We start from the raw sequence: 72089 nt of genomic DNA, 5'->3' as shown, positions 1-72089 counted from the left end.
TATTTTCTATAATCAAGAATTTTACTGGGTTCATATGAAATTTGCCATTGATTATATCAAATTATATAGATATTTAAGGTTAACATGCATTGCATTTTGTTAGCATTTAGTATCCTTTTATGTTTATTTTTATGTGTCTTCATTGTTATTTTAGAAAACATATTAATCCAACTCAAGTCATTGATTTTTTTATTTTATCAGGTGTTTTTATATGGTTCTAGAATCAAAGACGAATTTGGAAGAAATTTGGAGGTCAAAATGTGAAGAATACAGAAAAATACCTCAAAACCCTGGAAAACAATCGAATTTGGCCTCAAGAAGGTAGGGCTAATAAATCCTACGGATTAATTGGTCTTGATCAGAGCATTGTTTCCTTCAAAATAGGTGTTTGGGTAGAGCCCCACAGTGTAGGAGTGCAAAAGGAAGCTTGAAGAAGTCAAGGGACTGAGTATTGTTGCTGATACAAAGTACACGGGTCGTTAAGCCAAGCCCCAGACCTGTGTAACTTTCTGCCAGAAGAAAGCCGGATAGCCAATGGAGAAACAAAAGTACACGGGCCGTGTAACTTGCCTCGTGTAACTCCCTGGACCCCGTGCAACTCTCTGGAGTGAAGAAAACATGAAAAATGAAGTGGCAGAAATATACATGAGGTGTGTATCACTACACGGCCCGTGTAAAGTCCCCTGACAGTAATTATGATGTGACTTTTCTTCACTTCAACTCGACCCAGATGGACTCCGAATGCATCTAGGACTGTAACAGCCCGATCCTTCTCCAGTTAGTATTGTCCGCTTTGGCCCATGGGCCTCACGGATTTGTCCCTTGGGAGGTTTCATTCCCAAAAGCGCGCTGACCAGGTGAGGAAGACTCCCACATATATGGCCCAAATCTTTTCTTCCCGTTTCCGATGTGGGACACGAAGTTTCCACCCGGTCGTGGTGGTTGAACAAGCACGTCCCAACCCCATCCCTGGGTCGTGACAAGCCCACCAACTTCTGCTTGGTGCGTCCTCGCACCACACACCGTACTAGAGGGAGTCCAGCTCTGATACCACTAAATGTGACGCCCCTCTAGTGAGCCTTCTTGCCAGCGTACCCTTCTAGAGGCCGGACCTGCGACTCACAAGGTACTGTCCGCTTTGTGGAATTAAATCCCTTCGCTTCTGCAGAGCTAGGATTCGAACCCTTATCACTCACGGATTTGCTTCGCCTCTCACCAATTGAGGTCACACCCCGGCTTAGGGGGCCCCAGCTCAAGCCCCTCTATGGGTGGCCTTCTTGCCAGCGTACCATTCTAGAGGCCGGACCTGCGACTCACAAGTCTTGTCGCTTTGTGGAATTAAATCCCGCCGCCTGCGAGCTAGGATTGAACCCTTATCACTCACGGGTTTGCTTAGCCTCTCACCAATTGGTGCGGCTCAATTGGTGAGAAAGCAGCTGTCCGTGATGATATTCGAATCCTAACTGCGGCGAATTAATTCCACAAAGCGAACGATGCTGATCGATCCCTCTAAATGGCCCGGCAAACCACCATAGAAGGCTGAACTAAGCCGAGTGTTTAATATAAAAGGCACCTTTTTATTGTCACACCGGCTTAGGGGCTGACTCAAGCCCCTCTAGTGAGCCTTCTTGCGTGCCCTTCTAGAGGCGGACTGCGACTCACAAGTGCTGTCGCTTTGTGGAATTAAATCCCTTAAGCCTGCGAGCTAGGATTGAACCCATATCACCTCACGGTTTTACTGCCTCTTACCAATTGGTGCGGCTCAATTGGTAGAAAGCTCGCCGTGAGGTGATATGAATCTAACTGCGGCGAATTAATTCCACAAAGGCGATCATGCAATCTGAATCTAGAAAAAGCTGAAAACTAAGCAAAGAATGAACTCTGAAATTAGGGTTTTTACACCAGATATAAATAGAACAAGTCAGGAATTGAGGAGAGGGAGAGAGAGAATTTAATCAAAGAACAAAATTTTCATTCAAGAGGAGTCGATTTACATTCAAGGATGCACATCAACTTCAAGGGAGGCAAGGGAGAAACAAGATTTGCAAGATTGCTAAGAGATTTTCAGCTGAAGTTCCAAAAGTCCAAGGCTGCAACTCTCCTTTTGGGTTCTTTCACTCTATTTTCTTCCCATATCTTCTCTTTATCTTTTTATAAACTTGATTGTAAAGCTCACCATGGGTGAGTAGGTTCTTTATTCTAGGGTTAGGGTGTAGCACTCAATTTCATTATGAATCTGGTTTAATTTTATTTAATACATTGGGTATTTTATTCTTTGATTTAATCTCTTGTGATCTTAATGCATGCTACGTGTTGGCGCCCACTTAGTATTGATTACAGATATTAATTGAAGGACTGAAAGGTGAAGATTAATATTAGAAAATCAGGATTTTAAACCTAGGAAATTTGATCTAGAGATAGGCTGATGACCTTTGTGGAGTTCTAAAATTAATCAAAGACCTTAAAGGGTTTTAATTAATTTAATCACCATGAAAGTAGGGTTTATGTTAATTAAAAATACACCTTGAGTGCCTTGAGAGAGGAATTTAGATAAGTTAGGATTAATTTCCATCAAAGTAATAATCTCCCAATTATTCAATGAATCAAATTGATTTTATAATTGATTGAAGTATGAACCCTAGCTCTAGAATGTTTCCGTCCATTGGTATTTTAGTTTACTTAATTATTTAGATTTTATTTCTTTTAATTTAGATATAATTATTAATTCTCTACAATTCGATCGTCTAGATAATTAAAATCACTATAGTTTGGTACTCAACACGATCCTCGTAGGAACGATACTCTACTCATCACTTTATTACTTGTTAGCGATCCGTGCACTTGCGGTGGTTACAAAATCAACAAACAGCCATACAGTATATTTTTCGTCATTTATGTTGCTCTCTAGAATCTCTTTTATCATAAGTTTATAATAATCATTTATATAATGTACAAATAAATCTAAATATTTAGTTTATGTTTATATTATTATGGAGGATGCATTTCTAATAATTATTTACATTATGCTTATTTACTAGTCTTTTATTTACTCTCTTAATATTTTCTATGTGTTGTGGATCATTTCGTAATAATTAAATTCTTAATACTAGTTTAATATCTTTTGGATTTTTCTCACTGATTTATTTAGTTTCTAATATTTTTAACTTATTTCAATAAATTTTTCTGCCCAGGTAACTTATGACAGGCTGACTAAACTGGATAATGGGTCGTTGACACTGGACACCGCGGTGCCTCGAGCCATCATAGCATGGGACACAGAACATCAACTACGTATGCAGTCAGTATAGCTAAAAAGCCATGATAATACATAATCGAGCATAAAAGCCATAAGTACGGGCATAAAGCCATAAATACAGGCATAAAGTCATGAATACAGGCATAAAGCCTTTCGCAGTACTGCTAAAACAATACCCTATTGGCATGCCAATCTATCCAATCTAACACACATGTCTAGGCTATATAAGAGCACATAATATCATTAAATATTAATATATTGTATTTTATGACTTCATTATTTCATGACAAATTCCATAATTTATACATTTATCATAATATTCATACTAATTACAATTCACATTCAAAACATCTTTCCTTTCTCTCTTGATGGGAACCTAAATCCCAAATGACACTTTTATCACATTTATTCATTCAACAATCTATTCATGTAAAGTATATTTTATACTTCAAGTTGTATTGCTAATATATTATGAACTCCATTGGTGTTGGGAGTATAAGTCTCAACAATCCATCTAGGTAAATTTCATTTCATATTCAAGTGGTATCACTCATGTTTTATTAGACCTACTAGTAATTGAAATACAAATCTTAATTATATATTCACATAACTTAAATATTTATTAAGTCATTTAGGTAAATTACTATTTCTATTCCAAGTAATCCATGAACATTTCATGGATTCCAAATTTCATACCTTAATTTCCTCTACCAATTTAGTTCTTATACTTTGTGTCTTTGTACTACTATTCACATTACTATTCACTCAAATTGTTGACTTTTTAATACATAATAAATTTATTGAACCTAAGTTCTCCAAGATACCACATTTTGCATTTTATTTTTGTTCGTATTGATTTCCAATACCATTTTAAAGCTTATCTTATGTTATTCAAAATTTTCAGATTTTATATCCTAGGTTGACAGTTCCATTGGTCATTTGTACAGTAGGAATTTGATAAAATTGTCTTCATGAAAGTTGTTCTTTATTGTGTCTAGTTACATTTACTTTTTTGAATCACTCCATTTGGAGTTTTGTAACTCAAGTTATGGTCATTTTACCATAACTGGCCGAATTGACCTATACCCAGAATTTCTGGACAATTTGGTTCTGCTAGATTTGGTGACCTAAGTCTGATTGGCAATTTGACTAGGTTATAGTCAGAATTTGGATTTGTGTTCTTCATAAAAGTTGTAGGGCTATATCTCAGATTTCTACTGGTACAAATTCAGATCAATTAGACCTTTCTACACTGAGTTATGACTAAATGAATGAACGCTATTCATTTGGTCATTTTGCCTAGGCAGAATGTAAGTTACCTGGATTTGGTCAATTTTTAAAGTATCCTAAGTTTAGTTTCTAGATAGGTTTCCTTCATCAAAGTTGTGCCATTATGTGTCTAATTTTATGTCCAATTGGCCTTGCACTAATTGAACCTACACAACTCAAGTTAGAGCTGCCCAAATATGCTGGACTCACATCCTGACCTGTAGTGCACACTGGACAGCATACATAACCTCAATTCCAAAGCCATAATTCACTTCATTTCCTCATCATACATAGCCAAATGGTCACTAATTGACCATTAGAACTTCCATTCACCAACACATAAGCAAACCCTAGGTTTGCTCCAAACCCTAACTCCAAAATTCTAATTTACTCAAACATCATGCTATCAAATGTTCTAATCATCAATTTCATGTTCAATTGCATCAATTCACAACTATAATTCACTTGAATCATTGAAACTCTAAAGTACCCTAGGCTGCCAAAATTGAAGGTTTTTCATACTTACATAATTTATTTTCTTTCTTCCAAAACTAACACTGAATTCATAATCTACACAAGGTAAACTCATGGATTTATGGAAGAAGTAGCACTAACCTTGACTTAGCTAATTCCCAAGGCTTGAAAACTCTAATTTTTCTCTTCCTTTTTGTTGTCTAAGTCTTGCTCTAGGTGTAAGGGTAAATATTTGTGAAGGGAAGCTAGGTTTTTGGGGTGATTTAGGTGGGTTAGTTAAAGCTTGATCAAGCTTCCATGGAGTTTTCTTTCCTCTCTCTCTCTCTCTCTCTACGATTTTGGCTGTCCAAAGGTTGAAGATGTAGATGGTTTGTCAATTTTTGTCTAATTTATCTCCTTTTAATTGGCTTCTTGAGTTGTGATTGGTGGAGACCTAATTAATGACATCATGTGATGTCATATTTCCCATTTTCTTTCATTTTCTTTTCTTTTCTTTTCTACTCATTTTCAATTAAATTTTTAGCAATATTTATTGACACTTTATGTCATAATAATTATTTACTTAACTGGACAAGTTGGCCAAAATTCATCTCTGAAGACGAAATGACCAAAATGCCCTCCGTTTGGCTTATTTAACCAAAATCATCTGTACCAATTGAAAAATTTTTCTAAACCTTTTCTTGGCATTCTAATGCCATAGAAACCTCAATAACTCTTTTCTGGAGTCCCAAAAATTATTTCATGAATTTTCTCCTGGGTTTAGGGCTTCTAGTTGCGAAGACCGCAACTTCCCACTGGGTTACCCATCGCTAGGGCACCGGCTCATTTAACTTGGTTGTATTTTATTTCTAAAATTTTTTCTAAATTTTTCTTACTATTATTTGAATTATTTATGACTCCTCACTCTAGTCTAATTATTTTTCCAGACGTTCTAGCTGTCCGGACTGACATCGGTCACAAGAACAGTAGAATGTACGAAATTGTTACAGTGAGGGTGTTATAATTCTTCCCCTCTAACAAAAATTTCGTCCTCGAAATTTACTGGTTGTAGGTATCTGAGATAATTTCTTTACCTTTCTATTGCTCCCTCTGTCTACTTCTTTTATATATATGGTACTATTTAGTCTTTTCGAATCTATCATTATGCATTTAGGCATATCATAAAGGAAGGATACTTTACCTCAAATTTAAATTTGGGGCTTCTTGCTCCTCTCCGGCTTGGGTGACATTTGGAAGTGGTGTTACTGTTGTACTTGGTCCTTCCACGACCTCTGTCTGGGTCTGTGGTAAATTCCTCTTAGGACAATCTTTCAAACGATGGTCTATGGCCCCACATCTATAACAGGCTCCAGTCAATTCCCTACATTCACCTTTATGCCACTTGTTACAATGGTCACATTTTCTTGCTAGTCCTGGCGCACTCACTACTAGTGTTTTTGGTTGATCTCTTCTGGGTATAGGCCTGGGTCTAGATCTCCTACTTTGATCAGATGTTTAACTTAACTGTTCTCTCGGCCTCTTATTACTAGACTGTTCAGATTTCCTCTTTTGTTGATCACCACTCTTCTTCTATTCCTCTTCATTAACACAGCTAATATATTTTTTTTCTGAACTCTAACAGAAAGAATTTCCAAGTTATATCGGCTGGTGGAACTACCTTGGTTACAACATCCCACCACCGATATGCAGCTTCTTGTAACAATAAAACTGCACACTCCAAACTCTGTTCTGGTGTGCAATGGAGCTGCTACAGGACTCTTTTAGTCCTTTCTAACCAATACTTAGCCGCTGAAGAATCGTATTCCTTTCTACCATTGAAATTTACAGCTCCATACTTCCTAATTTTTCCTAGAGGTGATTTTCACTGAGGCGGCGATGGAATAACCCCAGTCATCTGTCGAAAAAATTTAGTCATCTGCTCAAATAAGGCCTGTTGGGGTTGTACAGGCACTTCTTGCACTGGTGGAGTAGGATCTCCTCGATTTCCAATATCACTCCCAGTCGGGATACAGCTTACTACTTCTTCTCCTATTGCCCTCTGCGATTCTGAGTCCATACCTTAACCTAAAATAACCAAGAAAAAAGATCTGCATTAGTGTCACCTCGACTCATATCAATGCAATACATGTTATGCACACTATCCCTTTCCATCTATCTATGCCTAGAAACGCCTAAACCATGCTCTGATAGCAGTAAATGTAACACCCCTCACCCCGACTACAGTTTAGCCGTGCAAGGCGTGCTACATTCGATGCCGGAGTGCCCTATCTTATCTTATCTTATTCCTTTAATAATTTGATCTCGTTATATTTTAATATCAATTATTTTTCTATGGAAAAACCAGTAGAATTTCCCCTATTTTATTATCAGTTAACGTATTTTACTATTCACCTGCTTGAAATTTTCAATAATATTTTATAATAAAAATATCATTCATGCTCATCATATTCATCTCACATTTAATTCTTGTAATTCACATACTCATTTGTACAAATCTATTCATACTCAATTCATATGTAAACATTCTCAAATTACATAAGCAAAAATTTTAAATTTTCTTAATTTGCATAATTTACAAAATAAGTACATAATTTCATAATTTATATGATCTATAAATTAATTACAGTTCCATAATCTATATTTCAACATACAATCCATAGTTTACATTACAAATAATAACTAATTATAATGTACAAAATACATAATATAATCTATATGGGCCCTATCTACATGCATTGCTGAGGAGGTGACAATCTTGTACACTTTTGACACTTCCGCAGATCTGGACTCCAAAATCTCTGTTTAGTATTCGCTAGGCTTTAACTTTAGTACCTGCGCGAGGAAATAAATCCATCGCGCTAAGCATTGCTGTTTAGTGGTGTAATAATATAATAAGAAATAATATATACAAATAAAAATAATTTGAGCATATTTTCTATATTCAAGAATTTTACTGGGTTCATATGAAATTTGCCATACAGTATATTTTTCATCATTAATGTTGCTCTCTAGAATCTCTTTTATCATAAGTTTACAATAATCATTTATATAATGTACAAATAAATCTAAATATTTAGTTTATGTTTATATTATTATGGAGGATGCACCTCTAATAATTATTTGCGTTATGCTTATTTTATTAGTCTTTCATTTACTCTCTTAATATTTTCTATGTGTTATGGATCATTTTGTAATAATTAAATTCTTAATACTAGTTTAACACCTTTCGGATTTTTCTCACAGATTTATTTAGTTTCTAATATTTTTAACTTATTTTAATAAATTTTTCTGCCTAGGTAACCTATGACAGGCTGACTAAACTGGATAACGGGTCATTGGCACTGGACACCGCGGTGCCTCGGGCCGTCATACCATGGGTGTGACACCCCTTACCCGAATACAGTGTAGCCGAGCAAGTTATGCCACTCAGTGTGCCGGAGCACTCTATTTTATCTGATTTCATTACAGTCCTTGATTTATTTATTCAAAAACTTTATTGAAGATTTAGGCTATTTTTACTTTTATCAAAATCTAACTAAGTTGGAAATTTCAAAAATTTTAACGATAATCCGACAAAGTGTCGGCTGTAATTTGGACTAACAGTTCTTCTGAACCTGCCAAAGACAATTTCAATATATATTCAATTTCTCAAACTTAATAGTCTCAAAAATTTTCAAACATAATGTATCTCAATGCGATTATCCAGTTTCTCGAAATCTCATTAGATTTTCAATATCTCAATATTCACAAGTATAATCTCATTATAACTCAAATTCAATTCACATACTAAAATACTTACTTTGAATAGCTTCCATAATTCATAGGTTAATTACATGAGTTTATTTTGTACAAGATATACAAATAATTTACAATGTGCTAGGAATGAACAATATACATAACATGTATAAAATGAGCCCTATCTACATGCATTGCTGAGGAGGTGACAATCTTGAACTCTTATGACACTTCTGCAGATCTGGGCTCCAAAAATCTCAGTCGACAGTCTACTGGTTTTACCTTCAGTACCTGCGCGAGGAAGCAATTCCATCGCGCTAAGCATTTCTGTTTAGTGGTGCAATAATATAACCAGAAATAATATATACAAGTAAAGAAAGAAATAAATGATAATTCAGATACTCAAGAATCAATTTAATTTGGTATGGTATTTCTAGTATCAACGATCTTATATACTAGTTTGTTCCTCTTTGGAAGTGCTTAGTTTATAACTTTTCAGTAATACTAGCAGGTATATAATTTATTCTATCTGTATTGTATTTCAAGTCTGTACGGTTTTGCAATTTATATTTTTGTTATGTTTCTTTTGCTAATCTCTTTTGCTTATTCATTCAATACTTAATTTAATTGTCTTTGGATTTTCATTATACTTAACTTAACTTAGCTGAATTGAATAATACTTTAATTGATGCCCAAGTAACCTATACTAGGCAGTGGACTGGATAACGGGTCGTTGGCACTGGACACCGCGGTGCCTCGGGCCATCATACCATGGGACGCAGAACGTCAACCATGTATGCAGTCAGTATGGCTAAAAAGCCATGATATCACATAATCGGGCATAAAAGCCATGCATACGGGCATAAAAGCCATGAATACGGGCATAAAGCCATGAATACAGGCATAAAGCCTTTCGCAGTACTGCTAAAACAATACCCTATTGGCATGCCAAACTATCCAAACCAATCTTGTTAGGTATACTAGGGCATTTAATATTTTAAAATATTAATATATTGTGCTTTATGACTTCATTATTTCATGATAAATTTCAATCATAATTCATACATTCATTTGATCATTTATATGATCACAATTCACATCAATTATCCTTTTATACCATTGTACTCAAAATACTTCTCCTCTTTACAATAATGAGAACTAATGTCTCATTCATACATTAATACGGTTTATTTGTCCATTCATTATGTTATTCATATTGATCACATCAATTAGGTGACTTATCTTTCATGTTTCAAGTAATCCATGAATATTTCATGGATTTCAAATTTATGGCCTAAATTTCTTTTTAACAATTTTGACTAGGATGCATAGTCCATATTTGTCATACAATTCTAAGCATTTAAGCTTAGAATTGGTTCTAGGTCTTCATCTTAATTTACTAATCATTTTGATTACTATTCACCTTACTAGTCAACCAAAATGTTGACCTTTTTATACTTAATGGATATATTAATTCTAATTACACCAAGATCCCACATTTTGAGTTTTACATTTACTAGTATTAATTGCCAATTGCAATTTAAAGTCCCCTAGATGCATTTCTAATTTCAAATTTTGAATTTCAAGTTTTGGTGTCACTATTCACCTCATTGGTCAACAAAAATGTTGACTTTTGCATAGACAATAGGTACATTGGTTTTAACACTCCCGATGTACCACATTTTGCATTTAAAACTTGTTGGAATCAATTACCAAATCCATTTCCAAGCTTATTTCAAGTTTTCATGTCACTATTCACTTCATTAGTCAACTAAAATGTTGACTTTTGCATAGAAAATATGTACATTGACTTTGGCACTTCAAACATACTACATTTTTCATTTAAAACTTGTTGGTTTTGGTCACTTTCTCAAAGCTTAGGTCATTTTGGCAAAATTGCCAATTTTTAGTTTTGGTGTCACTATTCACCTCATTGGTCAACAAAAATGTTGACTTTTGGATAGAAAATAGGTGTATTGGTCTTAACACCTCAAACATACCACATTTTGTATTTCAAACTTGTTGGTATTGGTTGCCAATACCATTTTTAAGCTTAATGCTAATTGAGCAAAATTTTCGGTTTTCATGCTTCATCTTTACTATTCCATTTGTTATTTTTACAGTGGGAATTTGAGGAAATGGTAAACATGAAAGTTGTTCCTTATTTTGTCTAGTTGAATTTCCTTTTTTGAATCACTCTATTTGGAGTTTTGTAGCTCAAGTTATGGCCAAAATAAGTTTACTGTTCACGTGCACTGTTCATGCTGAGATTTTGGGTCTGGCAGATTTTTGGTCCAACTTTGGTCAGTAATTTGATCAAGTTAAGTTCATAATTTGGTCTAACTTTCTTCATATGAAATGTTCTACTATGCCTTAGGTTTCCATCGGTTCAAGAATCGCCTAAATCCGAGTTTTCTAGAGAGAGTTATAGTCCTCCAAACATTACTGCTCAAATGAAAATCTGCAGAGTTGCAGGTTTGAACAGTAATTGTGACTGCCATTTGAGTTAGGTTCTGGTCATAATTTGGGGTAGGTTTCTTCATGAAAGTTGTTTTTCTATGTCTTAAATTGTTGCTGTAAAAATTTCAGGTCAATTGACCAAATCTACAGTGAGTTATGGCCAAATGAACAGTTACTGTTTATTTGGTCATTTCTGCAGGGGCTGTTGCAGGGTGTCCGGATTGGGGCCAAGTTTTGGTCCACTTGCTTTGGTCTTTTGGGCATGGTTTCTTCAGCAAAAATGTGTCATTATAAGCCTAGTTTCATGTCCAATTGGCCAAACACCAATTGGACCTACACAGCCAAAGTTATGGCAGTGCAAGTGGACTGAATTTTCAGTCCCTCTGCTGCACTAACAAGGCAGCCTACACATTCACTTGGCTATACTATTTTTCAGTCCAATTCATGGTCAACATACCTAAAATGGTCACTAATTGACCCTTATAATGTTCTTTCACAATTCCATAAGCTAAATCCAAGTTTTACTTCTCAAAACCCTAATGTCCAATTTAAATTATCCATAAACCTCAATTAGCACACTAATTCAACATCCATGCATATTCATACCTTAAACATCATTTCTATCCATTCTAAATTCATTAAAACAATCAACCTCATCCTTCCTTAGGGCTGCCAAAAATTAAAGATGCCCTAACACATATAACTTACTTCAAACTCTTACAATTTCTTAACTTAAAATGATGCTTTAACAAGGATTAAAGGAGTGAGAGTGAAAGGATAGCACTAACCTCACTTTAACCTCTTGTAGGGCAGATTTCTTCAAGCTAAAACTTCACTTTCCTTCTTCTTCTTGGCTGCCAAAAGCTTCCCCAAGTGATATGGTCAAGGTTTAATGAAAGGGGTTAGGGTTTAGTAGTGAAAACAAGAGAGAAATGAAGCTTAAAGGAGCTTTAATGGTGGAACCTCTTCTCTCTCTCTCTCTCTCAACGTTTTTTTAGGCTGCCCAAGGTTGAAGATGCAGATTGGTTTTTCATATTTTTGGTCTCTTTTATCTCTTTTAATAAGTTTAACAAATTGTGATTGGTGGAGGAAATTTAAATGACATCATATGATGTCATAATTAGCATTTTCTTTTATTTTCTTTTCTTCTCTTCTCTACCACATTTCAATTTAATTTTTAGCAATATTTCTTCATATTTTATGTCATATTAATTATTTACTTAACTGGACAAGTCGGCCAAAAATCACCTCTGAAGGCGAAATGACCAAAATGCCCTCCGTTTGGCTTAACGGGTCAAAATTGTCTGTACCGATTGAAAAATTTTTCTAAATATTTTCTTGGCATTCTAATGCCATAGGAACCTCAATGACCCTTCTCTGGAGTCCCAAAAATTATTTTATGAATTTTTTCCCGGGTCTAGGGCTCCTCGTTGCGAGAACCGCAACTTCCCTCTGGGTTACCCATCGCTTGGGCACCGGCTCGTGTGACTTAGTTGTATTTTATTTCTAAAATTTTTACTAAATTTTTCTTGTCAATATTTGAGTTATTTATGGTTTCTTGCTTTAGTTTAAATATTTTTCCGGACGTTCTAGCTGTCCGGACCGACACCGGTCACCGGAACAGTAGACTGCACGGAGTTGCTATCGGGAGGATGTTACAATGGGACGCAGAACGTTAACTATGTATGCAGTCAGTATAGCTTAAAAGCCATGATAATACATAATCGGGCATAAAAGCCATGAGTGCGGGCATAAAGCCATGAATACAGGCATAAAGCCTTCGCTGTACTGCTAAAACAATACCCTATTGGCATGTCAATTTATCCAATCTTACACACATGTCTAGGCTATACAAGGGCACAAAATATCATTAAATATAAATACATTATGTTTTATGACTTCATTATTTCATGACAAATTCCATAATTTATACATTCATCATAATATTCATACTAATTACAATTCACATTCAAAACATATTTCCTTTCTCTCTTGATGGGAACCTAAATCCCAAATGACACTTTTATCACATTTATTCATTCAAAAATCTATTTATGTAAAGTACATTTCATACTTCAAGTTGTATTGCTAATATATTATGAACTCCATTGGTGTTGGGAGTATAAGTCTCAACAATCCATCTAGGTAAATTTCATTTCATATTCAAGTGGTATCACTCATGTTTTATTAGACCTACTAGTAATGGGAATACAAATCTTAATTATATATTCACATAACTTAAATGCTCATTAAGTCATTTAGGTAAATTACTATTTTTATTTCAAGTAATCCATGAACATTTCATGGATTCCAAATTTCATACCTTAATTTCCTCTACCAATTTATTTATTATACTTTGTGTCTTTGTACTACTATTCACATTACTATTCACTCAAATAGTTGACTTTTTAATACATAATAAATTTATTGAACCTAAGTTCTCAAAGATACTACATTTTGCATTTTATTTTTGTTCGTATTGATTTCCAATACCATTTCAAAGCTTATCTTATGTTATTCAAAATTTTCAGATTTCATACCCTAGGTTTACTATTCCATTGGTCATCTGTACAGTAGGAATTTGATAAAATTGTCTTCATGAAAGTTGTTTCTTATTGTGTCTAGTTACATGTATTTTTTTGAATCACTCCATTTGGGATTTTTTAGCTCAAGTTATAGTCATTTTATCATAACTGGCCGGATTGACCTGTACCCAGAATTTCTGGGCAATTTGGTTCTGCCAAATTTGGTGACCTAAGTCTAGTTGGCAATTTAACTAGGTTATGGTCAGAATTTGGATTTGTGTTCTTCATGAAAGTTGTAGGACTATCTCTCAGATTTCTACTTGTAAAAATTTAGGTCAATTGGACCTTTCTATACTAAGTTATGACCAAATGAATGAACACTGTTCATTTGGTCATTTTGCCCAGGCAGAATGTAAGTTACCCGGATTTGGTCAATTTTTAGGGCATCCTAAGTTTAGTTTTTGGACAGGTTTCCTTCATCAAAGTTGTGTCATTATGTGTGTAATTTCATTTCCAATTGGCCTTGCACCAATTAAACCTACAAAACTCAAGTTACAGCTGCCCAAACATGCTAGACTCACATTTTGACCTGCAGTGCACACTGGACAGCATACATAACCTCAATTCCAAAGCCATAATTCACTTCATTACCTCATCATACAAAGCCAAATGGTCACTAATTGACCATTAGAACTTCCATTCACCAACACATAAGCAAACCCTAGGTTTGCTCCAAACCCTAGGTTTGCTCCAAACCCTAACTCCAAAATTCTAGTTTACTTAAACATCATGCTATCAAATGTTCTAATCATCAATTTCATGTTCAATTGCATCAATTCACAACTATAATTCACTTGAATCATTGAAACTCTAAAGTACCCTAGGCTACCAAAATTGAAGGTTTCTCATACTTACATAATTTATTTTCTTTCTTCCAAAACTAACACTCAATTCATAATCTACACAAGGTAAACTCATGGATTTATGGAAGAAGTAGCACTAACCTTGACTTTGCCAATTCCCAAGGCTTGAAAACTCCAAATTTTCTCTTCCTTTTTGCTGTCCAAGTCTTACTCTATGTGTAAGGGTAAATATTTGTGAAGGGAAGTTAGGGTTTTGGGGTGATTTGGGTGGGTTAGCTCAAGCTTGATCAAGCTTCCATGGAGTTTTCTTTCCTCTCTCTCTCTCTCTCTCTATGTTTTTGGCTGCCCAAAGGTTGAAGATGTAGATTGTTTGTCAATTTTTGTCTAATTTATCTCCTTTTAATTGGCTTCTTGAGTTGTGATTGGTGGAGACCTAACTAATGACATCATGTGATGTCATATTTCCCATTTTCTTTCATTTTCTTTTCTTTTCTTTTCTACTCATTTTCAATTAAATTTTTAGCAATATTTATTCACATTTTATGTCATAATAATTATTTACTTAACTGGACAAGTCGGCCAAAAATCATCTTTGAAGACGAAATGACCAAAATGCTCTATGTTTGGCTAAGTAAGCCAAAATCGTCTGTACCGATTGAAAAATTTTTCTAAACCTTTTCTTGGCATTCTAATGCCATGAATTTTTTCCTGGGTTTAGGGCTTCTAGTTGCGAAGATCGTAACTTCCCACTGGGTTACCCATCGCTAGGGCACCAACTCATTTAACTTGGTTGTATTTTATTTCTAAAATTTTCCTAAATTTTTCTTACAATTATTTGAGTTATTTACGACTCCTCACTTTAGTCTAATTATTTTTTCAGACGTTCTAGTTGTTTGGACCGACACCGGTTACCAGAACAGTAGAATGTACGGAATTGCTACAGTGAGGGTGTTACTAGTTGGGACAGATACCTTCCACTGGTAGAATTTGCATACAACAATAGCTATCAAGCTAGCATACAAATGGCACCCTATGAAACACTATATGGGAGAAAATGCAGAACACCTGTATGTTAGACTGAATTGGGCGAAGATAAGCTAGTGGGACCAAACCTGGTAAAACAGACAGAGGAAAAGGTGAAACTGATGAAGGCCAATTTGAAAGTTGCCTCGGACAGACAGAAATCTTATGCTGACTTGAAAAGAAAGGACATTGAGTATGAAGTTAGCGAGAAGGTATTTCTCAAAGTATCACCGTGGAAGAAAGTGTTGAGATTCGGGAAAAAGGGAAAATTAAGCCCTAGGTTCATTGGCCCATATGAAGTTATTGAACGTGTGGGACCAGTAGCCTCCAGATTAGCCTTACCACCTGAGCTGGACAAGATACATAATGTGTTCCATATTTCGATGCTCAAAAGATACAGATCAGATCCTTCACATGTCATCTCAGCAGAAGAAATTGTTGTACAACCTGACCTGACATATGAAGAAGAACCAATTAAAATCTTGGCATGAGAGGTAAAAGAGCTCAGAAACAAGACAATTCCACTACTGAAAATCCTATGGAGGCACCACAACACGAAAAAGGCAACATGGGAGAGCGAGGAGACAATAAGGCAACAGTTCCCTCAACTCTTCACATTAGGTAAATTTCGAAGTCGAAATTTTTATTTAGAGGGGAAGAGTTGTAACATCCTCCCTGTACGTATTCTGTATGTTATGTTGCTCCAGTGACCTAATATCAGTCCAGGCAAGTCAGGAAATTTGGAACTACACTTCGGCGATAGTGAATAGACATATATTGATGAAATAAATAAAAAGAAAATACAAAAAAAATTAAAAAAAAATAAAAGAGAGAAAATGAAACTAAGTTAAACGAGTCGGCACTGTAGCGATGGGTGATCGCATCGGGAAGTTACGGCGAAGGCAATTGCCGACCCCAGGACTGCGGGGAACCTCGAAATTAAATTTTGAGATATAATTAAAGGTTTATTGAAATGTAATTGACACTAGAAGTATCAAAGAAAAATTAATAAATTAGTATAAAGAAAAATGAAAAATCGAAAAACAAACAAAAATCAGTGTTACTAAAAAATAGGGAATACAACCCGAAGAGGGGCATTTTGGTCATTTGACACCTAGAGTTGCCTTTTGACCTCAATTTCCACTAAAAATAAATGATATTACACTTTGAAAATATCATGAAAAATTTAATTGTTGTACATTATATGAATAGTGAAAGAAAAAGGGCATAAAATCCAATTTATGAAACTTTAAATAATTAAACATTAAAATGGAGCTTAGTGCTCCACTAACTTGAATCTTGGGACACCAATATAAGCCTTGGGACAGCAGAAACCACTTCATCTTCAACCTTCCACAAACCAGTCGAATTCCGCCATGGCAGAACTCCATTGTCGTACCTTGCTCCACCTCCTTGCAATCATGTTCTAGCCATCCTTTCTCACTAGTTTCTTCATTAAAGCTTATACATTCAACTTGAGGAAGCCATTGGCAGCAAGAAGAAAGGGATTTAGTGAGTTTTTAGCAAGCTCCAAAAGAGTTAAGTGTCCCAATCCCCTCCCTTGCTTTAATAAACTTTATGTTTAGGTTGACGTGAGTTGAATAGTGAAGAGAATGGAAGAATTTATTGAGTTATGGAATTGTTCAATTTCGGCAGCCATGAGAACTTATGTTGCTTGAGTTTTTCTTACCTCTAATGGATGGAAAATAATGTTGATTTAGTTATTTTAAAGTTATAGTAATTTAGTTTCCATGTATATGTACATTGAGTACTTGAATTTAAGGGTTTGGAAAGCAATTTGTATACCTTAGCAAACTGTCACTTTTGGCAGCCTTTAAATTCATGAATTAGTGTTTGGTTTCATGAATTTTCTTGATGAATTATGGTAAATATGAATTGAGGGCAGTGTATGTGAAGTAATGGTTCAGAAGTATATGTAATAGTTAAGTGATTTCATGTATATGTTATGTTGAATTTAACTTTGTGAATTAGTGTTGTCTAATGTACATGGAGCACTTGGACATGATTGAGATATAATGAATGGTATAGAAGTGTTATGAATGTATATTTGTAGTTTTGGGAGGAGGAGAAGTGTCATTTGGGAGTGTTCTTGTATGTGCCGATTGTGTGTGTTAAAGGCAATAGGTAAATTGAACCATAAGTGAAAATTTGTGACCCCAATTGGTATGAGACCAATGGGAGGTAAAACTAGACACAAAATAGGCCAACTTTCATGCAGAAATGTTGCCAAAATTCTAACTAAAAACTGACCATAAAAATGACCTAATCCAGAATTGGTAATGTGCAAGCCCAGATTTTTGACTATATGAACAGTAGTCACTAAGATGACCATAACTCACTCAAAACGGGTCCAAATGACCCAAAATTTTTACCATGGAAAGCTTAGACATAGAGCTACAATTCTTATGAAGACACCAAAGCCCAGAAATAGCCAGAACCAAGTCAAATTGCTTGCCCAAGTTAGAGTGCTAAAACTGCCAGAACTAAATTTGACCTAAAATTGACCAAATTTTACACTAAAGATGCAATCTGTCCAGCTTTAGTAAATTGATCATATCTTGGCCTATACAACTCAGAATGACCTGAAATTTGTGCCAAAAGTTCAATAAGACATAGAACTACAATTTTGCTTCTTTGACCATAAGCTAAAAACTAAGAGAAGTAGGACATTAAGCTAGACCAATCTAGCACACTAAAACTAGAAATTTGACATTTACATACAATGAAGTTTGAAGTAATTTGGCAATAAATGCCAACTTGTAAAAAAGGGTAAATTGCACTATATTGGCAACATATTGAATTACAATTTGTGACATATTGATACTAGAATCAACTTATCCATATTATCTAAAAAGGTCAACATTTACATTGACTTGTGAATTACATGATAACTAGTAAACTCAAAAAAATAAAGACTTAAAAATTAATTTGTAATGCGCCCTAGTTTGCTTAGTTGACTAGTTTGGATAGGTTAGCATGCCAATAGGATTCTGACAGCTGTTCTGTAAATGGTTTTATGCCATATTGTATTTTTACGGCATATTATGCCGCACTGTGACTTTAACAGCTTACGGCTATACGTATTGTGTTATTATACTTGGCTTATCGCCAGATTGACTATATGGCTTTTTAGCCACACTGTTTGCACACCAGGAGACACTTTGTGACCGATGGTGTGACGGCCCGAGGTACTAAGTACCCAGTGCCAGTATATTCGTTTATCCAGTTTAGTCAGTTTATAGGCTACACGCGCAGTTAATTTAAGCATTATTAAATTCAAATAGTTAAATTCAGTTTATTGATATACAGTACTACCAAAAATTAGCAAAAATGAAAGGTTAGCAAATAAAAGTAGAAACAGCAACTGCAAAGAATATCGATCCCATAAATTCATAAACAATTCATTTATTTTATTTTAGTGTATATTTTTTTATATTTGGCACCACTAAGCAGAATTGTTTAGAGCGTTGCTTTTGCTACGCGTAGGTATTGGAGACACAGCTAGGGAGCCCAGTAAACCTACGACCAGGTGAGATATCAGATCTGCACAGGAGTCCAGAGTCATCTGCACTACACTGCATACATGGTAGGACTTAGGATCTTGTGTAATGACTATCAGTTGTTTTTTGACATTTTGTTATGAATATGTATATCATAAAACTTTAAGGTTTGTAATAATTTGTACATATTAAACTCCTATGGAGAGTGTTTGGATGAATGTAAATTATGATGGATTGTATTTTGAAATTATGAAATTTTGAGACTGAAAAATTAGTTGGAAAGTTGAGATTATCATATTGAACTGTTTTTAACAGGTTTAGAAGGACAGTTTGTCCGAAATACAAACGACGCCTTGTCGACTTTTTATTACCATTTTGAAACACTGATTTTATTAAAATATGAAAATAGAACCAGTATTTTATGAATATCACATAAAGACTTTTTAAGTCAAATTGAGTTCAAAAAATGAGATAATCACAGACTAGGTGCCCCGGCACGCCGTGTAGCACGCCTTGCTCGGCTATACTGTAGACGGGTGAGGGGTGTTACACTATCTCGGCTATACTATTGAAGGTTCTAGGAAAGTTAGAATAGAAGAACACTCATCTTGGGGTGGGCTTACTACCTCCATTATGTTGTTGCTAGCAAATATCGCTATTTTTTATTTTGGATCTTCCAAATCATTCTCGCAAGAGATCCAGGGTTTCTCTGAATTTGAAAGTTATTACTTAGTAAATTTTCATACCAAGGCTCAGTCCAATTAAGTCCGTAGCCTCTACCAATTTCGCCATATCCCCTCTTTTTTGTTTTCTTTTCTTTTGGTTTTTTTTAATCTAAAAAAATGGGAGCGGCATGATTTTTTTACTATTGTCAAATTTAACTATTATAGAGTCAATCAATAGCTTTTTAATTCTAATAGAATCCAAAACTCTCGGCGGATGGCTGATGGCCAGTGAATGAAAGAATCGATTACAATTTTTATATGATAGATAGATAAAATAATATAATTTGAAATTCATAATTTATATTAAAATTAAATTCAAATTCTTTATTTCAAATGTTAGTATCTAAAGACAGCACAAAATTATTAGGATGGACTCCATAGCTTTGATTTGAAATCAGAAACATAAAGATTTAATTTAGGATTAAATTGATTAAAATTGATTTTAAATTAGATTGAAATTGATTGGTTCAATTTGTCTTGGTTTTACATTAAACCAAATTTTTTTATTTTTTTAAAACATAAAAAATTAAAATCTTAACCATTAAAAATTTTATCAAAATTAAATGAATAGTTAAATTGAGTGAGATCTTATGGTCTAATTTTAAATTCCTTAAATCAAAACCGATTATTCTAACTTTTCTTTGCTCTAATCTCTACTTAAAAAAGAAAATGGTGTTTTTAATAAATAATTTTTTTAATTGTGTTAAGTTGTAAATATGGTCATTAAATTATTCCTAATAATATAACAAAAATAAAATAAATTTGAGGTTATTTCATAATGAATATTAAAATTTAACTTTCATCAATGATTAAAAAATAATAATAAATATTTGGAATTTAATTTTCCGGACAAAACAAAAAATTCAATTATTGTATGTCACAGGGTAACATTGTGTCAACAAAAGCTTAAAATTATTGTAGTTTGGTGAAACGTCAAATATCTATAAATAGGGAAATTAAAAATATGGTAAAAGAAATGACAAGACCCCATATGGGAGTACCTATGAAAGAAATTAGAAAAAGAGAAAGAGATAAAGACTATAGGCAAATCACATGAAATTCTTTTTAAGTTGAGGAGAGTTCTTTCAATCAAATTATGAGAATTGATTAACTAATTGAATTAAATTTTTATAAAATTTTAGACTCTAAATAAGAAATAAATGTGAAAAATAATAATCTTTATTTTAATCAGTTGGAAAAAATCCTATAAATCATATTTTCTTTGAAATGAAATAAAATCAAAGTTAAAGTTAGAGACTATCTTATCACTATCATTTTTAATGGTCTCCTATTAGACACTAATAAGGGGTATATATATATATATATATATGTATATATATATATAGCTCAAGCTTGATCAAGCTTCCATGGAGTTTTCTTTACTCTCTCTCTCTCTCTCTACGTTTTTGGCTGCCCAAAGGTTGAAGATGCAAATTGTTTGTCAATTTTTGTCTAATTTATCTCCTTTTAATTGGCTTCTTGAGTTGTGATTGGTGGAGACCTAACTAATGACATTATGTGATGTCATATTTCCCATTTTCTTTCATTTTCTTTTCTTTTCTTGTCTACTCATTTTCAATTAAATTTTTAGCAATATTTATTGACATTTTATGTCATAATTATTATTTACTTAACTGGACAAGTCAGCCAAAAATCATCTCTGAAGACGAAATAACCAAAATGCCCTCCGTTTGGCTTATTAAGCCAAAATCGTCTGTACCGATTGAAAAATTTTTCTAAACCTTTTCTTAGCACTCTAATGCCATAGAAGCCTCAATGACTCTTTTCTGGAGTCTCAAAAATTATTTCATAAATTTTCTCCCGGGTTTAAGGCTTCTAGCTGTGAAGATTGTAACTTTCCACTAGGTTACCCATCGCTAAGGCATCGGCTCATTTAACTTGGTTGTATTTTATTTCTAAAATTTTTCTAAATTTTTCTTACAATTATTTGAGTTATTTATGACTCCTCACTCTAGTCTAATTATTTTTCCAGACGTTCTAGCTGTCCAGACCGACACCGATCACTGGAATAGTAGAATGTACGGAATTGCTACAGTGAGGGTGTTACAAGTTGGGACAGATACCTTCCACTAATAGAATTTGCATACAACAATAGCTATCAAGCTAGCATACAAATGGCACCCTATGAAGCACTGTATGGGAGAAAATGCAGAACACCTGTATGTTGGACTGAATTGGGTGAAGATAAGCTAGTGGGACCAGACCTGGTAAAACAGAAAGAGGAAAAGGTGAAACTGATAAAGGCCAATTTCAAAGTTGCCTCGGACAGACAGAAATCTTATGCTGACTTCAAAAGAAAGGACATTGAGTATGAAGTTGGCGAGAAGGTATTTCTCAAAGTATCACCATGGAAGAAAGTGTTGAGATTCGAGAAAAAGGGAAAATTAAGCCATAGGTTAATTGGCCCATATGAAGTTATTGAACGTGTGGGACCAGTAGCCTACAGATTAGCCTTACCACCTGAGCTGGACAAGATACATAATGTGTTCCATGTCTCGATGCTCAGAAGATACAGATCAGATCCTTCACATGTCATCTCAGCAGAAGAAATTATTGTACAACCTGACCTGACATATGAAGAAGGACCAATTAAAATCTTGGCACGAGAGGTAAAAGAGCTCAGAAACAAGACAATTCCACTACTGAAAATCCTATAGAGGCACCACAACACGGAAGAGGCAACATGGGAGAGCGAGGAGCCAATGAGGCAACAGTTCCCTCAGCTCTTTACATCAGGTAAATTTCGAGGATGAAATTTTTATTTAGAGGGGAAGATTTGTAACATCCTCCCTGTATGTATTCTGTATGTTATGTTACTCCAGTGACCTAATATCAGTCCAGGCAAGTCAGAATGTTTGGAACTACACTTCGGTGATAGTGAACAGACATATATTGATGAAATAAATAAAAAGAAAATACAAGAAAAATTAAAAAAAATAAAGGAGAGAAAATAAAACTAAGTTAAACGAGCTGGCACCATAGCGATGGGTGACTACACCGGGAAGCTACGGCGAAGGTAATTGCCGATCCCAGGACTACAAGGAACCCTCAGAATTAAATTTTGAGACATAATTAAAGGTTTATTGAAATGTAATTGACAATAGAAATATCAAAGAAAAAAATAATAAATTAGTATAAAGAAAAATGAAAAATCGAGAAACAGACAAAAATCGGTGTTACCGAAAAATCGGGGATATAACCTGAAGAGGGACATTTTGGTCATTTGACACATTGAGTTGCCTTTTGACCTCAATGTCCATTAAAAATAAATGATATTACACTTTGAAAATATCATGAAAAATTTAATTGTAGTACATTATATGAATAGTGAAAGAAAAGGGGCATAAAATCCAATTTATGAAACTTAAAATAATTAAACATTAAAATGGAGCTTAGTGCTCCACTAACTTGAATCTTGGGACACCAATATAAGCCTTGGGACAGCAGAAACCACTTCATCTTCAACCTTCCACAAACCAGCCGAATTCCACCATGGAAGAACTCCATTGCCGTACCTTGCTCCACCTCCATGCAATCATGTTCTAGCCATCCTTTCTCACTAGTTTCTTCATTAAAGCTTATACATTCAACTTGAGGAAGCCATTAGCAGCAAGAAGAAAGGGATTTAGTGAGTTTTTAGCAAGCTCCAAAAGAGTTAAGTGTCCAAATCCCCTCCCTTGCTTTAGTAAACTTTATGTTTAGGTTGACATGAGTTGAATGGTGAAGAAAATGGAAGAATTTATTGAGTTATGGAATTGTTCAATTTCGGCAGCCATGAGAACCTATATTGCTTGAGTTTTTCTTACCTCTAATGGATGGAAAATAATGTTGATTTAATCATTTTAAAGTTGTAGTAATTTAGATTCCATGTATATGTACATTAAGTACTTGAATTTAAGGGTTTGGAAAGCAATTTGTATACCTTAGCAAACTACCACTTTTGGCAGCCTTTAAATTCATGAATTAGTGTTTGGTTTTATTAAATTTTCTTGATGAATTATGGTGAAGATGAATTAAGGGCAGTGTATGTGAAGTAATGGTTGGGAAGTATATGTAATAGTTAAGTGATTTCATGTATATGTTATGTTGAATTTAACTTTGTGAATTAGGGTTGTATAATGTACATGGTGCACTTGTATATTCTGCCCAAATGGACATGATTGAGATATGATGAATGGTATAGAAGTGTTATGAATGTATATTTATAGTTTTGAGAGGAGGAGAAGTGTCATTTGGGAGTGTTCTTGTATGTGCAGATTGTGTGTGTTAAATGCAGTAGGTAAATTGAACCATAAGTGAAAATTTGTGATCCCAATTGGTATGAGACCAATGGGAGGTGAAACTAGACACAAAATAGGCCAACTTTCATATAGAAATATTGCCAAAATTCTGCCTAAAAACTGACCTTAAAAATGACCTAATCCAGAATTGGTAATGTGTAAGCCCAGATTTTTGACCATATGAACAGTAGTCACTAAGATGACCATAACTCACTCAAAACAGGTCCAAAGGACCTAAAATTTTTACAATGGAAAGCTTAGACATAGAGATACAATTCTTATGATGATACCAAAGCCTAGAAATTGCCAGAACCAAGTCAATTTGCTCTCCCAAGTTTGGGTGCTAAAACTGTCAGAACTGAATTTGACCTAAAATTGACCAAATTTTGCACTAAATTGTACTATATTGGCAGCATATTGAATTACAATTTGTGACATGTTGATACTAGAATTAACTTATCCATATTATCTAAAAAGGTCAACATTTACATTGACTTGTGAATTACATGATAACTAGTAAACTCAAAAAAATAAAGAATTAAACAATTAATTTGTAATGTGCCCTAGTTTGCCTAGTTGACTAGTTTGGATAGGTTGGCATGCCAATAGAATTCGGACAGCTGTTCTGTAAATGGCTTTATGCCATACTATGTTTTTACGGCATATTATGCCGCACTGTGACTTTAATAGCTTACGCCTATACGTATTGTGTTATTATACTTGGCTTATCGCCGGATTGATTATATGGCTTTTTAGCCACATTGTTTGCACACCGGGAGACACTTTGTGATCGGTGGTGTGACGGCTCGAGATACTAGGTGCCCAGTGCCAGTATATCCATTTATCCAGTCTGGTCAGTGTATAGGCTACACGGATAGTTAATTTAAGCATTATTAAATTCAAATAGTTAAATTCAGTTTATTGATATACAGTACTACAAAAAATTAGCAAAAATGAAAGGTTAGCAAATAAAAGTAGAAACAATAACTGCAAAGAATATCGATGTCATAAATTCATAAATAATTCATTTATTTTATTTTAGTGTATATTTCTTTATATTTGGCACCACTAAGCAGAATTGCTTAGCGCGTTGCTTTTGCTACGCGTAGGTATTGGAGACACAGCTGGAGAGCCCAGCAGACCTACGACCGGGTGAGACATCAGATCTGCACAGGAGTCCAGAGTCATCTGCACTACACTGCATACATGGTAGGACTTAGGATCTTGTGTAATGACTATCTTTTGTATTTTGACATTTTGTTATGTAATATGTATATCATAAAACTTTAAGGTTTGTAATAATTTGTACATATTAAACTCCTATTGAGAGTATTTGGATGAATGTAAATTATGATAGATTGTATTTTGAAATTATGAAATTTTGAAACTGAAAAATTAGTTGGAAAGTTGAGATTATCATATTGAATTGTTTTTGAGAGATTTAGAAGGACAGTTTGTTCGAAATACAAACGGCACATTGCCGGATTTTTATTACCATTTTGAAACACTGATTTTATTAAAATATGAAAATAGAAGCAGTATTTTATGAATATCACATAAAGACTTTTTAAGTCAAACTGAGTTCAGAAAATGAGATAATCACAGACTAGGTGCTCCGGTACGCTGTGTAGCAGGCCTTGCTCAGCTACACTGTAGACGGGTGATGGGTGTTACGCTATGTCGGCTATACTATTGAAGGTTCTAGGAAAGTTAGAATAGGAGAACACTCATCTTGGGGTGGGCTTACTACCTCCATTATGTTGTTGCTAGCAAATGCCGCTATTTTTTATTTTGGATCTTCCAAATCATTCTCGCAAGAGATCCAGGGTTTCTTTGAATTTGAAAGTTATTACTAAGTAAATTTCCATACCAAAGCTCAGTCCAATTAAAGTCCATAGCCTCTACCAATTTCGCCATATCCCCTCTTTTTTGCTTTCTTTTCTTTTGTTTTTTTTTTAACCTAAAAAAAAAAGGGAGCGGCATGATTTTTTTACTATTGTCAAATTTAACTATTATAGAGTCAATCAATAGCTTTTTAATTCTAATAGAATCCAAAACTCTCGGCGGATGGCGGATGGCTGATGGCCAGTGAATGAAAGAATCGATTACAATTTTTATATGATAGATAGATAAAATAATATAATTTAAAATTCATAATTTATATTAAAATTAAATTCAAATTCTTTATTTCAAATGTTAGTATCTAAAGACAGCACAAAATTATTAGGATGGACTCCATAACTTTGATTTGAAATCAGAAAAATAAAGATTTAATTTAGGATTAAATTGATTAAAATCGATTTTAAATTAGATTCAAATTGATTGGTTCAATTTGTCTTGGTTTTAAATTAAACCAAATTTTTTTTTAAAACATAAAAAATTAAAATCTCAACCATTAAAAATTTTATCAAAATTAAATGAATAGTTAAATTGAGTGAGATCTTATGGTCTAATTTTAAATTCCTTAAATCAAAACCGATTATTCTAACTTCTCTTTGCTCTAATCTCTACTTTAAAAAGAAAATAGTGTTTTTAATAAATAATTTTTTTAATTGTGTTAAGTTGTAAATATGGTCATTAAATTATTCCTAATAATATAACAAAAATAAAATAAATTTGAGGTTATTTCATAATGAATATTAAAATTTAACTTTCATCAATAATTAAAAAAATAATAATAAATATTTGGAATTTAATTTTCCGGACAAAACAAAAAATTCAATTATTGTATGTCACAGGGTAACATTGTGTCAACAAAAGCATAAAATTATTGTAGTTTGGTGAAACGTCAAATATCTATAAATAGGGAAATTAAAAATATGATAAAAGAAATGACAAGACCCCATATGAGAGTACCTATGAAAGAAATTAGAAAAAGAGAAAGAGATAAAGACTATAGGCAAATCACATGAAATTCTTTTTAAGTTGAGGAGAGTTCTTTCAATCAAAATATGAGAATTGATTAATTAATTGAATTAAATTTTTATAAAATTTTAGACTCTAAATAAGAAATAAATGTGAAAAACAATAATCTTTATTTTAATCAGTTGGAAAAAAAATCCTATAAATTATATTTTCTTTGAAATGAAATAAAATCAAAGTTAAAGTTAGAGACTATCTTATCACTATCATTTTTAATGATCTCCTATTAGACACTAATAAGGGGTAAAATATATTGTTATTTCTTTATATATATATATATATATATATATATATATATATATATATATATATATATATATATATATATATGAAAGCAAAGTCAATATTGTTATTCCTATTTTCATAACATTGAGAAATTGTGATGAAAATTTTAAATTGAAAGTATTTAAAATATTTATTAAAATAGTAAAAAAATGATTACAATCCCTAATTTTAAAATTTTAATTAATTAAAATTTGTTTTTATTTTTAATATCAACTATTACATATTTTTACGTATATATTTAAAATAGAAAGAAAAAAAAAATAAAACATATAAATAAAATTATGTACATCTAATTACACAATTTTTTATGATTGAAAGAAAAAATTAAAAATATATATAATATACATTCAATAGAAAATAAATAGGTTAGATTATATATAATATACCTTCACCATATAGGAAATAAGTTAACCTATTAAAAAATGAAAGAGATTGTTGAGCTCAGACTTTCTTTTTTTTTTTTTCCTTATATTTTTAATTTATTTATATATAAAATTATCTATAAAATTATAATTTTAATATCGTGCTGTGTAAAAAAATATTAGAATAATTATAATAAGGGGAAAATAAAAGATAGGAGGCTTTCTTATAATATAATTCTATTATAATTTGAAATGTAATATAAATATATCTTCAAAAAGAACATATAATGAGCAAAAAATACATATAAATAAAAGAATTAAAAATTATATTAAATTTAAAATTATTAACTATTAAATTATTAATCTAAAAAAATTAGAAAAATTATTAGGTACATCTAATAATTTTAAATACTTTTAAATTAAAATTTTGATAACAATTTCTCAATTTTATAGAAATAGGAATAACAATATTGAATTTGCTTATATATTAAAAAAAAGAATAACAATATATTTTACCCCTTATTAATATCTAATAAGAGACCATTAAAAATGATAGTGATAAGATACTCTCTAACTTTGATTCTATTTTATTTTCAAGAAAATATAATTCATAGGACAGATTGAAATAAAGATTATCGTTTTTCACATTTATTACTTGTTTAGAGTCTAAAATTTTATAAAATTCAATTCAATTGATTAATCAATTCTCACATTTGAATGGAAAGAGTTAATCTCTTCAACTTAAAAAGAATTTCATGTGATTTGCCTATAATCTTTATCTCTTTCATATGATGCATGAGGTCTTGTCATTTCTTTTATCATTTTTTTTTTGAATTTCTCTATTCTTAGATTTTTGACGTTTCACCAAACTACAATAATTTTAAGCTTTTGTTGTTTCAATGTTACCCTGTAACATACAATAATTGATTTTTGTTTTGTCCGGAAAATTAAATTCCAAATATTTATGATTTTTTAATTATTGATGAAATTTAAATTTTAATATTAATTATTAAATAGCCTCAAATTTATTTTATTTTTATTATATTATTAGGAATAATTTAATGACCATTTACAATTTAACACAATTAAAAAAATTATTTATTTAAAAAAACGATTTTTTTTTTTAAGTAGAGATCTAGAGCGAAGAGAGGTTAGAATTGTTTATTTTGATTTAAGGAATTTAAGATTTGAGTTTTTAAATTTTTTTTTATGTTTTAAGAAAAATAAAAATTTCTATTTAATTTAAAATTAACTCAAATTGAATCAATAAAATTCAATTTTATTTAAAATCGATTTTAATCAATTTCAATACCAAATTAAATCTTTATATTTCTGATTTCAAATCAAAGCTGAGGCCAAGTCTATCCTAAAAATTATATAATTCTATGTTTAGATACCAATATTTTAAATAAGGGATTTAGATTTAATTTTAATATAAATTATTAATAAATTGTGAATTTTAAATAGTATCATTTTATCTATTAATAATTTTTTAGCATAAATTTAAAATAACACTATTTAATAAATCATTTCAAATTCACGCATATGTATTCATAATTTTAATCAATTAAATAAAAAATATATTTAAAAAAAAAATCAAATATCATATTTTAAGTTTTTTTTATCAAAAATAATATTAAATACTAAAATTTCCAATTTTATTGCCATCCAAATGCAAATTATTGAGGATAGAAGTTTCTGTCCAATTTATTTACATTTTTGTCCTCTGATTAGCCTCTCATTTTTGTCGTCTAACCTTTCCTTTCAACGCAACTATTACGCGTGTGAATTCATAGAAAATTTGGCTAGTTATTTGTGGCCGCAGAATTGCTAAAGTAAAATAAAATAAAATAAAATATTTTTAAATATTATTTTATGTCAAAATAAAAATTTTAAAGTTATAATAAAGAGTTATATTTTCTCCTTAAAACTATGAAATTTTAAATTGAAAAACAAATGAAAAAGAAAATCTTGTATTTATCAGAAAAATAAAAGAAAATTGCTGGATTGTTTGCTCGCGAGAATTACATAAAGCAAAAACATATCAATTGTTTTTTTTTTTTTCGTGGAATTTAATAATTGATCTGTATTATACAGTACGAATTAGATCTCACTTTGTCTCTAGCTCCACTTTATCTAACAGCTAGCATTACGCTGTATATGAATAATTTATAATTTTTATTTTTTAATTTAAATTTTAATTATATTTTAAATCAGATCAATTAATACTCAACTCAACTCAACTCAACTAAGCTTTTATCTCAAAAATTTGGGGTCGGCTATATGGATTCGCTTTCTCCATTCTAAACGATTTTGGATTAAATCCTCAGAAATTTGTAATACTTCTAGGTCATGTTGTACTACTCTCCTTCAAGTCAATTTAGGTCTATCCTTTTTTTTTCTATCCTCTAACCTAATGTGCTCTACTTGTCTAACTGGAGCCTCCGTATGTCTACGCTTCACATGATCAAACCACCTCAATCTCCCTTCTCTCAACTTATCCTCAATTGGTATTACTCCTACATTTTCTCTAATATCTCATTACGGACTTTATCTAGTCTAGTATGGCCACTCATCCACCTTAACATTCTCATCGCTGCAACTCTTATCTTAGACGCATACGACTCCTTCAATGCCCAACACTCACTACCATATAACATAAAATTTTTCTTTCAACTTATTGGGAATCTTGCGATCACATAAAATTCCCGTAGCACGTCTCCACTTCAACCATCCGGCTTTAATCCTATGACTAACATCCTCCTCACATCCCCCATTTACTTGAAGGACTGAGCCGAGATATTTAAAGTGATTACTTTGGGACAGTACCACTCTATCCAAACTAACTCCTTCCCTATTGCCAGTTTGGCCTTCACTGAACTTGCAATGCATATATTCTGTCTACTATTAAATTAATGTTTAATTAAAATTTCTTTTTTATTTAATTTAATATAAATAAATTTTTACTTATTATAATAATAAATTTTTAATTAATTAATAATATAATTAATTAAAATTAATTAAAATACTTATTTAATTCCTTTTATACATATATTAATAATAGTAATTTTCATGATTATTTTGTTTAAAATGTAATTTGAATTTTATGAAATTTTTATTTTTTATCTCATAATTTATGTAAATTAATATTTATTTTTTTAAATTACAAAAAATATATTAAATTAATTAGAAAATAATATTATTTTAAAAATATATAAATATAATATTTTTTTATTATAAATATAATAAAAAAATATATTAAATTGCTAACAATGAATTAAATAATTTAATTTTAATAATAATAAAAATATATAACATTATTATTAATTAAAAATTACATTTTGTTATATTATTTTTTAAAAATACCATATTTAAGTGTAATTTTTTTTATTAATCTGATATATTTTTATAAAATAATTCTTTGGCAAAATTAGTTATCCCTTCACATAAATTTATAATATAAAATTAATACATTTCATAAAAATTTAAATTTTAAAATATTTTCATTTTCTATTATTATAATAAATATTAAAAATATATATATTATTTTTCAAAAAATAGATTTCATAATTTTAATATTGTAACTTTAATTTTTTTTAATCATCTTTACTTGTAGCTAAATTTTTTGATGCAATTATATCTACAACATATTTTTGAAATTTCACTTTTATATAAAAATATAGTTAAGAGATAATTTATGCTTTAAAATATGGATATTTAATAAAAATTTGAAAATAATTCTGTTGAAAATTAATGATAATAAAATATGAATAATCAAAATATTAGTTATAAATATATTCGATATATAATTATAATGAAATATAATATTAAAAAGTTTAAGAAATATTAAATAAGAAATTTATAAAAAGATAATAATTAAATAAATATTAATTAAATATATTTAAATAAATACATTTTGAGAATGATAAATAATAACTCCTACATGAAATAATAAAAAAATAGAGTAAATAAAAAAAAAACATTTGAGAGCACTGAGATGAACTGAAAATACTTAGTAAGAGAAGAATACTTGATGAGTATCAAATATCTCATAGGATATTATATATAAACAAACAAATGAGAACCATATAAATAAAAAATTAATTCATAATTAATAACAAAAGCATTTAAATTTAATTTTTATAATAGTAAAATATTTCCTATTTACTTAGTCGTTTCAATTTAATAGTTATAAATTGACCATAATAATAACAATAATAAGTATTAATTAATATTAGAAAAATAAAATAAAAAGAATATTAAATTATTAACATAAAAAATAATATATATTTACTATAAATAAGTCAAATCTCTATATTTTATTTTTATAACTTTTTATGTAGACTACACTTTTTCTCTCTCAAATTTTTAGCAAAGATTTCATAATAAAAATACTAGAAAATATAATAATATAATAAAAATATATATTAAAGATATAAAATAATTTAAAATTGATTAAATTATATGATAGTTGATTATGAGATCACAAATTAATGATCAATTTTTTTAAACTAATGGCCCTACACAACCTATTATTATTATTATTATTATTATTATTATTATTATTATTATTATTATTATTATTATTATTATTATTATTATTATTATAATAGAGGGTAATATGTGGAAAATAATGTTTTTGCATAAATTAATTTATAAAAAAAATTAAATAATTTTTAGATATTATATTTAATCATAAAATGTCTTAATTTTTAAAATTAAATTAAAAAAATAATTTAAATAATAAATATTAAGGTAGTATTGTAATTAATAATAATAATAATTAAAAGAGAAAGAATAAATAATAATTAATATTTATAAAATAATATAAATAAATTTAAATATTTTTTTAATTATAAAAGATATTAATTTTTAAAAATTTAATTTTAAAGAAAATAATAATTTAAATTATAAATGTTAAGACAGTATTGTAAATAATAATGACAATTAAAAAAATTAAAAACTAAATAATAATTAGTATAAAAGAGAGTATATATGGAAGGTGACACTGAAGGAACGGAAGCGTGAAAAACACAAGTTTATACCATTGAATTCAAAAATTTTCACCTAGGGTCACATGCATCATGCAAGATTTATTTTTATCTATTTGATTTCAATGATAAACAACATATTAAAACTCTTTTAATATGTTTTTGGATCTGTATTTGCCATTTAAGATTTTAAAATTAATCAGATTAATTTTAGAACCCTAGATTAAATCAAGAACGATTACACTAACCTCTTGATGTACTGCAGCGTGTCTGCGCCTTTGAGATTCGTCTTCAGGACACCAGATGTTGTCCCTCTAGCTTGTCCACACCAAGAACACCTATGGCAGCCCTTGAACAGCTTCTAAAGTTTTTTCTATTAATTACAAATTCAAGTTCTGCCTTTTAAGAGATTAGAGATGTAAACAGGACACTAGAAACAATTTCTAGCGTTCTTAATTCAAGAGACTGATGGCTAATCTCTTTGAATTGATGAGAGATGAAGAAGAATAGATGAAAACCCTCAAAGTGGCGTGACAAAGGAGAGGAGCGGCTGCTGGTTATTTTTCTTTTCATAACTACACTTAAATAGCTAGGTTAACACATTAAACCCTTGCCACATGTCACCCTTTGATTAGCTCTAGGTTTAAGTGACCCAATCACATTGTGCCAAGTGTCAAACCTATATTTAATCTTGATTTTAATCATCTTACATGATTAAAAAAAATATTTGGCAAGCTTATGTGTAATCTCATGTGTCACCATCTCATGGTGCCACGTGTCACACTGTGAAATGACCAAAATGCCCCTGTGTCTTAATTTTGAGTTCTTAACCCAAACTAATTATTTTTTCTTCTTCTAATTTATATCAAATATAAATTAATTAATTAATCTCTATTAATTAATTTCTCATAAATTCATATTTAAACACTTTAAATATAAATTTAACTTATACTATACATCCAATAATCTAGATTTGGTTTCAAGTCATGCTAGGGACTTTGCAATTTAATTGCAAACCAAACCTATTTAATTAATCAATTAAACTCTTTAATTAATTAATTAAATCATATTTAAATAGGTGATAACTTGTGTATGTGTGTGACTTACTAGGCTCATCACTAATTGGCAATGAGACATGATATCAACTCTTAATATCATCAGAACTCTTTCTTACCATAAATGATTTCTCTAAATCATTTTATGAATCTCATAGACTATGGTTAACACCTAGCATAGCATGCCATGGCCACCCAATTAGTAATAAGGTTTACCTTAAATGAACTTACAATCATATGTTACCATGCACTAGAATCTCTCTGTTACAAAATCCCAACTCAAGCTGGAGTCATGGTTTATGTCAAACTCCATTTGCTATGAATATTATGTTCTCTTTTAATTCCAGTTCTTGATTAAAAAGATTCTCTCATCATAAACTCTTTTCTGAATAAATCTATCTGTCCTGGCCAAGAACTTGAAACATCAAGAACAATTAAATGAATATAGGATTTTATCTCTATTTACTTAGAGGAACAGATTCCATCTTGATCAACACCTACCTCCATATATAACTAGTAGGAGCCAACACATGCCCATATACCCATACATAGTACAAGTATGAAAGCAGTATCAAACTCAAACTACCTATATACAAGATAACTGTGCTATCTCAGGTCTAAAGATTATATGCACTGATATAATTTATGACAAAACATTGACAAGAGTAAACTCCATGTGCTTGTTATAAGTGTCACTGGTTCGGCCTACTTATCATTTATAAGTGCCTATCATGTTTGTTATATGGCATGAGACTCACCATTCCATCTTATTTATATCTCATATAAATAACTTGGAAACAAACATGAATACAAAAATTTCTGGATAAGTCATGTCCTTATTATGAAGTATCCTCGATTGTGAACCTATTTATGATACTTTGTGCTAAAAATATTGTCACTCATATTCTTAACAACTTAAGAATAATAATTCTAACAAAATATCAATGGACCTTTTCTATTACACATAAATATATTATTTAAACGGAAAAGTGGAAATGCCTTTTATTAATAAAAATATGTACAAGATACATACTAAATGATATGCTCTAGAGCATACTACTAACAATCTCCCACTAGCACTAGAGCCATTCATTACAATATCTTAGACCTATCTTCTCAAGATGTCAGTCTAACTGAGTCTGTGACATAGGCTTAGTGAATGGATCAGCTGGATTTTCAGCTGATGCTATTTTCTGCATGGCTACATCACCTCACCCAACTATTTCTCTAATAATGTGGTAGTGCCTTTCTATGTGTTTGGATTTTGGGTGAGACCTTAGTTCCTTAGCCTGTATGACTGCTCCATTATTGTCACAGTGTAGTGGAACTGCTGACTCAATGGAAGGAACTACTGTAAGTTCTGTCACGAACTTCTTTATCCAAACAGCTTCCTTTGCAGCAATATACTCAGCCTCTGTAGTGGAATCTGCAGTCGTGCTCTGTTTGGAACTCTTCCAACTGACTGCACCTCCATTACAAATGAACACATATCCAGAGGTAGACTTTCTATCATCGATATCTGATTGGAAATCAGAATCAGTATAACCATCCAATTGCAAGTCTCCACCTCCATAAATCAAGAATAAATCCTTAGTTCTTCTCAAGTACTTAAGGATATTCTTGACAGCTATCTAGTATTCCAAACCTGGATTGGATTGATACCTGCTAGTCAAACTAACAGCATATGCGATATCCGGCCTAGTACACAACATTGCATACATTAAACTTCCAATAGCCGAAGCATATGGAATCCTGGCCATCTTATCTCTTTCTTCAGGTGTCTTTGGAGACATCTCTTTAGAAAGGTGGATACCATGTCTCACTGGTAACAATCCTCTCTTGGAATCAAGCATGTTAAACCTCTTTAACACCTTTTCCAAGTATAAACTTTGGGATAAACCAATTATTCTTTTTGCTCTATCTCTATAGATGCGAATCCCAAGAATATAGGTTGCCTCCCCTAAGTCTTTCATGGAGAATGTATTTGACAACCATACCTTTATAGTCGTCAACATACCTATGTCATTACCCATCAACAGTATGTCATCCACATATAAGACAAGGAAAGTGATAGCACTATCACTAACCTTCTTATATACACATGGCTCATCCTCATTTTTGATAAAACCAAAGGATTTAATGGCTTCATCAAAACGGATGTTCCAACTTCTCGAAGCTTGTTTCAACCCATAAATGGATTGCTTTAGCTTGCATACTTTGGAACCATCTTGGGATTCAAATCCCCTAGGTTGTTCCATGAAAATGTTTTCTTCAATGTATCCATTAAGAAAAGTTGTTTTGACATCCATCTGCCAAATCTCATAATCATAGTACGCAGCTATTGCTAATAAAATCCTAATTGATTTAAGCATGGCAACAGGTGAGAAAGTCTCCTCATAGTCGATTCCTTGCCTTTGGCGAAACCCTTTCGCTACTAGCCTTGCCTTATAGGTCTCTACCTTTCCATTAGAACCAATTTTCTTCTTGAAAACCCATTTGTTCCCTATAGGTACAATACCTTCAGGTGGGTCAACAAGATCCCAAACTTGATTCTTATACATGGAATCAATCTCGGATTTCATAGCATCAATCCATTTTGAAGAGTCTATATCTGATATAGCTTCTTCATAGGTAAGTGGATCATCTCCATGATCTACTTCTTCATGAGTAGACAACTCTTGTTCTTCTTCATGAAGAAAACCATATCTCACTGGTGGGTGAGATACCCTTGTCGCAAGGTGTTTTGCGGTCGCCTGAACGAACCCTCACCGAAGTGGGAAAGAATGAGGAGTCACCACTTTAGTTTTGAGGGAAACCAAAGAAAACCATTTGTGAAGATAAATTAAAATGAAACCACTTCAAGACAGAGATTCTAGGTTCGGGGTCCGTAAACGGGTGGGGAAGGTGTTAGGCACCCCACCTCGTCCCTTAATTAGGGTAAGTAGATTTAACTTTTCATTCCTTGTAAATTAGTTAGGAGGGCTTGAATGGAAATGTTAATCCTTTTAACAAAAAGGAATATTTAGTTTTTCACTAATCCGGATTACCCAGATACATAAGTAAATGGGATAACCTTAGTGAGTTACTGTTGTATGTTAATTTTGTTTGAAGGGCTATTTTATTAGAATTCAATTTTTGAAATTGGATAAGAACTCTCCTCCGATTTCTTTTGAATATTTATTTAAATTTTAAATTGAGAACCGGATAAGAACTCTCCTCCGATCTCTTTTAATATTTATTTAAAATTTTGGATTGAGAATCGGATAAGAACTCTCCTCCGATCTCTTTTAATATTTATTTAAAATTTTGGATTGAGAATCGGATAAGAACTCTCCTCCGATCTCTTTTAATATTTATTAAAACTTTTAAGCTTGAGAACCGGATAAGAACTCTCCTTCGATCTCCTTTAAAATATTTGTTAAAATTTTGGATTGAGAATCGGATAAGAACTCTCCTCCGACCTCTTTTAATTAAATGGTAGTCGGATAAGGATTTTTCCGATCTCTCTAAATTTTATCTATCGAGAGGACCTAAGGCTAAGGGTTCTAACGTCCAAAGGTGTCAGGGGGTCTGTGCAAGACTTCTTTAGCTTATTGGTACCTTAGGACTGGGCAGGGGATGCCAAACCGAATCCTCTGACCTCCCTATATGGTCGCCTCACCAGCATTTTTTGGTAGCCGATCTATCCCATTTAGTTATCCAGGATTTGGTTTTACTCTGTCTTATGATGTCTTCCCCTATGGCCTACTGAATTATTCTAGAGACTTGGCTTTACCATTTTCCTGGCTTATTATTCAGACCTTTCATTATTTCGAAGAGACTCTTAAGTTGCCGTTACCTACATCTCCTCCAACCACTTATGTATCGCTCGAAACTAGATGACTTACGCTCAGAAATAATAAAGATTAACAAAGGTATCGACACGGAAATAAACTAGAGCACAACCTTTCTCTGTATCTTTCTAGCGTGATATGAACTTAAAGAAAATAACATGCATAAAGAAAGAAGAATGGAAATGCGTTAAACAAGAACTTAAACTTAATGAAATAGAAACATGGATACTGACCTGTAAGGAGTCGATTCTAGTGAACTAATCGAGAGTCACAAAATGCAATAAGATTGCAAATTAATAGACGGGAGACTAAGGTTCACCTTGAATGCTTAGCTAAAATGTAGTCAGGTTAAACTAATGACCGGGTTGAATGGCGTTAAGCTTGGACAATGAGAGTAGAAATAAAGATAACAAAGAACTGTAAGTAAGAGTGTTACAGGATAATGAACAAACTGAAGATGGAGAGTTCTAATATTCAGAAATCCCTTTTGCAAGAAAACACTTCAGAAAACTGGTTTCAAAAGTTTTTCTTTATCCAAGTTTAAAAATAGCAGAGTAACGATCTGAATTAAATTTCAGAGTTCTTCTACTATAGTAACCACCTCTCTTTTTTGTCCTCTCCTTGAACAGTTTTCATGCAGGTATTTATAGGAATCGGGTGCTCCCCATGAAGGGTCAGGATTTATTTTGAGAGAGATGGAGGGTCTGGATTTTGAAGGACATGATCGGATGCTTGAGAATTAAAGAGAACCAAAATGAACGGCTGAGATTATTCTTCAGAATATTTGTCCTTTTCTTCTTTCAATCTGACGGTCTCAAATCCTCTTGTCCGGAGCGATCTGAGGGCTAAGAGCGAAAGGCGCTGGTCTTGTCGTCTTCTCCCTTGATCCAAGGGCTCCGGGTTCGTCCTTACAAGTGAGATCAACGGTGGAGATTGGGATGTACAGGACTGTCATGACATACCCTGGCATCTGTCAGCATTGCGGGCGATTCTCAGGCGTGCAGTGGAGATTTCGTCTGCAACGCTTTAACTACCTCGGCTATGATTCTGACGACGGTTATTAGAAGTTGTCTTATTCTCTTTGTATTCCGATCTTCCTATCCCTTCCGACCTTATTCCGATCTCCCATGTCGGGCTCGCTTCTTCCGACCTCCGATCTTTTATACCGGTCTCTCTTCTACCGATCTGCATCGTTCCGGTATTCCCTTTAATCAGGTCCGGTCTGGTCAAAGCATTAATTTCCCTCGATTCCCAAAACGTCCGCTTCGATTCCCAAAACGTCCGCTTCGTTTTCTTCTTATCAATAAATGCTTGATCTCCCCCTATATATACCCCTGACCCAAAAATTTTTCTCCATTCGATTTTCTCTTCTCTTCCTTACTTTTCTGCTCTAGTTGTTCCGGCGGTTGTTCCGGCCATGATTGTGGTTTTTGATCTTTTTCCGATGGACCTTTTTATTTCCCGATTGAAAATTTACGATCCCGGCGATCGAATAATCGTGATAACCTTGTCCGATCTGGATCGCGGCCCTCGATCATATCGATCTCGAATCGTTCAACCGGTAGAATTGGCGAACCGATTTTGGCCGAGAAAACTGCCAATGCTCCGCCGACCCTTGGCGGTTGCTCTCCCAAGTTTATTCGGCTTCTCACCACATTGGGTGTTCCGACAGCGGCTTTCCTCCACATTGGGTGTTCCGACAGCGGCTTAGGCTCCGGTCGGCGACACCCTTTGGATCAGTCACAATGTTGACTTTTGACATAGGCTCTTTAGAGATCGCCCAAATGATGTATTTTATTTTCAATGTAATCCGATCTCTAGGGGTCACCGAAATGATGTAGTCCAATTTTAGTGTAATCCGATCCCTAGAGATCGCCCAAATGATGTAATCCGATCTTTTGGAAATAAAGATTTTATTTTGTCGATTATCATCTTATTGCATTAATTATTTTCCGATCTCTGAAACATTTACCCGATCCGACCTTTAATTTAAATGACCCTAGACCAATCTGCAATTCAAAATATTTATCTTAATCTGCCGATGTCTAGTTAGCCGATCTCTTTATGGAATTTCCGAAAAATTCATGAGACGTGTCAGAAACAGCTGGCAGATCTCGCTAACCGATGCACTGCCTGGGATGCCGTGAGCATTTAATGCTCGGACGAGTATAAATAGGGGTGGGGTTAGCCATTTGTTCTCTCATGTAATTTTCAGTCTCTCGCGAATCACTTCAAAATCCTCTCGTTTTCTCAAGTTCCTTCGACACCGATCAGACTCCGGTAAGGGCTTTGATCTTTGTTTTAGTTTAAATTCTTTATTTCCCTTTGAAAATGAGCGGCGCCGAGGGTCAGAGAGCGGCAAGCCCCCCTTCCGTTCAGGTCTCGTGGTCATCCGACGAAGCCGAGGTGGTCGGACCAAGCGTGCAACCTGAGCCTCCTAGGGCCTCTGTTCCAGTTCAGGGGCGAGCAGAATCTTCAAGGCATGTACATTCTTCGGGGAGGGAAAGTCTTCCAATGGACGAGCTACCATCCATTCTTAAAGAAACCGACCTACAATCATTTAGCCAAGAATACAACATTCGACCTGATTCGTACGAGCTGATTAAGTGCCACGGCGATCTTCGGGCCGATCACTTCTTCGAAGAGAATGATATGATCATGGTCTATGAAGAACAATTAAAAGCCGGTCTGCGGTTCCCTCTAGACGATTTCTTCAAAGAGGTCTTAAAATTTCATCAAGTGTGCATCGCCCAAGTTCACCCGAACTCGTGGCGGATCCTGGTGGCTTTCAGGGGACTCTGCCGTGCCAAAGGACTCCATCCTACAGCTAAAGTATTTGCCGAACTGCATAGATTAACTCGCCGAAAGGACGACGAGTACTGGTTTTTCCAGGCGAAGCCTCATTGCGGGCTCTTCACCGATCTGCCCTCCTCCCTGAAAAATTGGAAGAACCGCTTCTTCATTCTAAGGAGCAAAATTCCGAACGGCTTTGAGGGTTTCCCTCGTAGCTGGCTACATCAGGGTCCGTTAATTCCGAAGCACCTCGCCCTAAATAGTGAAGAGGGTGCGATGGTGATGGAGTTGAAGGACCAGGCGAGCAGGGAGAAGTTCTCTTGTTTGGATGCAGTGACTGCCGAACTGCATCACTGGACGATGGAGTTGATCACGGGCGAAAATCGCGGGCTTCAGCTCTCTGATCTCGGCATCGGTATTTTCTATTTCTCAGATCTTTGGACCTTAGCGATCTCACTGACCTCTTCTTTGTGCAGGTATGGCAAGCGGCGAAGCCTCCAAAGAGAGCCGGAAGCGAAAGAGGGAGATCTCCCGGAAGGTACGGGAGATGAAGCGGGCCGAGGAGATGCAGACACCCAGGCATGAGCCCGGGGAAATTCAAGGAGGTTCGTCTCAACCTTCGGGACCGGTGGTCACCGAGGTAGAAGTGATCCGATCTCCTCCTCGCCGGGAAGAGCCGCCTCCACCTCCTTCAGTCGCTCCGAGCGCGGGAGGGGGTCCTCCCCAACAACAGGTGAGGCCCCTTTCTCGCGGTGCCCAGGTCTTGGTCCATTCACTGGAGAAAAATCGCACAGTTCGGGAGAACCCTGGTTTCGCCAAGGTGTTGGCGTCCTCTATTTGCCTTAGAGAGGACCGGGATAGGCTGTCCCCGGACAACCTTGATGACATCCTGACCAGATCCATGAGCCTGAACGTGGAATGTTTGGTGAACCAACACGTGATTCGGGAGAAGGCTCACCGCCTGGGTAAGGAGGTTGAGAAGATGGGTCATGAAGTGTCTTCCCTCCGATCCCAAATCTCATCCGCTCAGAACTACATATCTGAAATCGAGGGGCGGATGAAGTTCTACGAGGACAAGCTAGCTGAGCAAGCTCAAGTTCTGGCCGAGCGAGATCATACCCTTGAAGAAGTTCAGGCGCTCCGAGCTGATGAAGTTGGTCGCCTCACTGAGGAGCTTAAAGCGAAAGAGGAAGAGATGGTGACTGGGGTAGCCGGCGCTTATGTAAACGCCCACAGAGATCTCCTGGCTGAGCTCAAGAAGCGTTACCCTGAGGAGGACTTCTCCTGGATGGCCAACCTAGCTCTCGAGGATGAAGGTGAGGAGAGTGAGGAGGAGGATGAGGGTGAGAGGGGAGACGGACAAAATGTAGATCAGACTGGGGGTGATCCTCCAGCTGAATGACTTGTACAAATTCTTGAAATGAAATGAAATGGAATGCCTTTTCTGTTCAATGAATGGTTGTGACCGGAAAATTTCTAAATTATTTAAACACTAATTGCCTGAATATGTTGAAATAACTGAAAGTGATTATTAACCTAAGTGCGAGAGATCAGAAAATACAATGAGCATGAGATCGCTAAACGGGACTTGATTAAAATCGGCTTAAACATTTAGGATCGGGATCATCATTAAACCGGTACGGAACCTTTAATTATTCTTAAACTTTTGAAAGAGAGATCGGCAATAAAACTGGTAACAAAGATCTAGTGTCAATTCGAATTTTTGTGAAAAGAGATCAGGAATATACTTGACTGGTCAGGAGGTTCGACAATGAGTTTGAGAGATCGGTGAATGATTTAATAGACCGGTAAGGCTTTGACTGATATGAAGACTTAGCATTGACTCCATTCCTTGTGAGGAGAGATCGGAAATGTGGTTATCTAGTCAAAGAGAGATCGGAAGTGTGATTGATTATCAAAGGGAGACTTGGTACTGGGGATCGGTTTCAAGGTTTATTGATTCTGGGGATCGGCCAAAATATGGTGTCGACAGCCCTGGTTGTTCTACGAGGAACAGCTGTAGATGTTTCATCAACGGGTATAGGTTGACTAGATGGATCTATATCCATCTGATCTGTTGGTTGGTCAAAATTCTCCAATTCTAACTCTATTTGTCTTCCTTTGCCTCCTTCTTGAACAAACTATTGTTCAAGAAATGTGGCATCTCTACTTATCACAACCTTTTGTGAAGTAGGCAAATAAAAATAATATCCAAAACTATCTTTTGGATATCCAACAAATCGACCTTTTTCTGATCTGGTCTCCAATTTATCAGTGTTCAGCTTTTTGATATAAGCTGGACAACCTGAAATCTTAGCATGCTTAAGACTTGGTTTTCTTCCATGCCATATCTCATAAGGTGTGGAAGAAACTGATTTTGATGGAATCCTATTCAGAATATACAAAGCTGATTCTAATGCAAATCCCCAAAAGAAGATTGGCATATCAGTATAGCTCATCATACCACGTACCATATCCAATAGGGTACGATTTCTCCTTTCAGATACACCATTCAGCTGTGGCGTTCCTGGAGGAGTCAGCTGAGAAACAATGCCATACTCTCTCAAGTATTCATCAAATTCAGTACTCAAATATTCACCTCCACGATCTGATCGAAGAGCTTTAATACTCTTTCCTGTTTGATTTTCTACTTCAGATTTAAATTCTTTGAATTTTTCAAAAGATTCATGTTTGTATTTCATCAAATACAAATACCCAAACTTTGATTTATCATCAGTAAAGGTAATAAAATAATGAAAGCCCCCTCTAGCCATTTCTTTAAATGGACCACATACATCACTATGTATTAGCTCCAAAATATTTTCAGCTCTTAGCCCTTATCCAACAAAGGGTGATCTAGTCATTTTGCCCTGAAGGCAAGATTCACAAGTTGGAGTAGGCTCAGAGCCCAATGAGGATAGAATCCCCATTTTCTTCAGTTTTGCAATCCTATCTTCTGCAACATGACATAACATTAAGTGCCAAATATATTTTGAACTTGAGTTGGTTTTCACTATGGCATTGCATTCTTTTAGATTGCTATACTCTGTCCAGTGGAAACACTTTCTTACTGGCAATGGAAACACTTTCATGTTGGCAATGGAAACACTTTCCTGTTGGCAGTGGAAACACTTTCCTTTGCCTTTGTCAGCTTTGGTTTTCCTTTTCTGTTTAGCTATTTTCTTAGAAGGACCAGGAATCTGAGATTTCTTTTTCTTATTGCCCTTATTCTTGTTGGACTTTCCAGCAGAAGAAGATGCAATCAAAGCTACCTCTTTTCCTTTATTGCCCGGCATATTCTTTTGGGCAATAACCAGCATGTTGAGTAAACCAGCTAAGGTGCATTCCTGTTGAGTCATATGGAAATTTGTCACAAAATTCCCAAAAGACTCAGGAAGGGACTGAAGGATCAAATCCGTTTGTAGTTGGAAATCCATGTTGAAGTCAAGATGTTCCAACTGCTCAATCAGCCGAATCATCTTGTGGACATGATCCCCAACATTCTGTCCCTCAGACATCCTCATACGGAATAGCTGTCTAGATATCTCATACCTAGCATTCCTGTTGTGCTCACCATACAACTCTTGTAGGTGAAGGAGGATCTCACTCGCACTCTGCATGTTCTCATGTTGCTTCTATAACTCATTACTCATGGAAGCAAGCATGTAACATTTAGCTCTCATATCATGCTCCTTCCACTTGTCCAAATTTTCATGTTCCTCTTGTGTGGCCTCTGGAGGTAAGGGACCAAGAACATTTGAATCTAGAACATATCCTATATGTTCAAAGTTCAAGACAAGTTTCAAATTTCTTAGCCAATCAGACAAATTAGGTCCTGTCAACCTATTGCGATCAAGTATGCTTGCAAGAATATTGGATGGTGGTGGTTGTTCTGTGCTCATTTTTATCAGAAAATTAACTGCAGAAAATAACCAGATTAATTAGTAAATGTATTATGTAATTAACCAAAATGATTATGGTCTTTTAATCAAATTGGTCCTCCCACTAACTTAGCAAATCCTACACTTCCAAAGTAGAAAACAGAAATCCTAGTTGGATAGATTTCTAATGGGTGATTGAATTCTTATAATTCTATTGATCATCCTCAGGTACATCCATTATTGGAATTACAATAAACTATAAGTGAGCAACTCCTTGCCCATCACATCTCATGTGAGGTTCAATCCTTTACCTAGCCCCTAATGCTCAAAATTTCAGGTACATCCATTATTGACTTATCTTGCATTAGTTAAGTTGATCACATTGAGCCAGTAATTATGCAAATAATTTTAATGTCCTCAGGTACATCCAATATTGGCCACCAAACCATTTACATATTTACAACATCTCATGCTTAACAATTATTCTTAAGAAAATCTCTTAAATTAATTGCATCTTATGCAACTATTTAAAATTTCTTAAAATAATTACCCCAATGGAGGGCCTATGTTATAATTACTTTAATTATAGCATTTCCAACTTAATCATTTGTTTGGAAGATTTTATGGTCATTCTAATTACTATTAAGGTCTCACTTTGCACATTATCCAATTAGCATGCATATATCATATAATAGCATACATTCCCATACATCTCATGCATTCATGGATAAGCAATAAATATGGTATGATCATGGACTTTCTAAGGGATTCAATTCTGAGCCACCAAGAATTGAATCAGGGCATTCCTAGGTGCATTTCATTCATTCATTCATTTTACAAGAGTTGCTGAAGGAGTACATAATCAACACTTGATCTTGAATTCCTCCCACTGGTCCCACCAATGCTCTTGACCTCCTTGAACTTCTTGCAATCTAATATTACATAGTAATCCTTGGCATACCTAGACGAATTTACAAGAACTTAAATAAATGAAATTACAACTCAAAAATTATTACAAACTTAATAATACATGCCCAAAATAAATTAAAATAAATTAATTAATTTACAATCCCAAAGAAACATAAAAGAAATAAATCCAATCACATTGGTCTTTTATAGTCCATAATCATCCATCATGCATATCACTATTTAACAATTAAATAAAACATACATACTTAAATTAAATTGAATATCTCATATTCAACTTAAAAATCCAGATTTGAATATGATTCAAATAAATTTAAAAATTCAGATTTGAATCACATTCAAACAAATTTAAAAATTCAGATTTGAATCACATTCAAACAATTTTAAAAATTCAGATTTGAATCACATTCAAATATTTTTAAAAAAATTAGATCTGAATTTTATTCAATCAATTTTAAAAAATCAGATTTAAATATGATTCAAATAACTTTAAAAATTCAGATTTGAATCACATTCAAACAACTTTTAAAATTCAGATTTGAATCACATTCAAACAATTTTTAAAATTCTGATTTGAATCATAATTTAATTGTGTGATAAAAATTCTAATTAAACAATTTAATTAGACATAAAATGGATCTTAGATCATACAACAATTGCACATTCACCATCCATTTACCTTTGCACACCATTGTGATGCATCAACCATGCGCACCATGGTGTTCATCATTTGTGCCGCCACCTTGACTTTGCAACCAGCAATAAACTTTTGATCTCATGATCAAACACACAATTAAATCATATAAACATCAATCTAAATGGTAAATATAGTGGCTCTGATACCAATTGAAGGAATGGAAGCGTGAAAAACACAAGTTTATACCATTGAATTCAAAAATTTTCACCTAGGGTCACATGCATCATGCAAGATTTATTTTTATCTATTTGATTTCAATGATAAACAACATATTAAAACTCTTTTAATATGTTTTTGGATCTGTATTTGCCATTTAAGATTTTAAAATTAATCAGATTAATTTTAGAACCCTAGATTAAATCAAGAACGATTACACTAACCTCTTGATGTCTTCGCTGCGTGCGCTTTGAGATTCGTCTTCAGGACACCAGATGTTGTCCCTCTAGCTTGTCCACACCAAGAACATCTATGGCAGCCCTTGAACAACTTCTAAAGCTTTTTCTATTAATTAGAAATTCAAGTTCTGCCTTTTAAGAGATTAGAGATGTAAATAGGACACTAGAAACAATTTCTAGCATTCTTAATTCAAGAGATTGATGGCTAATCTCTTTGAATTGATGAGAGATGAAGAAGAATAGATGAAAACCCTCAAAGTGGCGTGACAAAGGAGAGGAGTGGCTGCTGGTTATTTTTCTTTCCATAACCACACTTAAATAGCTAGGTTAACACATTAAACCCTTGCCACATGTCACCCTTTGATTAGCTCTAGGTTTAAGTGACCCAATCACATTGTGCCATGTGTCAAACCTATATTTAATCTTGATTTTAATCATCTTACATGATTAAAAAAAACATTTGGCAAGCTTATGTGTAATCCCATGTGTCACCATCTCATGGTGCCATGTGTCACACTGTGAAATGACCAAAATGCCCCTGTGTCTTAATTTTAAGTTCTTAACCCAAAATAATTATTTTTTCTTCTTCTAATTTATATCAAATATAAATTAATTGATTAATCTCTATTAATTAATTTCTCATAAATTCATATTTAAACACTTTAAATATAAATTTAACTTATACTATACATCCAATAATCTAGATTTGGTTTCAAGTCATGCTAGGGACTTTGTAATTTAATTACAAACCAAACCTATTTAATTAATCAATTAAACTCTTTAATTAATTAATTAAATCATATTTAAATAGGTGATAACTTGTGTATGTGTGTGACTTACTAGGCTCATCACTAATTGGCAATGAGACATGATATCAACTCTTAATATCATCAGAACTCTTTCTTACCATAAATGATTTCTCTAAATCATTTTATGAACCTCATAGACCATGGTTAACACCTAGCATAGCATGCCATGGCCACTCAATTAGTAATAAGGTTTACCTTAAATGAACCTACAATCATATGTTACCATGCACTAGAATCTCTCTGTTACAAAATCCCAACTCAAGCTGGAGTCATGGTTTATGTCAAACTCCATTTGCTATGAATATTATGTTCTCTTTTAATTCCAGTTCTTGATTAAAAAGATGTTCTCATCGAAACTCTTTCGAATAAATCTATCTGTCTGGCCAGAAATTGAAACATCAAGAACAATTAAATGAACATAGGATTTTATCTCTATTTACTTAGAGGAACAGATTCCATCTTGATCAACACCTACCTCCATATATAACTAGTAGGAGCCAACACATGCCCATATACCCATACATAGTACAAGTATGAAAGTAGTATCAAACTCAAACTACCTATATACAAGATAACTGTGCTATCTCAGGTCTAAAGATTATATGCACTGATATGATTTATGACAAAACATTGACAAGAGTAAACTCCATGTGCTTGTCATAAGTGTTACTGGTTCGGCCTACTTATCATTTATAAGTGCCTATCATGTTTGTTATATGGCATGAGACTCACCATTCCATCTTATTTATATCTCATATAAATAACTTGGGAACAAACATGAATACAATCTTTCTGGATAAGTCATGTCCTTATTATGAAGTATCATCGATTGTGAACCTATTTATGATACTTTGTGCTAGAAATATTGTCACTCATATTCTTAACAATTTAAGAATAATATTTCTAACAAAATATCAATGGACCTTTTCTATTATACATAAATATATTATGTAAACGGAAAAGTAGAAATGCCTTTTATTAATAAAAATATGTACAAGATACATACTAAATGATATGCTCTGGGGCATACTACTAACAGACACGTGGCAAGCTTTGCAAAAAAGTGCTATGTGTCATTCCCTTGAGAATACCTACCTGCTTTATATATATATATTCACCAACTCAACTTCATTTAATAATTCCATATCACTCTTTAAGTACAATAATAATTAAATCTTAATATTAAATTAGTTGGAATTGGTTATATAAATTCTTTTTCGTCATTCAACTCTGTTAAACAGTAAATTCATATCAATATCTGATATAGTTCAGCTCAAGATCCAAACTCGATGGTTCAAAGTTATTGAATTTGAATCTGAACAACTTGGATCTAGTCGTCAGATTAGATGATTGTCTCTAAGGAGATTGGATCAGTTGAATCAAGAGAGGAAGCTTATTCTCAATATTAGTAGTTAAGAAACTGGTTGATAGATTGGTCCGAGAGAATGACTCAACAGACACATGGTTAGGGTGACATGGCTGCTGAATAAAACATAAAACACATCAAGTGTGATTCAATCCGAGAATCGTGTTGGTATAGTAAAATCCCAGTATGTACGGTATGCATATAGTTCGAATTGATTAGAGGAATCCCAAATATCATGCCATAGTATCTCTTAAACACTATATAAATAGGAGGCCAACACCTACTGAGGTACATTTTTCTCAAATTCTAACATTATTACTATATCATCACCATCTCAATACCTCGACTGACTTAAGCATTAGAGTGGCCCTAGTATAGCCTCTGACCTTACTTTGTTCTTCGTTTCAGGCATTCATAGGACCTTCATTGATCATCAGATGACCCATAGATTCATAGCAACATCAATAACCAAAACTTATAAATAATTTGACACCACTACTCTCTACATCATCTTAAGTCTCACTTTTCCTTTCTCACTCTTTTCCCTACTCACTTATCACACATTCATACTTGCATATTTGATTCTCTACGTTAAATATGACTAAATCATTTTAATCGACCCTCTCTTATTTTTTTTTCTCTCTAATATATGCTATATACGTTCTCTAATAGATGCAATCATTCCAATAATCTTGTCCATTATCTTGTCACCAGACATTTAACTTAACATTTACATTTTTATCATTCATCTAATGTATCTACTAAGAGCAGTTTATTATTTATTGTGAGCATATGTAATTGGATTAATGGGTAGATAATTTTGAATTTGTAATTGATTATTTATTAGTAAAAGATGACATGTTCATATAACTTTATATTGAGAAGATAAATCATATAAATTTTATTATTGCGATTTGTTTGCTTTATTTATTTGTAGTTTACACACTTTTATGTGGTGTAAAAAAAATAACAGCAACATATTTTCGAATTCCATCATCATGAATAATGTAATCTTTTGTGTTTAAAGCTTCCCAAATTTTTCACACGTATAGTACAACTCATAAAGATCATTGCACATAGAGCACTTAGAATATAAATTTTGCTATGATAATTTGTCATTTCCCAATTCCTGTTTCCTTCACATCTAGTAGGCCCAATTCCTATTTCCTTCACATCTAATAGGTTCATCACACTCAAGAGATTGCTTTTCCTTAGTCAACACAAAAGCCAATCAAACTTTTATTAAAATACCCATGACAAAAGTGCTAATTTTTTTAGGTTGAAATTGGATATCTCCCAATTTTGGAGATAATTTCTGCATATTAAATTAAAGTTCATTGGTAAAAAATGTCAGATTTTAAAATGTGGAAAAGAACAACAATGGTAAAACTGTAAACAAAATAAATATGTGGGGGAAATTAAAACTTATTTATAGGGTTGGGTATGAGCAATTACTATCTTAAAATTGAAATTCACCCTCCTTCTAAATTATAACAAGTGTTGTAACACCCCAAATTTTTGGAAAATAACAATAATGGATGTCTTAGGAATTGGGGAATTAATTTATAAAGATTTGGGGAGCAAATTTAATATTAATTGGATTTAAAAGTGGAATTTTATAAGTTTTTGGGTGAAAAAGAGAATTGTGGACAAGTTAAGGGATCAAAATGGTAATTTGGTTAAAAAATTTGGGGAGGGGGCAGTAGCCTTGCACGTGACTCTTTAGCAACTACATAAAGAAAAAAAAAATGAAAACAAAAATCGGGAAGAAAGAGGAAGAAGAGGAAGGAGAAGGGAGAAAGAGAGGGATGGCCAGAAAACCATGATGTCTCTGGTGAGAATCGATACCGGTAAGATGAAAAGAATGATTATGAGCTAAAATTCTAGAAATTAGAGAGGAAAAGAGAGAGAAAAGAAGAGAGAGAAAGCAAGAAAAGCTAGAGAGAGAAAATAACTTTGGAAGCTTGGTTTGAGCAATAGCGAGGAGTTTTGATGCATGGTTGGTACCTATGGAATCAGGAGGAGGAGAGGAACATTTTGATGTACTTGGATCTGGCAACCGTCGCCGCTAAGTAGCGGCCAATCACCATGCATGGTGGTTTCGGTGGTGGCTCCAGCAGGTTTTGGGGATGATTCAACTTCTAGAGGCTTTCTCATAAATTTTTTAAATTTTTGAGACACAAATAAGCTTTGGGTAAGATTATTTTTCTTAGATCTCAGTCTGAGGTGCTTAAATGCGGTGTTTCTTAAACAAGAGAAATTGGAGAAATTTTCTAAGAAAAATATATAATAAAAGTAAAATTATTTGAAGATATTCTATGGTGTTTGTTAAATTTTTGAGTGATCGTAGAATATTTTTGAAAAATATATATAGTTTTTAGTTGGATTTTTAGTGTATGGGCATATAAGATTATATGAATTTATAGCATTTAAATTTCATGTGATTAGTTGAAATTTGAGAATGGAGAGTTAAACATGTGAATGTAGAATTAGGTTGAATTAAGAATATGTTAGCTATTGAAAACTTATGGAATTGAGTAATATTTTTAATATAATATTTTTATGGAGCTATAAGTTGGATGATTGAGTATGTTGATATAATTATTAGCTTATGGAATTAAGATTTGTGATAGGGAGGTTGGTCTAAATTTAAATGGAAATGATGTTAAATTTTATTAGATTTTTAATTAGAAAAGTAGAAGTTTATGGTTGATTTTGATTGATTATTGTTATGATTTTAGGAGAAGCTTTTGATTATGTTTTTAAGTGGATGGAAGGTGATATTTGCTAGTTGGTATCATTAGGTCAGGTGAGTAGTATTTACAATATATTGCATAAATTTGCTTCTCAATTGATTCTTATCCTTTGAAAATTGAAAATTGTGATTTGTTTTCGATATTATTGTTGATTATTTGATTCATCTTTATTGTTCAATCTAATTCCATTCTATTGTTGCTCATTGCCATTCCAATATTTCATGCATACTAGCACGTCTAAAAAGAGAGTTGGAGGTTATGAAATTGAGATAATGGTAAATGATAATGAGATTAATAGCTTGTACAGAGGGATAAATGATAGTAGCAAAGTTTAGCAAATGTGATTTAATATTTTAGAATTATAAGAAGAATTATGAGATTGTGGGTATTTATGATGGAATTGCTTGGCTACTTTAGGTAGCAATGATTTGTTTCGCAGAAGTTGGTTATTAGAGTTTATGAATTTGATGGTCTATGTTACTGATAATCATGATAAGCTCTTGTATCACAATGAGATATAAAATTATATTTAGTATATTTGCTTCCGTTAGAGGGGTGCCAATAGTTCAGTTTAGTTTAGTAGGAAAGGGTTGCCCATAGAGAGGGTGGAGCCACCACTGAGAGATTTGACACAACATTGCTATGATTTTTATATCTATTTTGATACTCTGGCATATCTTTGGATGTCAAATATCAATTATCGATAGTTTTTATATCTGTAAGGAATACTTAGAGACTAGGAAGAATATAATTTGAGTGATTTGGAGATTCTAGAATTGCATAGCATGTTGATTTGATTATTCAACTCATTCAGCTTGTTCTAATTTCTTATTAATTTTTTTTTTGTTCATCTATCCATTTAACTTATTTCTTCTATATTTCTTTTTGTTGTATGATGTATATTATAAATACCAACTCACTGGGTAATTTATACTCACCCCACACAACTCATCAGTTTTGCAGGAAATTTAGGATGAATATTGGGTTTCAGTTTGATGGATCTTAGAGCTTTGATTGGCTAGACTCCACGGTCTTGGAGAGCATAGGAAGAATGATTATTCAGTAGAGATAAAAGTGTGACAATTTTGTGGTATTAGAGCTTGGGTTTAGATTCTGTAGACACCATTGGTAGTTAATGTTTAGGTTAATATAGATATAAGTAAAAGATTAGTTTTGAACTTGTTGATGAGCAAAGCATTGGGATTTTAGTTTTTGATAATAATTAAAGGGCTAGAGTTTTGTCTAGTAAGGTGATATTATGAGTTAGAAGCTCCATATTGAATTAGAAGTGTGTTAATTATGAAATTGTTTTTAATTAAGGAATGAGTTTGGAATCCTAATTGAGATGATTAGACTTCAAAATATATTTGCAAAGGATATTATAAGGAAAGAAAATTTGAAAGTGGAAACTTGGCAAGTATAACTATGGATAGTAAAAATGTGAATATGTGATAGAGTGAACTTGAAATTAAATACGAGTTAAAAAAAAATTAAATTAGTTTAGTGATGATATGTTTTTAAAATTATAGTTATATAAGTTATGTGATCATGATATGCTTGGTGGCAATGATTTTATTGAATTATGAGGAATTAGTTGAACATGACCATGAGGTTATTATGATTGATGCTAGTAAATTTAAAATGTTAAAGAGTATGAGATATATCGGTAACTTGAGATTTTTATTTAAATATTATATTATAGAACATATATCTTGATGGAATGCTACAAGAGAACAACGTGTTTATGAATATATCAAATATGATATGTAACTATGAGAGTGTTAGGAATAAGAAGAAGTTATAATGTGTGATCACTGAATTTTATTGGGAGTCCTATGCTTACATGATGAGAAAAAATGGTTGGTTCTAATGAGGATTTTGAATGATTAAGGTGAATTAAGAGCCTTGTTACATTCTTATATGTACCTGTTAGATCACCCTTTGATGACGGGGTTAATATTTCAATATTATACTGTCTTTAGGACATCGCTTGATATACATATAGCCTTTGGGGCGTATATCAGTGGTCGCCCTTTGGGGGTAGCTCTGTACATGCGTATGACCAGTTTATTTTTAATTGCTCCTCTAGAGTGATGCCAGCAGCATTTGCATCTGCATCTGCATAAGCATTATCATCAGCATCAGCATTCGCATTAGCATCACTAAATAGTCATTTTCATGGAGTTAGCATTTACTCCTCTAATTGGTGCCAGCTTATTTGCCCTTTGGGGGCTGTTCTGCGCATTATGTATGACCAGCATTTTTATTGCTCTTGGGTCTTCAACAGTGTCATCATAGAGCCCAAGATGTCAGCATTACTCTCAGGCTGTCAGAGTTTATTATATACAGCTGAGATGTCAGCAGATCTAATAGGATATTTATCTGAGTGTAATGACATTTAAGCCTTGGAAATTAATCTGGAGCACTAGTAAATAAAATATTTTAGATTGAGAAATTTGCATATCTTAAGGAATATGAGATTATTGTACTATTACGAGTAGTTTGGAGTCGATAATAATGATGTGCCATCAACTATTGAAATGACTAAGGTGAAATGATACCTGAGGTTATGAAGGAATAATAAGTAGTTAGAAATATTCATAATATAAGGTACATTATAGTTTAAGGGTTTTTGACAAACTAGAGATTGGCCATTTAAGGGTTAAGATGGGTTTGCTCATGATTTAATGTGATTATGTAGAATTTTATAGATAATTTATAGCCAGCTTGACTAAGACTAAGAATAGAGAAATGATTTCAGATTTAAGGACTCGCAAGTAGTGGGGATGTATCTTTTATGTTTGATGTAGAGATAAAGGAATGAAAAAAGATATTTGAGTACAGTTAGAGGTATTTAGAAAAGATGGAAAAAAAAATTATGCATGGAAGTCTAGCATTAGCATTAGGTTTGATCTTGTTTAATTAGGTTGTTAAATGATTGAAGTATGATAAACTTTTGAGTTTATGGAGGAATAGATTTTAATTTCAGTGGAAGTGTAGTGGTTTTGGACGAGACTTTGTGGTTGTCTAAGTTGTAAAATTTCAAGGACGAAATTCTTTTTAGGGGGAGAGAATTGTAACACCCAAAATTTTTGAAAAATAATAATAATGGATGTCTTAGGAATTGGAGAATTAATAAAGATTTGGGGAGCATATTTAATATTAATTAGATTTAAAAGCGGAATTTATAAATTTTTGGGTGAAAAAGAGAATTGTGGATAAGTTGAGGGATCAAAATGGTAATTTGGTTAAAAAAATCTGGGGAGGGGGCAACAGCCTTGCACGTGACTCTCCAGTAGCTGCATAAAAAAAAAAAAAGAAAAGAAAATGAAAACAAGAATCGAGAAAGAAGAGGAAGAAAGAGGAAGAAGAAGAAGGAGAAGGGGGAAAGAGAGGGATGGCCGGAAAACCATGATGTCTCTGGTGAGAATGGATGCTGGCAAGGTGAAAAGAAGGATTATGAGCTGAAATTCCTGAAATTAGAGAGGAAAAGAGAGAGAAAAGAAGAGAGAGAAAGCAAGAAAAACTAAAGAGGGAAAATAACTTTGGAAGCTTGGTTTGAGCAAATGGTGAGGAGTTTTGATGCATGGTTGGTACCTATGGAATCAGGAGGAGGAGAAGAACATTTTGGTGTGCTCGGATCTGGCAACTGTTGTCGACGAGAAATGGCCAGCCACTGTGCATGGTGGTTCTAAATTTAAATTTGTGACAGGGAAGTTAGTCTAAATTTAAATGGAAATGCTGTTAAATTTTATTAGATTTTTAATTATAAAAGTAGAAGTTTATGGTTGATTTTGATTGATTATTGTTATGGTTTTAGGAGGAGCTTTTGATTATGGTTTTAAATGGATGGAATGTGATATTTGCTAGTTGGTATCATGAGGTCAGGTGAGTAGTATTTACAATATATGGCATAAATTTGCTTTTCAATTGATTCTTATCCTTTGAAAATTGAAAATTGTGATTCGCTTTCGATATTATTGTTGATTATTTGATTCATCTTTATTGTTCAATCTAATTCCATTCTATTGTTGCTCATCGCCATTCTAATATTTCATGCATAATAGTAAGTCTAGAAAGAGAGTTGGAGGTTATGAAATTGAGATAATGGTCAATGATGATGAGATTAATAGCTTGTACAGAGAGATAAATGATAGTAGCAAAGTACAACATATGTGATTTAATATTTTAGAATTATAAGAAGAATTATGAGATTGTGGGTGTTTATGATGGAATTGCTTGGCTACTTTGGGTAGCAATGATTTGTTTCACAGAAGTTGGTTATTAGAGTTTATGAATTTGATGGTCTATGGTACTGACAATCATGATAAGCTCTTGTATCACTATGAGATATAAAATTATATTTAGCATATTTTCTTCTGTTAGAGGGGTGCTAGCAGTTCATTTTAGTGAAGTAGGAAAGAGCTACCCATAGAGAGGGTGGAGTCGTCACTGCGAGATTTGACACAACATTACTATGATTTTTATATCTATTTTGATACTCCGACATATCTTTGGATGTCAAATACCAATTATCGATAATTTTTATATCTGTGAGGAATACTTGGAGACTAGGAAGAATGTAATTTGAGTAATTTAGAAATTCTAGAATTGCATAGCATGTTGATTTGATTATTCAATTTATTTAGCTTGTTCTAATTTTTATTATTATTATTATTATTATTATTATTATTATTATTATTATTATTATTATTATTATTATTATTATTATTATTTTGTTCATCTATCTTATTTCTTCTATATTTCTTTTTGTTACATGATGTATATTGTAAGTGCCAACTCACTAGGTAGTTTATACTCACTCTACCCAACTTATCAGTTTTACAGGAAATTTAGGGTGAATATTGGGTATCAATTTGATGGATCTTAGAGTTTCGATTGACTAGACTCCACAGTCTTGGAGAGCGTAGGAAGAATGATTATTCAGTAGAGATAAAGGTGTGACAAGTGCAACATGGCTCCAAAAGTTGTGACAAGTGCAACATGGCTCCAACAGTTGCTCAATTTCGCATGATTCAACAGGCACAGATCTCCATAACTTTCACTTGAAGTATGAAGAAGATAATGAGAGTTCCAGACTTAATTAGCCAATTAGTAGAATGAGAAACCAAATAGAAATAGAATGACTAAATTTCAAGCTAAAACCAATATACATATATGCATAATTGTTAGGTAATGTAAATGATATGCACTCATAAATATACTTGGCACACATCTATTAGGTTTTCTTTTAGCCAATGAAGATTTTATTAATAAATGAAAGGAAAGGGAACTAAGGGAGGATCATCAGGAAGGGGCTTAAGCCTAAAGATCCAGCCCAAAACAACCACCCACAACTCCACCAAATGAAAACCCCTAATACTAGAATAGAGCCACAAAACGGACTAAGAGGCAAGCTTACAAAAAAGCCAACAGCTAAAGACATAAATATCTGCAAAATAGACTTCTCCAAGGGTCAGAGCACAAAGGAACATGAGACCAAGAGAAGGACTTCTATTAGTTTGGTGTAATGCTGCAAATACAATTGCATGAGATAGAGAAGCACAAAACGCTATAAATTACACTATAGAGAAGCACAAAATGCTATAAATTACAGATAGTGCTGGCTCCATTTAAGGAAGATCGATAATCAGCTATTTTAAATTTCAAGCGAAAACCATTCATATCTAAAGGAATCCCATTAAGCCCCTGTAGTGGCCGAAGCTCAAGACCCAAGAATTGTAATTCAACAACCAGAATTTCCTTTAAGAATATATTAGATGCTAATAGCTTTTGCATAAAATCCTTCATTTCCTTTATGAACAAAGAAAATTCAGTCAGCTCAGGAAAAGCGTAAAATGAGTGTGAGGTATTGGGAAACTCAACCAAATACGCTTCTTTTCCAGATTTCTTCAACCCTTTGTAGACACCATATTTTAGTCGACCTTCGAATGTAAGGTTCTTTTAAAATTAAAACTTTATTATCCATTCTGGACCTATGTCCCGATCACAAGTAGCTTTTCCGAACTTACCAAAGGCTCGTCCTTGGAACAAATCGATCTCACGCTCAAGTTAGATTGCGTTCCAATCCCTTGGTCTTTATCCAATGAGTTCGAGTTAATATTGGATCTCTGGACCATCCAATCTTGCCTGTTGTTGTTCTTCGATCTCTCTATGTACAAATACCGCAAAATTCCATTTGATTAATGTTGTGATCGGGTTTCTCGCTTGAATTGCCTAGATATTCCTCAAATGAAGTTAAGGTTTTATCCGGTCTCTAAATAATGGCTCCGACCTTAAAAAGTTTAAGTCATTTTCAAATCTTTGCAATTCTAATATTCTAAAGTTTCATTCGATATTTGGTTATGGCTCCATCTGATGTCATGTTCACGTGTAATGTTTTTTCGATCTCTTGGAGTAGTTTGATATCTTATGATTAATAGTCGCTCCCAGGTTTAATGTTCAACTGCATTCAATCAATTAAGTACTCAGACAATTTGGTTTGGATGCTTTCCAATCTTATCAAGAAATTGAACATAAAAAGACTACAATTCATTTCAAAATAAAAATGTACAAGTCATTCGGCAGGAGGGTCTCCCCTAACCTGCTCTCCGAGTACACTATCAGTTCTATCATCCTCTCTCTCTCTCTTAGGCTCCTCCTAGCTCTCCTCTTCACCTCTAGGGACAAAATCCACCATCCAGGAGAAGTCTTCCTTAGGATAGCGCCTTACAAGCTCGGCCAGAAGATCGCCATGAGCATTCACATAAGCATCGGCTTCTCTTGCCACGGCCTCTTCTTCTTTCACTTTGATCACCTTAGTAAGGCGGGTGACACTGGCAGTTCGGCAGGCCCGAGCTTCTTTGAGTTCCCTCTCCAGTTTAGCTATCCTATCCTCATAAGATTTCGTCCGGCCCTCAATCTCAGTGATGTAGTCCTGAGTAGACAAAAGTTGGGTTTTGGCAGAAGCAGCGTCCTGGACTGCCTTCAGAATCTCTTGTCTCAAAAGATGAGCCTTTTCTCTGATTATATGTTGATTCACAAGGCTCTCTACGCTCAAGCTCATCGTTTGAGCTAGGAGGTCATCAATGCTATCCGAAGTCAATCTATTCCAATCGTCTTGAAAGCAGATGGTGGCACCCAAGACCTTGGCCAGGCTAGGATTCCCCCAAACCCACCGATTCTTCTCTAGCGAGTGGATGAGGACCTGGGCACCACAGGAGAGGGTCCTCACAGTAGGTTGGGAAGACACTCCTTCTGCACTTGAAGAAACTGGTGGAGGCAGTGGTTCATCTTGACGAGGAGGGGAAGGAGCGATCTCTATCTCTGGGGTCGGCTGTCCTGAAGGACGGGACGAAGAGCCTGGCCCTTCAACTGAGTCACACCCCGATGTCTGGGATACAGTAGCGATTTTAAATTCACAAACTTTTTGAATGACCTCCCTTTTCAGCCTTCGGCTCTCCTTCGCGCTCTCGCCTCCAGCCATACCTGCATAGAAAACAAGTTAGTGAGATCACCTTTGTCAAGAGACTAAAGATTTAGGTTGTACCGACCCTAGGTCTAAGGTCAGAGAGCTGCAGCTCATAATCCTCATGGGTGATCATTTGCGTTAGCAACCACTTCAGTTTGGCCCTAACTGCATCCAAACATAAATACTTGTGAGTGGTCGCCTGATCCTTCAATTCCTTTACCAGGGCGTCCTCATCTCTATTTAGGGCGATCTTCTTTAGAACTGAAGGGACCAGGTACTGCCAACTGCGTGGAATACCCTCAAAGCCATTCAAGATCTTACTCCTCAATATGAATAATCGATTTTTCCAATTCTTCAATGAAGAAGGGAGATCGGTGAAGAGCCCACTGCGTGGCTTGGCTTAGAAAAACCAATACTCGTCGTCCTTTTACCGAGCGAGACTGTGCAACTTAGCAAAAACCTTTGCTGGAGGCTCGAGCTTTTTAGCTTGGCATAAGCCTCTGAAAGCTACCAGAGTCCACTAAGAGTTCAGGTGCACTTGGGCTATACAGACATGATGGAACTTTAGAACGACTCTAAAGAATTCGTCCAGGGGGAACCGAAGCTCGGCCTTCAATTGTTCTTCATATACCATGATCATGTCATTTTCTTCAAGGAAATGATCAGCTTAGAGATCGCTATGACATCTGATGAGCTCGAAGGAGTCAGTTCGAAGGTTGTATTCTTGACTAATGGTCTGCAGATTGGTCTCCTTGAGGACAGACGGCAACTCATCCATGGGTAAGTTTTCTTTCCCTGAAGAAGAAGCTTGTTTTGACTTAGTCGCCAGACCGTGGGCTGGGACAAAGGTTGTAGAAGGTTCTGGTCGCCCGTTCAGCCTGACCACCTCGACTTCATCTGATGTCCATGAGATATGAACGGAGGGGGGACTAGTAGCTCTCTGACTATCTGTACCGCTCATTTTCAGAAAACAAAAGTGAGAACCAACCAAGAAAAGATCAAAGCCCTTACCAGAGTGTGAATCGATACCTGAAAACTTTAGAAAGTGAGAGGGAGTGTTGAAGTCGCTAGGGGAAGGTATGAAAATGACATAAGGGAACAAATGACTAACCTTTCCCCTATTTATACCCATCTGAGCATTAAATGCTCACGAAGTCCCAAGTGACGCATCGGTTAGAGAAATCGGGCCGTCTCCATGACACGTCACAAGAAGATTCCAGAAACATAGTAAAAAGGTCGGATAAATGAGATTGGTCAATGAAGGTTATCAGATTAAACAAGTTTCCACACTCTCAGATTGGCAAATGGAGATTCGTCTAGGGATCAGATCGGGTACATTTATCAGAGATCGGGAAAAATAACCAATGCAATAATAAAACAAAAACATTCAAGTAAAATTTCATTTCATTTCCAAAAGATCAGATTACATCATTTGAGCGACCTCAAAAGATCGGATTACATTACTTGGGCGATCTCAAAAGATCAGATTACATCATTTGGGTGATCTCTCAAAATCAGCGCTACATTCTACCTAACTTAAGACTACTCCGAAGCCCAGAATGCTGGCCTATGTCATAGCCTAGTCTTGTGGCTAAATCAAAAGATGTGTTTGATCAGAAAGCCAGCAATAAATACTGGGCAAATGTACAACTCAGATGGGGTGATTATGACGCTCATAATATTGAGCGGCGTCATTATTGATTTCATCGACTAGAACCGAACTGCAATCGAGACCCTCGAAATGGTAAGGAACCAAGTGAACTCCAAGAGGCAGTCACCGATATTAAGATTGAAATTAGCGGTCCTCTTGTCAGAGATCAGTCTACGAGCCATGCCGATGGGCCGACCTGAGATCGGCGTGGTAGTTAGTTTCGACCTTGATTGGTTAATTAGTCCAGTTCCCTCACCATCATCAGATGACACCATTATAAACCTCTGATCACCGGAGTTGCTCATTTCTAGGAAATGAACAAAGAAAGCATTTGGAAAAAGATTAAAGTGGTTGTCATGGGAAGGATTCTTACTGGAAAAGCCAAGAACAGAAGAATGAAACATTGAAGATTCACCGGACAAAGTTGTGAATATGCAAAGGAAAATCCCTCGACATATATATAGGGCCCCGGCATTTATTGCATCCAGAACTTGAAGCGGACGCATCGGTAACTAAAGAATTTATTGCTTTGACCAATACAGGTCAGATAAAGAGGAAAGATCAGGAATAAGAGAGATCGGGAAATAAGAAGGGACCAAATGCAAAAGATAGAGATCGAAATAATGACCCTAAAAGGGGACGGTCATGATGGGAAGATCGGAAAAGCAAGCAATGACCCATAAGATCAGAGAACTCAGGGAGTTGAATAACTTCTGATCATGGCCTTTAATTAGCTCCCTCTACCGTCAGATCTGAGTTAGTTAAAGCATTGCAGGCATGATCTGATCCTCACCACACATCTCATTTGTAAGGACACACTCCTAGCCGCCAGATTCCAAACGGTTAAAGTAGCCCAGTACATCTTGATCTACACCATTGATTGTAATTGTAAGGATGGATTTGGAGCCCTCGGAGCAAAAGTAGATGGCAGATTCGGCGCCTTTTATTCCCAACCTTTGGATACATTTCGTAAGGCAAGCCCTTTGAACGTTGGATCAAGGGGCAAAAGGACAAAAATTCTGAATGAAATCCCAACCCTCAATTTTGATTCTCTTTAATTCCCAGACATCAGATTATGTCCTTTTGAATCTAGGCCTTCCGTCTCCTCTTGATGTAATCCTGACCCTCCACTTTGAGCACCCATTCCCTATAAATACCTGCATGCAATACTGTAGAGAAGGTGGTGATTATCGTGAGAAAACTCTGAACTTTGACATAGCCATATTGTTTATCATTCAAAGCTCTCAAAGTTTTGAGAAACTTCTGAAACCAGTTTTCTGGAGTATCTCGCTTAAAAGAGCTCTAAACCCTGTGACTCTCATCCTTAGCATCTGTTCATTGTCCGACGAGGCCAACCCCCACTTCACTTCTTCCCCATCACCTCGGGTTGGCTCCAGTTTTGGGACATCTCAGTCTTCAGCTCCCAAAGATTTTGTTGATACCAGTGTCGGCTCACCCATCGTCTCAACTTTCTACAGGTAAGCGTCTAACCTATCATTTGTCGAATATCCTTGGCTCATTTTCTTAAGTTTTTAAGGTATCTAATCACACCGAATCTTAGGATAGGTCGTTTTAAATTGTAATTTATATTTTTGACTCTTTTTGTTAGTTCGCGAATTTCATCTTTATCGTCACTTTATTTTATTTCCCTCGAAAATGAATGTTCGAGTCATTAGCGACTCGTAAATACTCTGAAGAGTATAGGTTGTGGTACTGCTTCGATAGCTTTTAGTCCCAACAAATGAAAATAATAAGAGAATGAGTGTGACTCAAGTAATCATAGAAAAGTCACTATAAGCGAGAAAGGCCGGAAGGAGAAAATAAGTCACGAGATCAGACCCTGGAGTGAGCCCAAACGACAAGACAATGAATCGAGAATTGAGACAAAGTTCGAACCTCGGATAGGCGACCCGAAAGAGACGGAGCCAAAAACCAAAGAGTTAAGGTAAAGCAACCACGCAAAAGATTGGCAAGAAGCTCAACTCAACGCTCGCCGTCTAGTTATGAAATTCCATAGTCCAGGGAAAGCCTTTTAAAGGGGGGCTCCACGCCTTCGATAATTCTTTCCAATACGAAGGGGATCGAGACAGAACCCTTACCCGAATCCCTAGGTTAGAATTTTAATAAAATGCCATTCTTATAAACATTAAGAGATCGGGGGAGAGTTCTTACCCGAGTTCTCAAATTCTTAACACATTAAGAGATCGAGAGAGAGTTCTCACTTGAGTTCTCAACGTAAATTCTTAACACAAAGAGATCGGAGAAGAGTTCTTACTCGAGTTCTCAACTTAAATCCTTAATACACTAAGAGATCGAAGGAGAGTTCTTACCCGAGTTCTCAACTTAAATTCTTAACACTAAGAGATCGGGGGAGAGTTCTTACCCGAGTTCTCAATGTAAATTCTTAACACACTAAGAGATCGGGGAAGAGTTCTTACCCGAGGTCTCAACTTAAATCCTTAATACACTAAGAAATCGGGAGAGAGTTCTTATCCGAGTTCTCAACTTAAATTCTTAACACTAAGAGATCGGGGGAGAGTTCTTATCCGAGTTCTCAACTTAAATCCTTAATACACTAAGAGATCGGGGGAGAGTTCTTACCCGAGTTCTCAACTTAAATCCTTAATGCACTTAGAGATCGGGGAAGAGTTCTTACCCGAGTTCTCAACTTAAATTCTTAACACTAAGAGATCGGGGGAGAGTTCTTACCCGAGTTCTTAACTTAAATCCTTAATGCACTAAGAGATTGGGGGAGAGCTCTTACCCGAATTCTCAACTTAAATTCTTAACACTAAGAGATTAGGGGAGAGTTCTTACCCGAGTTCTCAATTTAAATTCTTAATACACTAAGGGATCGGCGGGAAAGTTCTTCCAAAATACCCTGAATATTATGTTGAGGCCCGATAGGAGGTGCTCTTCAAGGTGCTCATACCTGTGAAGAAAAATTCCCTCTAAAAACATCATAACTTCAGTATTCATAAAATACCTATTATACAACGCCTATTCACTGAAAGGTCATCTCATGTACTCGTGTTCTTGGGCAACCCATGATAGTGAAACATTAAATATTCCTTTTTCCATTACAAAGGGTTAACATCATCATTCTCCTCCCCCTAAACTATCAATTTCAATTCACAAAGAACACCTCATTAAATTCGCTTACCCTCGTTGAGGGACGAGGTAGGGTGCCTAAAACCTTCCCTACCCGTATGTGGACTTCGAACCCAGAATCTCTGTTTTTGAAGTGGTCCTTAATCTTTGCAGATGGTTTTCTTTAATTTTCCTCAAAATTAAGGTGGCGACTCCTCACTTTTCCCACTTTTGTGAGAATCATCCAGCGACCGCAAAGTCCTTGTGACAACTTGGCGACTCCGCTGGGGAAGAATACCAAAGTAACCCTAGTTAGAAGTCCAAAGAGCGAACTTAATTTTGTGTTCTTATGAGTCGGTAATTATGGAGGGTAACTTATAAAATCAAAGTTTTTAATATTTGATTATTATTCTAACCATTTTGTTTGTTTTGATTGTTTTACAGTAATCTTCGCTTAAATCCCCTTGAATAAGGAAGAGATAAATATGTCCCTTCACACACAAATCACCTACACAACGTCCTCACACACTTTAGCCCTATACCCTGGCTCTTTTAGCCTGTAGGAAGTAAGAGGGGGTCATGTAGTGGTGTCCATGGGGTTTTTACCCCGTTAGTATCCATGAAGACTTCTGCTCAGATTGGAACTTATTTCACTTATCATATTAACTGTGGATTTTTCCCGTCATTATCATAATGGTGAAATGGGAATCTACTGTTTACAGTACGAACAATTTGGGGACCTGTGGCTTTAGAAAATTAGATCTCGAGTTAAACCGTTACATTATTCAGAACCTATGATAAGCCATCCTTGACAGTAGGACCATCCGACTAGATAGTGCCTACCCGGTGTCATGGTCACCCAATTTTAGGACTAAAGGACATATTTGCTTTTACCCTACTCTAGTTGTATCTTTAAATTTTTCTTAAATAATATGAGGGTAATTTTGAATCGTGCTACCTGGATAAATCTAAACACCTTCCTACTTTGATAGGTGTGTAGATACGGTCACATAAGTAGCCTAATTCAAAATTATCTAAATTTATACTGCTAACCTTTTCTTTTACAGGTATTAAAAGTTGGCATTTACCGGGGGTAGGGAAAACTTTAAAATGGCATCTTCGAGTCAGTCAGCCAAAAGGGTTTTAAAACAGAAGCAAGGTGCTCGACAAAGATCCGAACCAGTCCATGGCTCTGGGTCCCCACAGAATGATGAAATAGAAGCAGAAGCCCGTTCATTGCCTCCATTAGACCCTAGTAAGATTGAGATCAGAATAGCCAATTTTGATGACTTATTGAATGTTTGCAAATCGTTGCCCAATCATGCCTAGATACAGTTTGAGGAAAAATATGGAAAGATTGCCTCCTTGATACGGGTCAAAGCGCAGGCTCTGGCGATAAAGGCCATGTTGTCTACTTGGAATCCTAGTTATAGACTATTTTCTTTCAATGATGTCGAAACAATGCCCGCAATAGATGAATATCAGGCGCTGCTAGGAATCCCTTGCGAGGCTCAGATTCGTATTTATCTCCACATTGATCACAGACAGACATGGAAACGATTAGTGCACACAATAGTAGTCCCGGCAGAGGAAGCTAGAATAAAAGAAACCACTAAAGGAAACTCACGTGGGTGGCCTTGGGTCTACTTTAAGAAGCAACTAGATCAGTACATTCAGAGTGAGAAATGGGATAAAGCTTTATCAGTTTTAGCTCTGGGGATTTATGGACTGGTTTTGTTTCCTGGACCTTTGGGAATTGTTACCCATAGTGTCATGGAGTTATTTTGGGCAGTGGAAAAATAGAATGTCAATCCAATACCGGCTATTCTTGCTGAGACCTTCTTAACCTTGATGTATTGTCGTCATCAGGGTAAGGGAATCATCAAGTGCTGCATTCTGCTGCTGTATCTTTGGATCCTCAGTCACATCTGTCCACTGGAAACTAAGGGTCTAACCTGGTACTTTGACCAACCCATTATCAAAAAGATGGTCAAGTTAGTAATTTAACGGAGGGATGAATGATAATGGCAAGAGCAGATTCTGAATTTTAGTAGTCATAATTACTATTGGAGGAAATTGTGGACCACGGGCAAACCCATCTTGATCAGCATAAGAGATCATCATTTCATACCGTTGATAGGGCTAATTGGATGCACAAGCTACATCCCAGCTATGATAATGAGACAATTCGGCTCGACTCAACTTGTTCCTAATATTGACGGATTCCATCAAACTCATTTCTATCATAAACCATCCAGAAAGGACGAATTGAAGGCTTTGCGCGAATCCTGGGAAGAGGTGACCTTGATGGAACGATCCGAGTGCAATAGAGGAATATTCCTTATGGAAAAACGGGAGAGACAAGGAATATCACATCTTCAAACTAGCAGGGCCCGAGGAAAGTATGTCTCACTAAGAAGTCTATTTAGAAAGAGGAGATATTGAATCAAACAGTCCTCTTCAGAATTTGACTACTGAGAACCAGCAATTAAAAGAGCACATAAAAAGATTAGAAAGTCAAGAACAAACATTGGAAAGGGAAGCAAAGAGACTTAGAGAGGAGACGATTGCTGCTGAAACGGAATGTAAAAAGCAAAAAACCCAGTCGGAGAAGGAGAAGTCTTCGCTCCAAAACACAATAAAGGAGAAAGAAATGCTAAACGATAAATTACAAGAAAGGCTAGAGTATTGTGAGATATTGGTAGAAGAGTATCAACGAGAAAACAAGAGGAGGAAGCATGAACTTAAAAATCAGGCACAATTAATCAGTGATATCTCAAAGAAGTGCACCAAAGAAAGAAAGCAAAAAGATAGACAAGCTGCCCTTTACCAAGAATTGCGAGAGAATGTCGACCGGCTAGAAAAGATGATAGCACAAGGGAAACAAGAACTACTGCTTGAGTTCGAATACGCTTTGAAGACATTCAACCCTACGAGATAAGAAATAAGATTATATGAGTATCTCAAAAGATGTCATTGTATTTTAATAAGCCTTCCTAAACCTAGACAATAGCATGTATGCTTCATAAATAATAAAATGATGTTTCGAGACCTTGAAACTTATGAATGAATAGTGTAACTCCCGTGGGATTTACCCTCATTAGTATTATGCGAAAAGATGTATGCGTTATGTGAACATATATCATAATCACGCATACGCCTCGTCATTTATGGTTGGACTATCGATTGATGCCATTGCAAAGGATAATGTAATCTACCCTCGGCAGACACCATTTCCGGCAATTATTTGCCACAGTATCCTGTGACCGGCCAAAACTTCAGCCACAGTAAGTTTTTCTTTCTATAAATAAAACTAATAATGCAACTTTCTACAGGAAACCAATATTGCTCCCAAAGCAAATCCGATCCAGCAACCGGTTGTACCAAGAAAGGTTTACTTAACAAGATCCCGAGCAAAGAAGATAATGGAAGAGCAAGAACAAGTACAGAACCTACAGGGGCAAGTCTCAGAATTAAGGGAATAGATCTCAGAATTAATGAAGATGATGAGAGAAATGTCCCAGAATAAAAAAACCACCTGGCCAGAGCCGGAACCAAGTTTACCAGTAATTCTCCCACCCATAACAACAGTTGATACTCATGCCCAAAACTTCTTGATCAGGCCTCGACTTCTTTCACCTTCCAAACTCCCATCCCTAATCCAACAATCACCTTTAATCTAACATTCCCTAGCAGCGAAATTCTCGTCTCTTACCACCAAGCTGCCCCAAATGTGGAATTTCATCCTTCAGCACTAATCCCTTCAGTTTACCCCGCAGCCAATTTTCCAACTGGGGGAATAGCTCATGTAGTAGGAAGGGAGAGTAGAGAAAGAGAAAATGAGAAGTTATCTACTTTGGAAGAAAGACTAAGAGCTATTGAAGGGTTAAATATGTACGGCTCAGTCGACGTGTCATCACTGAGATTAGTTCCAGATGTGGTTGTCCCACCAAAATTTAAAGTCTCAGAATTTGACAAATACAGTGGAACTTAGACCCATGCATCCATTTAGCCACTTATATAGCTAAGATGTCTACTCTCACGAAAGATGATAGGCTCTTAGTGCACTTCTTCCATGAAAGTCTCACAGAGGCAGCCTTACGTTGGTGCATCCAATTGGATAGGAGTAGATTATGCTCCTAGAAAGATTTGGCTGATGCTTTTCTTAAGCAATACAAATTCAATTGTGATGTTGCTCCCACAAGAAGAGACCTCTAGAACCTGGTGCAGAGGGAAAGGGAAAGCTTTAAGGAGTATGCTCAGAGGTGGAGAGAAAAGGCGGCTAAAGTCTATCCTCTGGTGACAGATAATGAACTCTACTCTCTATTCATTAAGACACTGAAGGCCCCATACTTCAACTTAATAATCGGGAATACCTCTAACAGATTCTCTGATATCATCCAGACTGGAGAAAGGATTGAAGCAAACCTCCGATTAGGAAGGTTACAAGAAATGGTCGGGGAGGGTTCCATGAAAAAGCCTAATAGTTTCGGGAAGAGGAAAGAAGGGGATGTCCACTCCATTTTGAGGCAAACTCACCTACCACCATAAAACAACTTTCGCCCATACACCCCAGCCCAAAATCCATATCCTCCAGCCCAAAACTCAATGGTGGTGAATGTTCCTCCCCTATCCCAGAACTATCCTCGCCCCCAATATCCTTCCCAAATCGCCTACAATCCCAGACCATCTGATCAAAATGCTCCTTTCAGACCACCTGCTCCTCAACCTGGCCCAAGACTATTAAGGAATTCTGATCCAACATTACCGCTCCCCCTCGATGAAATTTACCATTATCTGTTGGGTATCAATCAGATAGTACCCATCCCACTAGACCCCATCCAACCACCATATCCCAGATGGTCTAATCCCAATACCAGATGTGAATACCACGACGGGGCTATAGGGCATTCAATGGATAATTGTGGAGCTCTTCCAAGAAAGGTGCAATCCTTAATTAGGAATAGATGGCTGAAGATTGAAGGAAATGGCTCGACTCTTAATGTCACTTCAAACCCATTGCCCCACCATGATAACAGCAAAGGGAATGGTGTAAATGTGATAGAATCCCAGGATGAAGGCTTGGTTATGGAGTTGGATCTATTAGTCCCTTACTTTGATGAGATTCTCATGATGGCAACGTCGAAAGGGTATTTACATCCTTATAGGCATGAAACTGGAAATGATTTATCGGGCTCGGGATGCCATTATCATGGAGCAACCGATCATGAACTGTAGGCTTGTGATGAATTTAAGGAAGAAATCCAAAGGATGATATTGCTTAAAATCTTGAGGTGCCAATCGAGATCAAAAGAAGAAGAGGGAGTGAGCACTGCTATTTATGGCAAATACACCTCAAGATCTGCTCCAAAAATATATTTTTCTGTTCCTACCCCATCAACACCTCTAACACCACCTCAGACAATCATACGCACGCCACCATAACTGCCTGTTACCAATATACATGATGTGCCTTGGAATTATAATTTTCAAGTTTATACTCAGAGTGCATCCAGCAGTACTTCCGTCCCTACCCTTAATCATACCTACACTCAACCCATCCCTACCCCTAAACCATGTTTCACTCCTCATGCTCACTTCAAAATGACTTATATAGGTCCCTCCAATGACCCTGCTCCACAATTCATACCATAACCAGCCCTAACAAATGACTCTCAAAATCCATAAGTAGAATTTATTACTAGAAGTGGGAGGTGTTACGGCACTGAGGAAAAGAAAAGTAAAGGGAAAGCAGAAGTAGGAGAGTCAACTGAGACTGAGGAGAAGATGGGAAAAGTAGTAGAGAAGGGGGAATCCAGTGGGAGGAAGGAAGAAGATGAACTACTATTGCAAATCATGAAGCAGAGTGAGTACAATGTAATTGAACAATTAAAGAAGACACCTACTCGGATCTCCTTGCTGTCATTAATACTGAGCTCGGAAGTGCATCACCAAGCCCTACAGAAGGTTTTGAACCAGGCCTTTGTGACCCCGGACATCACACTGAGGCAATTTGAAAAGATACTTGGACAAATTCAGGCATCCAATTTCGTCACTTTGTCAGAGGAAGAAATAGACCCAGCTGGCTTGAAGCACACCAAGGCTCTGCATGTGACAGTCAAGTGTAAAGGTTGTTTAGTCGCCAAAGTTTTGATTGACAATGGCTAGACACTTAATGTCTTGCCCAATGTAACCCTAGCAAGACTCACGATAGACCCGTCTGGAATACGCCAAAGCTCCATGATTGTGAGGGCGTTTGATGGCAACAAGAGAGATGTGTTAGGGGACATTGATTTACCGCTTCAAATAGGGGCATGTACTTTCAATGTAATATTCCAAGTAATGGATATTAAACCAGCATACACTAAGCTGTTGGGAAGGCCCTGGATCCATTCGGCAAATACAGTGCCGTCAACTCTGCACCAGAGAATCAAATATGTCATGAACGGCAAAATCATTACAGTTAGAGGAGAAAAAGCTATGCTAGTCACCAAGCCACAATCAGTCCCTTACGTGGAAACGACTGAACGATCTCTAGAGAGCTCATTTTAAGCTTTAGAGCTATAAGGAACTATTTAGGGAGACAGGGGAGTAACAGCCATGGTTGCAAAGGTAATGCTGAAAAATGGCTATGAAAAGGGCAAGGGACTGGGTGACACCTTGTAAGGAATTATCGAACCATTGTCAGCCGCTCGAAGGAATGGATGCTCAGGATTAGGATATGAGGAGGATGCTTCGACTGATGGAAGATTCCAGATGAGAAGCCTACTCAGGGATCAGAGGTTCAATAAACCTCTCAAAATGAAGAAAAAAGTCCCAAAAATCTTGGATGTTTTCACCAGACCAATCATCGAGAACTTGAAAGAAAAGGATGAAGAATCTCCCTCAGAATCATCTATCAATGTCCTACATCTGGATGTTATGTTCGAAATGCTGATTTCACTAGCCACAGAGGAACAAGAGCTTGACAATTAGGAAGCTGAAGATATCTCTTTGCTTTATTTCGAGTAAAGTATATTTTGTTACCAACACTTGATTACGTTGTCCATGGTGTCAAGTGTAATTCTGTAAATGGACCTCTTTTTATGATTAAGCAATTAACAAATTAATAGTGCATTTTCTCAAACCCTGTGTCAATATTTTCTTTTAAATAAAAAGTTGATTGCAAAAATTTAATCTTTAATATAATTCACTTTCACTTCTCCAGGACCATTGACCAACCCCTCCATAATAATCCAATCGACTCCGAAATCCCTTATGTTAACTTTGAAAGTCCCATAATCACCATTGATTCAAGTGATCCTGAAGAAGAGCCTGTGAAAGAGCAGAAAGAGGCAGATGAACCCACTCTAGTGCCCTGCGGAGATGAAATGAACATTGTGAATCTGGGGACAGAAGAAAATAAAAGGGAACTTAGAATCGTGAATTTTGAAGAACTAGAAGACATGATTCAACTGTTAAAGGAATTCATCGACGTATTTGCTTGGGGCTATGATGACATGCCGGGACTGGATCCTTAGATAGTCACGCATAAGATTCCTTTGATCCCTGGAACAGTCCCAGTTAAACAAAAGTTGAGAAGAATGAACCCCGACACCCTGCTCAAAGTCAAGGATGAGGTCAAAAAACAATATGATGCTAGATTCTTAGAAGTAGTAAAATACCCGAAATGGGTGGCTAACGTCATCCCCGTTATGAAAAAAGATGGCAGAGTGAGAGTATGTCTTGACTATAGGGATCTCAATGAGGCAAGTCTGAAAGATGATTTCCCTCTCCCCCATATAAATGTGCTGGTAGACAATGCTGCAGGATTAGGGAGGTGTTCATGTATTGACGAAGCCTCAAGGTATAACCAGATTTTGATGGACAATGATGACAAAGAAAAAACTGCCTTCATCACCCAGTGGGGAGTCTTCTGCTACCGAGTGATGCCCTTTGGGCTAAAGAATGCAGGGGCTACATACCAACGTGCCATGGTCACATTGTTTCATGACATGATGCATAAAGAAGTAGAAGTTTATGTGGATGAGATGATCATTAAGCCCAGGGGAACTAAAAGCCATGTGCGGATATTAAGAAAAGTGTTCGAAAGGCTCAGAAAATATCAGTTGAAGTTGAACCCAGCTAAATGTGTGTTTGGAGCAAAATCGAGAAAGCTATTGGGATTTATAGTAAGTGAGAAGGGAATAGAAATAGATCTGAACAAAATTCAAGCCATCCGAGAAATGCCCTCCCCAAAAACAGAAAAGGATGTGCGTAGTTTCCTGGGAAAGTTGAACTACATCTCGAGATTCTTCTTTAATCTCACCGCCAAGGTTGAACCCATTTTCAAGTTACTTAGAAAGAATAATATGGCCAAATGGGACCAAGCTTGTCAAGAGGCTTTCGAAAGGATTAAGCATTACTCGTCAAATTCGTCGGTACTAGTTCCTCCAGTGACCGGTAGGCCATTAATTCTGTATATGGTAGTTCAGCAGAGCTAGATGGGTTGTGTTTTGGGACAGCATGATGATATCGGGAGGAAAGAAAGAGCCATTTACTATTTGAGCAAGAAATTCAATGACTACGAGTCGAGATACTCATCCCTAGAGAATACCTGTTGTGCGTTGGCTTGGACAGCGAACTGGCTCAAACATTACATGTTGAATCATAA

The sequence above is a fragment of the Hevea brasiliensis genome, chromosome 12, assembly GCF_030052815.1.
Source record: "Hevea brasiliensis isolate MT/VB/25A 57/8 chromosome 12, ASM3005281v1, whole genome shotgun sequence".
Classification (NCBI taxonomy): Eukaryota; Viridiplantae; Streptophyta; class Magnoliopsida; order Malpighiales; family Euphorbiaceae; genus Hevea; species Hevea brasiliensis.
Note: the sequence above shows the minus strand (reverse complement) of the source record.